Below are 72,089 nucleotides of genomic sequence, written 5' to 3'. Positions count from 1 at the left end.
CTTCTTTCTTTTCCTCTTGTCGGTCTTTTGAGTTTTCTTCGCCTTGGTTTCCGGGGATTTGGGTTCAGATTTTTTCTTCTTCGGTGACTGTTTGACGGGTGACTTTTCTGGGGTAGGCAGTTCTTTTTTGGAGGACCTGAGTTGTTTGGGGGACCTGATGATTTCAGGGGAGCTGGGGGCGGATTTGGAGGATTTCGTGGACTTGTTGTCATCTTTTTCTTTCTTGTCGGGGATGCCGAGTATGTCGGCCCACTGGTCGGGGGGAGGCGTGGGTTGTTTCGGTTCGTCCTCGACTGTGGATTGGTCGGATTTCTGTGGAAGACGGAGCTTGGTTGAGGGCGCTGCTGCGACCTTGTACATCACTACATCCCACTCCAAGTTTTGAGTTAATACATCTCATCATAAGATTCATCGAGAATTGATCTACACCGTGGGACAGTTAAGCCCGACAGATTTGAACCACGCATTCCTGAGGTCAAGGAGCAAAAAATTTTTTGGCGAAAAGATTTTTATTTTGCGTATTCTGCAGAAGACACGTTATTTATTTTTGTACTTTGGTGAAAAGCAATCACTACAACGAATAAGTTTATTTTTTACAGATGAAAATTGAGAGATTACTTTAAAACTATGCCTGTCAGTAGGTATGTCTAAACCAAGTCACATAGTGGCAGCGTCACAGCTAAAAAGGCGTTTTTGACTAAGTTATAAAAGAATCAGATTTTCACAAAAATTGTCATTATCTCTAAAACAAGATCGATTTCAGGAAACTTTGTATGACACTTTAGTCTCTAAATGCGGTCAAGAATACACCTTTTAAATCTGTCGGGTTTAATTGGCACACGGTGTATAAAAAACTTATGATGAACCCTTTACTATCGTCAAATTACACGCAGCTTATTTGACGAAACTAGAAACACGTAATTATAATTCTATGCCAAGACTTTTTACTGTAAGGCGGCAACTATCGTCATGGATCGGCTAGGGATCCTTCTGAGAATTGCTGCGGCGACCTCAGGCATGCTGAGGCATGTTTGGGAATGCCGAGGCATCCCTCAGGCATACTAAGGGTTACAGAAATGATACGAAAGTCGCGGCATTTGTAAGACACCTAGTAGTGAGAATTTGTAATAGAGGTATATTGTCAAAGAAAACTTTGTAGCCACAGTAAATTTACTGCTATCTTTCGACACATGATTAAAACTTTTGGAACGCCATTTGACTTTGATACTTATTCTGTCACTGATATGTGTTAAATTTGTTAAATATCAAAAAGTGGCGCCATCTTACCGGGCATCGGCAAAAGGTTGTGGCGCCATCACTCGAAACGATGCCGCCATACCTTTGGCCTATGATCTATTAGATGGAGCCACTTTTTAATATTGAACAAATTTAAAACATATATTAAATAAATAAATATTACAGGACATTCTTACACAATTTGACTAAATCCCACGGTAAGCCAAGAAAACTTGTCTTGTGGGTACTCAGACAACGATATATATAATAAACAAACACTTAAATACATAGAAAACATCCATGACTCAATTGGAGCAATTTATTGTTGTCTGTGTGTATAGGCCGCCATTAAGTAATTTTGAAATATTTGAAAGTGTAATGGATTCTGTGCTACTTAAAATATCATCTTCTAGTAAGAAATTATTTATATGCGGCGACTTTAATGTAAATATTTTGGAAAATTCAACAATGTCTTGTAGATTGTTGAATCTATTCAAATCTGGTAATCTCAACCACATGTTTATGGAGCCTACTAGAGTGACTGCTACTAGTGCAACCTGTATAGATAATATTTTCACTGATATTGTTCCTATTACTAAAAAAGTTATCAGTAATTTAGAATCAGACCACTTAGGTCAATTAATGGTATTTGAGACATTAAGGAAAAATACTTTGAGAAAACAAATAACTTTTGTACCAGTAACCTCGGACCGCGTAGAAAGAATGAAGCAAAGTTTAGTTCAGGCGCTACCCTTTTTGTCTTCCGATATGGGTCCAAATAGTATGTATAATTCATTCTTTCACACTTTTATGGATCATTATAATGCGATATTTACTTCAAAATCGGTCGTAGTTAGTGGTGCATCAGTTTTTAGTGAGTGGGCTACTGCGGACTTACATCAACGAAGACGTGCACTGTATGCCTTGTATGAGGAACGGCGGTTTAACACGAGTGATGAATTTAAAGAACATGTCAAGCAATATTCGAAAAAGTTTAAAATAGATTGTCATATAGCTAAGCGAAATTATCTAAGTCAAAGAATAAAAAATAGTACCAACATTATTAAAGCAACCTGGAAAGTAATCAATGTGGAGACTGGTCGCTCGAAACACAGAGTGAATGATTTTAAACTAAATATTGATAACAAAATTATAGATTCCAATTTAGAAGTAGCTACAGAATTTGAAATTTTTTTCACTGACGTACCAGTTTTCACAACTAAGGATTTAAATTCATCACCCTCATCTGCTGTTACTCTATTAAAAGATAACGCTCCAGAGTGTTGCGGAGATTTTCATTTTGAACGTGTTTGTACCTCCGATGTAGTAAAGGCGTTTAATTCGGTTAATGTCAAAAAAACGAATGACCTCTGGGGAGTCTCTGTCCATGCTGTCAAATCCTTAGTAGAAATTATAGCGCCTGACTTAGTAATTATATTTAACAACAGTGTTGATTGCGGCGAGTTTCCTGATTTAATGAAACATAGTAAAATAACTCCTTTATTTAAATCGGGTAGCAACTCTGACCCCACTAACTTTAGACCGATATCTGTGCTACCAACGTTCAGTAAGATTTTTGAAAAATTAATTCTTTCTCAATTAGTACGACATTTTAACGTCAATAATTTAATGCATAATAAGCAGTTTGGTTTTACACGGGGTCGCTCGACAACTGATGCTGGTGTTGAGCTAATTAAGCATATCTTCGATGCCTGGGAGGAGTCACGAGATGCTATAGGTATCTTCTGTGATTTGTCTAAGGCCTTCGACTGCGTTTGTCATGAAACATTAATCAGGAAACTACACTATTATGGAGTTAGAGGAGCGGCACTGGATTTACTTAAGTCCTACTTAAATGGTAGAATACAAAGGGTCGATGTGAATGGACAGCGATCACCGGGGTCATTGGTCTCTATGGGTGTACCACAGGGGTCAATATTGGGACCTTTCCTGTTCCTTATCTACATAAATGACTTGCCATTCCTTGTAAAGACCCACCATGATATAGTATTGTTTGCAGACGACACTTCACTTATTTTCAAAGTCAAACGACAGCAACAAGCTTACAATGATGTAAACGATGCTATTTCTAAAGTAGTAAATTGGTTCAATGTTAATAATTTATTGTTAAATGAGAATAAGACTAAATGTATTAAGTTTGTCACTAGTAATGTAAGGCATGTACAAACAAGTGTCATTGTGAAGGATGAGGAATTGGAACTAGTTGATAGTACAGTTTTTCTTGGTATAACTTTAGATTCTAAACTCCAGTGGGGTCCCCATATTGCTACTCTTTCGAATAGACTGAGTTCTGCAGCTTTTGCAGTAAGCAAAATCCGTCAGTTAACTGATGTCAAAACAGCTCGATTAGTATATTTTAGTTACTTCCATAGCATTATGTCATATGGTATTTTACTGTGGGGTGGTGCTTCAGAGATAAATACCATTTTTGTTCTGCAGAAGAGGGCTATTCGAGCAATATATAAAATGAACCATAGAGACTCACTGAGAGATAAATTTAAGGAAATTGACATCATGACAGTGCACTGTCAATACATTTATGAGAATATTCTGTATGTGCATAAAAATATTGCCGATTTTAAGAAAAATTGTGACATTCATAATATTAATACTAGAAATAAACATAAGCTCGCCGTGCCCTTCACTCGGCTCCATAAAATTAAAAAATCATTCATGGGTAATTGTGTGAGATTTTATAATAAACTTCCAAACCATATTACTGAGTTACCAATTAATAAATTTAAGAATCATGTAAAGCGTAAACTTATTTCTAAAGCTTATTATACCACACAAGACTACATGAATGATAAAACAACGTGGGATTAATTGTGATTCGAAATGATTAATTATTTATTATATTTGAATAATGATGATGAAATGGATATTCCAATGCATGTATTTCCTTTGTTGTTTTTATTATATTTGTTTGACATTTAGAATTTATTCTAGAAACAATCTAGACAAGTATTTTTTATACATTTTTTTTTGTATGACTGTATTTTGTGAAAGTTTTAGTATTAAATTTGATCTATGAATTATATTCATTAGTATTATATATGGAATAATATTTACAACATCAATAAATTGCTCTGATAATTAGATTAAGATAATTATATGTAATACTGTCTTACTATTCATAAGTGCTTGTTGCTAGGCCTACATGAATAAAGTATATTTGAATTGAATTGAATTGAATTGAATTGACTCGGGAACAAATATCTGTGTTCATCACACAAACAAATGCCCTTATGGGGATTCGAACCCAGGACCATCGGCTTCATAGGCAGGGTCACTACCCGCAAGTCCAGACTGGTCGTCGACATATCAGTGAAAGAATAAGGATCAAAGTCAAATGGCGTTCCAAAAGTTTTAATCATGTGTCGAAAGATAGCAGTAAATTTACTGTGGCTACAAAATTTTCTTTGACAATCCACCTCTATTTCAAATTCTCTTAGCACTTAGGCATGCCTGAGGATGCCTCGGTAATATGCCGCAGAATCCCTTCCCGTGCCATGCCGATAGTGGGCGCAGGGCTTCACACTAATATAGCTGTGTGAAAATGTTGAGCACCATACATAATTATTAAATTATAGAAACAGCACTTGATCGCGTATTGTGTGTGTGTGGCTGAGCATTTACTGGAGTGCTTGTTGCTAGGCCTACATGAATAAAGTATATTTGAACTGGAGTCAGGATCAAACCACTGGATCGAGCTGCATAACCCTTAAATCATTGATATATATATCTAAGGATGGGCCTTACGGACAATATGAGACTGCTAGTTTAACAGTCCAGACGCGATTTATTTATTTAGTATAAATTTTATTTTGACACTTGGAGAGACTTTACACCTCCAAATTTTATTAGTATTAGTACTCTGACATTGGGGACCTTTTACATCTCCAGATTTAATGCGTTTTTAACCATAGAGACTATACATCTCTATTGTATTGTAGTAATTATTTATTTTAAGATTATTATAATGTAATGTTTACCCAGGTATTGGCTGTTGTATTTATAAAGTTGTTATGTATTTCTCATGTCACTATATGATGTTACTATAAATGTTGTATTGACTTGTAAAAGAGCCCTTGAGGCCTACTTGCAGAATAAATTTTGAATAAGAATGCGCCCAGTACAGCGGTGTCACGCACACGAATTCGAGCCAATCGTGCAGTCTAACGCCGCAACGCGATTGCTTGATGAGTTTGCACCACGTACGCGATTGGTCGCAACTATTTCCGTTAGACTGCACGATTGGCTCGAATTCGAGAGTGAGACCACTAAACTAGCGTTATTCTTAGTGCCCTTAAGGCCCGTCCTTAGATATATCATGTCAGAAAATTGCGAGAAGCCATTGACATCAAAAGACATTGCGATTTCAATCGGGACGAGGGTTTGGGGATCACATCGACATGGGATCCAGTCACTAGTATATTTAAGGGGAAACGAATATCGACGTTCAAGTTAAGGATAGTTTCTTTTCCAAGTAGGCATATTACAATGCGCTTATGAACTTCAAATAAAGCTACGCCGGCTCTAACCCTACACCTCTGACCCGAGAAGATTTAAATCTCTCCTAAATCCCTAGAACTGTACTATTGTGTGCCCTTACAGGGTGTCATGAACTGGCTATATGAAATGTAACACCTTATTATGTACATGACAATGCAATATTAAGTAAATGACTAAATTGTAGGCGAGTATCTCAATATGGGACCGGCAAGAAACTTGATAAACAAGACCAAGTGCGGATAGTTCAAAAACTCGCTCGGTTAGATGTTGATGTGAAAAGCCAGTCTTCTCCGAGACCTCTGGGACAACGCCGTCCTCGAAACGTCGGAGGTAAATTTAAAACTTAATACGCGATTAAGTCCCGTTTCTATAATTTAATAATGTTTAAAAATAGTGAAAGTTCACCATACATAACATATGTAAAAGATAGTATTGTCTCAACTGTGTTTACTTGGAGTGCAATGTAGTGTACAGGATTATTGATATTTATGGAATAATAACCTCGCTTTTTAAGAAATCACTATGTATAGATTTATACTTGTTAATAGGCGGGTCCACACAGAGCGAGCAGCGTCGCGAGGCAATTCTCTCGGGCGGCAAACGGCCAATGTAGACGTGCCTCGGCCGAGGCAGCGCGCGCGTTAACTTCGGCAGAGCGCGCGGCTCGCTGTGTGTGGACCCGCCTATTATATAAAATACTTGTTATTTTTTATGTCTGTCTATTTATTTTTACTACTGTAACGCCTCTAATGACTTTAATCTGTTTTTTTTTCTTTAATAATTTATTTTAAATCCAAAAGCTTGGTTATCATTCGCTAAACTCGCAGCAGCGTTGTTAGGAGCCATTATAACTATTGTATATTATCGCGATTCGCTGTAAATCCGTTAAATACGCATGATGTGTCAGAAGCGACTCCTATTTTACTCGTAAATTCTGAATTTGTAGATGATCAAAATTCTGTTGCTATTTCGTCAGCTTAATTTTCGTTTCTTAATCTTTTCGCAGCCATTGACTTGATTTAAAGTCAGTATATTACGTGCCCCACACGCCACGGTAACATATCAAGTCGTGGTTTGGTCAGGTTTGTATACGTGCCATTTTTGACGTGGCGTTGATGACTATTAATTCATTTACGTGGCGGCGAAAAGGTTAAATGAACGAATTAATTTTGTTGTTGCTTTATAATCGATATTCGTTTATTTCATTGATAAAATTTGGCAAGCATGAAGAGTTCTGAGGCAAAAGCTACACGAGCACGCGGCCAAGCGAGGCCGCGCGTTTGCCGCGCAAGGAAATTTCCTCACGAGGCGTCTCGCTCTGGGCAAAATAAACACGAAACCCCAATTTGGGACGAAAAAAAGAAACTATTTAGGGATATGTGAAATTGTGTTCATATTGTACAGAATACGGAACTCTATTCACCAAATTTTATCAAATTCTGACGAAAAAAAAAAACAACAAAGTAAATACGGCCCAAAAAGCTTTTGACACAACATGGACACGTGTTGGGTACACGCCAACCACAAAGTGAACCTGCATAGCACAAGACGATAACACATGACGGCCTTTGACGATACGCAAATAATCATTATAACGGTATTCATACCCATGCAATTTAAGTTATTATCGTAAGTGTTTTAAACATTGCTTTATGGAATATAGCCTCAGGAGCCACTTTATAACGCCAACGATTCAACACTGAGTAAAATTAGCTGGTTTCAATGAACAATAGCAAAAAAATAACTGTCTTAAGTGCCCGATTAGGCCTTCCTTTGTTTTGTGTTTTGGAATTCTTAGGATTCCTAACCCTAAACCTAAGGCCGTGTGTCATGATCTGCGGGACCAATGCAGGTTCAACTATAGTTGAAATTTTCTGAAATGATTTTTTTTGCTCAATCTGTTAAACAAAAGCATTGTCTCTTATATGCAGCGCTGTTAACTACCGAATCCGTAAGTGAAAAGGAACAAGCTCGTTTAGTTCTATTTATATGGTAATTATGATAGACGACCGACCGCCCACGATTATGTAAAAAAAAAAAAACTTTGAGCTCGGACTGTCTAGAAAACAAAATGACTAGTGTAATATTTTGCCTATATCTCTTTCTAGTCTAGTCTAGAATACAAAATGACTACTTATAGGTAGGTTAGGTTCGTTAGTTATCTTTTAATGGCCGAAGGCCAAACCGCACAGAAATAGGAGCCCCGCGGCAGCGGGTTTCCATCGGCTTCACTAACGTGAAGATAAACCATTTCGTCGGTAGATAAATAAAGGTCTAAATAATTGTAGTCATTTTGTGTTCTAGACCGTTTGCGATATATGGGCAAAATATTAGGTTACCTATGAAATTTTTTGTATGGAGAACTTTATCGAAATTTTACTTTTCATACAATGAATTTTGCGGATTTTGTAATGGCATTTTCAAACCAAACAATTTTTTGCCAGTAATCTGAGACATTTTTAAGGCACTTTTTCTATCTCATTTTTTTTAAATCTGTCCCGTCAGAAATATATCTTAAATTATTTAAATACTCGAGCCGGCAGCACATGAAAAGAACTGTTTTCAGGGCGGTATTCTGAACAATAAAAGCTGCATGTAATGCATAATTGTATGTAAAATCGTTGTTATGTAGCGCACTAATGAAATTAAAAAATACTTCGAAGTTACTATTAAAATAAATAAACTATGACATGACTAATACTTATGAACAAAAACACCAATTTCATACGTAATGACCTAATATTACAATAGTCATTCTGTGTTCTATACAGTCCGAAACCAACCCAAAAAAAAAAGAGATAAAACGTTTTATCTCCCGAGCTGTTACATTAACTTGAATCGTATAAATATGATAGTAAAATTGCCTTTCAAAACCGTCTCGTTCTTTTCACTGGTAACGGATTCGATAGCTAATCACACTGCATAAAAGAACCGATGCTTTCTGTTTATAAAGGTAAACGTTTGAGCCGAAAAAATAACCTCATAAAATTTCAACTACGGGGCCCTAGTTCTAGGCCAGCTAGAATACTAGCTCGCATATATCTAGATGTATTATACTGGCTCCTAACACCTCACCGTAGCTCCGTCCGTCCGTCCGTCCGTGGGACCCCAAAACAGTAAGCACTGCAAAAACACTTCAGGTTTAGTTAGGGTTTCTGAGGCGGGTAGTCCCCCGCAGATTATGACAAGCGGCGTTTTAAAAATTCCATTAAAATAAATAAATTCTGACGTATATTACTGCATTACGTTGAACCCAAGAATATAGAATAATATAAATGTGTTATACTTGCCTGTGTCGATGTATCTTTTTGTTGTTACATAAGTTACGGCCAACTGATGTTATACAAGTTATTCGCTATAGCAAAGAGAATTTGAAATAGAGGTGATTGTCAAAGAAAATTCTGTAGCCACAGTAAATTTACTGCCGTCTCTCGACACATGATTAAAACTTGTGTTCTAAAAGTCTTCATTTGACCTTGATCTTTATTCTTTCACGCGTGTTAAATTTGTTAAATATCAAGAAGTCGCGCCATCTAACCGGGCACCGGCTAAAGGTCAGGCCATCGCTCGAGACGATGCCGCCATACCTTTGGCCTTTGATCTATTAGACGGGGCCACTTTTTGATATTTGGGAGAATCATCTTTTTAGCGTCACTCGTTGCCATGGTTACGATTAGTTGTCCAGGGGACAAAAGTTCATTGAAATACTGATTTTATGGTACTTAAATGTATTAAACTTGCGTTTTCGTGGTCGTTATAACCAATGTCCATAATGGGCCCCCTACTAAGCATGTTAATAGAATGGCATACAACGTCTCTTCAAACAAACTGTGCCACTGTTGTCCCTTGGACAACGGGACAGGATAACAAAACAAAAAAAGTTGATTCACCCATTTAACAAATTTAACACATATCAGTGAAAGAATAAGGATCAAAGTAAAATGGCGCTCTAAAGGTTTTAAACAGGTGTCGAAAGATGGCAGTAATTTACGTCGCTACAAAGTTTTCTTTGACAATACACCTCTATTTCAAATTCTCTTTGGTTATAGGACTAACTAACAAAATACATCATTCAGCATGCCGAGTGCTGGTCATCTATGATTTCGTTCATACCACTTTGTACCTTGAAATTGTATCAACTATTCTAAGAATTGATAGCAGAATACACTTAGGTGCAAAACTGTCCAAATAGTACCATCTTACAAGGAAGGGTACCCAACTGTCCGACTCCGATTTGATTCATTTTGATATATGTTATAGAGTAGTCTAAAAAAACGGACACGTATTTTTTTTAGCTGCCCAAACTCAACCTGTTAGGAGAAAATGGCATTCAAAGTACTAAAAAGTTACTAAATCTTCTAACTCCTATAGAAAGTGATGCTCAAGCAACTTGCTAGTTAATGGCTGGTTTGAGTATGTGTTTGGCTTGTAGTGTATTAATCACAGACACAGTCGACAACCCAGACGCCTTTCAAGACGGTTCTAATGACTTTTTACTACTGTATTTTTCGGTAAACATAACAATTGTTTGTATTCTTAAGACGAAAGCAGTGGAACCGCGCTAAATTGCCTTTTCATACAAACTCAGTCCCCGTTTTCTTCTCTGGATATTAACATTATTGAAGATTTTGATACAATTTGTTGTATATGTGGAGCTATGCTCCTACGTTTCATTTTTGAATTAAACAATATAATCTTTAAAAAATGACGACCGGTCTGGTCTAGTGGGTAGTGACCCTGCCTACGAAGCCGATGGTCCCGGGTTCAAATCCTGGTAAGGGCATTTATTCGTGTGATGAGCATGGATATTTGTTCCTGAGTCATGGTTGTTTTCTATGTATTTAAGTATTTATAAATATTTATATATTATATATATCGTTGTCTAAGTACCCTCAACACAAGCCTTATTGAGCTTACTGTGGGACTTAGTCAATTTGTGTAATAATGTCCTATAATATTTATTTATTATTTATTTTTCTAATTTTTAATAATTATAAAAGAGCATTTAAATATTTGTATGAATGTTTGGATGAATTTGTGTTGTGGGTCGGAAACGCGCATGTAACACCTCTAGAGTTGCAGGCGTCCATAAACTGCGGTGACTGCTTACCATCAGGCGGGCCGTATGCTTGTTTGCCACCGTCGTGGTATAAAAAAGAACTGTTTTTCCACCAATGTTTACAATTATCAAAAAATCTAAAAAAGTCAATCGTAGGGGCTTAGCTCTTTTTTTTATTTTATTATTTAGGATTACCAACAGATAATACATCTTACATGCTCTTAAATCTATATGACAATCAGGACTGATGCTTATCTAATTATAGGTAACCACATCTTATATAAGTGTCTTCTACCAGTGAACATGCAGTAATTTTGTAGCTATGATTAAGCGGTAGATATATTTAGCGGTCGCAGGGGCCCATGACAGCCCGATATTTGGCCACTGGGCGAAATCTCACGCGCCACATGCCAACTACGACAAGTAATTAGTTTAATATAATGTAATTGATAATTTTAATTTAATTTATTTGATAATTTTAATGTAATTTAATTGATAATTTTGATTTAATGTAATGAATAATGTTAATTTAATTTATCCGTATTTTTAATTTAATTTAATTCATATTTTTATTTTATTTTTTGTAATTTATATGTAAATATTTTGATTGTTTGTTGTTTTGTGTTTTTGTATTACCTATGGATATTGTCCGAAATGCTTTTTATTTTATTTTATTTATTTATTAATATACATCAAAAGATGTAATATTTTCCATAATAGCAATATCCAGAGGGGAAAATGGGGACTACGTTTGTATGGCGAAGCGACCGTCCCCTTTCTACATAAGTTTGCTTTTAATTGGATGAGCCATAAAGTAAAACGAAATATACTATATCATGACTGACCATGGTTCTCCGACTTTTCGCCGAAAATTGTATTGCCGAATTTCACTTGCCAACCAACTTTTCGCCGAAAATTTCATTTGGGCGAATTTCATTTCCCAACTTTACATAATCCAACCTCCCCTGCGGCGATTCTCCGCACTGCCGTTTATGGGGGCCGCCATGGGGTCGCAAACGTTCTACCACGACGCCCCCCGGCTAATACATACATACATACATAATCCAACCTAACCTAACTCAACCTAGTACGCAATTTTCATTTCCCAACTATGGGGTTGGGAAATGAAATGGTTGCGAAATAATTATTTGGGAAAAGTTATTCTGCCAAATGAAATGTCCGCGAAAAGTTGAATGGCAAGTGAAATTCGGCAATACAATTTTCGGCGAAACGGCAGGATACCATACCATAGATGTTATCAGTACCCCTAGTGTAAATATTTTCGACAGCGAAACGTTACGTACGCGTTTGCGTTAAGTGTAATTTTGTATGAGGTTTTTTGACTTTCCAAAACGTCCCGCTTGGCGCGCTGTTCAAAAACCCATACAAAATGAGACTTAACGCAAACGCGTACGTCACGTTTCGCTATCGACTAAATTTACACTAGGGGCACAGCTAGCTAGACGGTGAGTTGGAATACATAAGTAAATACTGACACCAAAATATACGCATAAACATAAGCAGGTACTTACGATACAGGCCGAGTACCTGGTACTGTACTTAACAGTACATGTGGAGTACTGATGCACTTTTCCAAACGCAAAATTTTCGAGAAAAAACCGCCGCCGTCAGTAAAACCGTGTCCGTTCAAGCAGGTTCACCTTGTTTTATTAAAACCATTCAAATTGTATGATTAACCGTGACCGTAACCAAACTTAATGTATTAACCGTGGTGACTATACGTCTCTGTCATATTGTATAATATACTTGACTTGGTACATACTAGTTATGTACAGAATGTAGCATTAGTTTATGAGACTGCTAGTTTAACAGTCCAGACGCGGTTTATTTATTTAGTATAAATTTTATTTTGACACTTGGAGAGATTTTACACCTCCAGATTTAATGTGTTTTTAACCATAGAGACTATACATCTCTATTGTATTGTAGTAATTATTTATTTTAAGATTATTATAATGTAATGTTTACCCAGGTATTGGCTGTTGTATTTATAAAATGTTGTTATGTATTTTTCATGTCACTATATGATGTTACTATAAATGTTGTATTGACTTGTAAAAGAGCCCTTGAGGCCAACTTGCAGAATAAATTTTTGAATTTTGAATTTTGAATATGAGTCGTTTGTCGGGAGAGTGAGCGAGTCGGCGAACAGCATTGTTTCCTTTTCCAGGCATAGTACGATTTATCGACCACATACGCGCCATTAGAATTTCAACTCTAGCATTCCGATTTAAGGTTCAAATTAGATTACACTTTCAGGAAATGTTACTTGTCTTCAAATGAATCACCAAAGCTGGATTAATTGGAATATATTTGGATTTTTTGGGAAAACCTTGTAGATTGGTGCGGCCTGGAAACGGGTTAAAGTAGTGCATGCACTGCTACTGTATGAGCAAGGCTTCCGCTGCACCTATTTATATAAAAATAATAATTCAGCCTATATCCCACTGCTGGGCACAGGCCTCCTCTCATACGCGAGAGGGCTCGGGCTATAGTCCCCACGCTAGCCCAATGCGGATTGGGGACTTCACATACACCTTTGAATTTCTTCGCAGATGCATGCAGGTTTCCTCACGATGTTTTCCTTCACCGGAAAGCTAGTGGTAAATATCAAATGATATTTCGTACATAAGTTCCGAAAAACTCATTGGTACGAGCCAGGATTTGAACCCGCGACCTCCGGATTGAAAGTCGGACGTCATATCCACTCGGCCACCACCGCTTCGCACCTATTTAATTAGTATTTATAATTTTAATTTACATAAATTTAATTGTATATTTGCGATGTTATTATTATTGTAATGTAATGGGTTGATACATGAATAAATAACATTTCATTATTATGATTATAAGTACATGTTTAACCCATTGACCGACAAAGATAGACCGCGGGCCAGGAACAGATTTCCATGACCAATCGCCTCCCGGCCGTAAACTCGAGTAGTGGTTAACGGCTAGGCATGATGAGCTCTCGTGGACGTCAGCTGCCGCTCCGTTGGTGGGTTGAGGAGTGGCAGCCACCGAAACACGTAAAAAAAATGTCATCGCCTCCCGTTTGATACTTTGTCAAATGATAGTTCAGATGCTAATGTTGCTTAAAAAAATCGTCAGCCGGTTATACGCTTTCGTAAAAACTAGTGCCTACGCTAAGTCTGGGGATTAGTTGCCAAGCGGACCCCAGGCCCCCGTGAGCCGTGGCAAAATGCCGGGACAACGCGCTTTTGTCCTTGCTAGGAGGGATCGAAGTACCACTTTTCTGCTCTAGGGCACTTTTTTTGCATAATGAAAATGATTTCCTCATAGGTGATGTAAATGGTAGCAAATTATTTCTGTCATACGCGTTAACAATTGAATCCCTCACTACGCTCGGTATTTTAAGAATCCTTCGCTTCGTTCAGGAATCAATGTACGCCCTCGCCGTAAATATGTCATTTTTCTCACTTGTGACACCATCTAATATTTTAGTTACGGTAAATATGATTTAAAGCCATAATTTTTTTTGGTTGACTCTCGCAAAATTTTTGACATACAATTTGAATAGTTTTATTCCAATAGTTATATAATAAAACACATAAAACGTTAGATTTATAGAAAAAAAGGTAATTATTGTTAATGTTTTCGCAGCAAATACGTATACTTTCATAAGCATTATCTTATATACATATATCGAATTTTACAGTACATATTGTGCTACTTTACCGCACTAGTGCGATTAGCACATTACGTAACTATGTCGAAAATATAAAGGGCCATATGTACTTTAAAACGTACGATACATGTGCGAATTTCCTATTTTTCGCACTTGTATCGTAATGCACTATGTTTGCGACGAACCTTGTGAAATAAATATGCATTTCGGTTTTTTATTCAAAATTCACTTAAATAATCGTAAATCCAAAACTAAACAAGGGTTTTAAATTCAGAGTACCATAGACAGTGCTCGAATTTTCAGTGCCGATAAAGTCAAAACACACGAAGATTTCAAATAGTATTTTCGTACATGGGAGTATCAACTTTTTAGCGTCACTCGTTGCCATGGTTACGATTAGTTGTCCAGGGGACAAAAGTTCATGGAAATACTGATTTTATGGTACTTAAATGTATTAAACTTGCGTTTTTGTGGTCGTTATAACCAATGTCCATAATGGGCCCCCTACTAAGCATGTTAATAGAACGGCATACAACGTCTCTTCAAACAAACTGTGCCACTGTTGTCCCTTGGACAACGGGACAGGATAACAAAACAAAAAAAGTTGATTCACCCAATAGCATGATATTACTTTATCAGATACCTCACGCAGTTGTGTACAATAACCTCTTTTTAACCTCATTTCATTCATTAGCCACTTACCTCGCTACCCTTCTCCTTTTTCTTGTCCTTCTTGCCGTCCTTGTCTCGCTTCTCGTCCTTCTCCTTATCTTTGTCCTTGTCTTTGTCTCGTTCTTTGTCTTTCTTCTCCTTCTTGCTGCTGCTGCGGTCTCGCTCTGAGGGAAAATGTGTCAGTCAGTAAATACGCTTCATGATAATATGTTACAAAAATATTGGGGACTAGTTTAAGGGCATATCGTGTCCTAATTAAGAAAAAGTGGAAGGAAAAATTTTTTTACGCGAAAATTTTTTGGTCTCTTTATTATTTTGATTATTATTTTATTATTTATTATTTTTCTTTTGATTTAATGTAATGAATAATGTCAATTTAATTTATCCGTATTTTTAATTTAATTTAATTCATATTTTTATTTAATTTTTTGCAATTTTAATTTAATTTACATATAAAGTAAATATTTTGATTGTTGTTTTGTGTTTTTGTATTACCTATGGATATTGTCCGAAATAAATGCTTTTTATTTATTTTTATTTATTTATCTATGGAGGATTGGCCGACTTGGGCGAAAACAAATCGCGTCAAAAAAAATTCTTCTACTTTTTTCAAGCTTTTCACTTGCCCTGTTGGTTTTCTGCCGGAACCCAGGCACATGGCATGGCATGGCATGGCAGGCAGGTTACATGTTTTAATTAATAAATATGTATATTTATATATAATACTGAGATAATAGATAAGTCGGCAAGGGTGTGAACAGTGTGTAGGCCCCCTAGTCCTCGTGACTGCCATCTCCACCATGTTAGATTTTCGAACTAACCTTTCTCTTTTTGGTCCTTGTCTTTCTTCCTTTCCTCCTTAACAATCTTGCAGTACTCTCTAAAGTAGTCTTCTCTAAGCGTACTGCTTTCCACCGCCTTGTACCTGGCTTCGCTATCGACCTTCTTTTTCGCGTCGGCCCAACGCGCGTGGCGATCGATGGACTTTTCTTTCAGCAAGGCTATGAAGTCGGTTTTAGCCTAGAAGGGAGGTTGTCGGTTAGAGGGGGGAGGTATGTCGTTTATAGGGCGCGGGCGGGCGGGTTAGAGGTGTGTGGGGGGCGTTGTTTTGGTGTAAGCTGGTTTCGTCCTTGGCTCAGTTTATAAAGATCGGAATGCCTTGTACCTCACTCTAAATATTTTTCTATATATTTATTAGGTTTAATTTGCGTGACTAAATTATGTGGGAAACGGGTGCATCAAAGACGACACTGTTTTTAGGGTTCCGTAGTTAATTAGGAACCCTTATAATTTCGCCATGTATATGATAAATCAATCAATTCGAAAAAGTCGTAAAAAAAATATATAAAAATTTTTTTGGGTCCGTCCCATACAAATTCGTATTTTTAATTTTTATTTTTTCGCTCATCTCAATAGTGTGCGATATCGGTGGATAGGTCTTTAATACTGATCTTTAAAAATGAATACGGTCTCCAACAAACATTTTTTGATAATGTAATTATTTTTGGAAATAATCGCTCCGAAAGAAATAAATATGTTTTCGCCCCCTCTAACTTTTGAACTATGAGTCCAAAAAATATAAAAAAAAATCATAGACTTAGGTGTATTCTTGACCACATTTAGAGGCTAAAATGTGAAAATTTGTTTCCGTAATAACTTAGTAAAAATAATATTTTTGGCTGCGACGCTGCCGCTGCTATGTGACTTGGTTTAGCCATATTACCTTCTGACAGATATTAAACTTTTAAAGGAAACTTGCATTTTCTATTTGTAAATTAAAAAATATCATATAATTTTTTTGCTTCTAATGACCTCAGGAAAGCGTGCTTAAAATCTGTCGGGCTTCACCAGCCCACGGTGTAAAGTGCGGAAACCATAAAAGGTGTGTAAATTACACATTTCATTGAAATATTTTTAAGAAAATGCTTTTTTAACTTCTACTAGTTTCTTGCCGGTCCTTATTGGGATACCCTCCTCCAGCTGAGGGGTAGAGCTAATATTATAACTGAATTGTCTGTTAGTAAATTTAAAAATTATGTAAAACGTAAGCTTATCTCTAAAGCCTATTATAGCACACAAGACTACATGAATGATGAAACACCGTGGGATTAAGTGTGATTGTAAAGAATGAATTATTTATTGTTATGTTAATAATGATGAAATTGATAATTCAATGTATATATATACCGTATTTTTTGACATTTAGATTTTATTTTAGAAAGTTTCTAGACTAGTATTTTTATACAATTTTGATGTCTGACGATCCTTTTGTGAAATTCTTATTATTAAGTTTACCATATCTATAATAGTTCAATGTTTTTTTTTAGAACAATAATAACTGCATCAATAAATTGCTCTGATATTTAGATTAAGATGATATTTGTATTTGACGATTTAAAAGTGCTTGTTGCTAGGCCTATTTGAATAAAGAATATTTTGACTTTGACTTTGGGGGATTTAAATCTCGGGTCAGAGGTGTAGGGTTAGAGCCGACGTAGCTTTATTTGACGTTCATAAGCGCAATGTAATATGCCTACTTGAATAATAAAAAAACTTATCTTTATCTTATCATTGGACCTTACGAGCTGCCATTTATTAAATAAAATCCACATTGTACAATCGGGTTCATAAATATGTATAAATTTTTTCACCTTATTGCCATGGAAGGTAAAGAAATGTATACATATTTATGAACTTGACTATATGTGTTGAAAGGACGAAACTGGAAAGTTTACTAATGAGGCAACCCCCCACCACCCACCACTAGCGCGCCGCTACCAGCTCTTACTTCTAGTACGCATCGATTTCGCCCTGAAAAGGAAAGTGATTAGACGCTGAAAAAGATACATTAGATGCTGTGGAGAGAAAGATTATTGCATTAGTTCCTGAAAAAAAAAAATGATTAGATGATTGTGTGGAAGTAAACGTATTTAGTATTGTATGATATTTACATTTCTATCTAATGTTTTTAATCTTGACTTATTAGTAAAGATAATATCCTACCGACTGCGCCATGTAAGGAAATAAAGAAACCATTACTGAGCATAAGCTTTCTATCACCGCACCGCTCGCCGTCGGCAGGGTGTTCATCCCCACACCCTAGAACATAAATGGTCGCGTACTGTGCGGTTTAAGAGGAACTTCCTTCCGCGGAGGCTCCGGCCAAAAGCGGAAGCAAAAAAGGAATGTACAGATATTTAAAAGGTTGGCAACGCGTATGTAATATTTCTGGTGTTGCAGGCGTCTATATACGGCGGGCCGTATGCTTGTTTGGCACGTGGTATAAAAAAAACTATTTTATTCATAAATCGCTTAGCCTAGCCAGATTAACAAGACACCTACATTAGTCTGGCATACGTTAAGGGTGCCAAAACTAATTACAAAGTCTACATTATTTGTTTTTTTGTGGGAACTATTTATACAAAACAATGAATTTTGTTTGTGATCTTAATATATCGGTTTTGATGAAGAAATATCGTAGGCAACATTTAAATCATTATTAATGGTGTTAAAAAACTAGGTCACAGTCGGGTTATTTATTTTAATTCTTTCACTATGAAGACATGTTAGAATTCACATGAAGAAAAAATTAAAGATAGTCAAGATTGTAACTACGTGTAATTTTAAATGATTACCCCTAAAATTTCTAAAATATTAATGACAATTACCTATAGATCTATGCATTTAACCCTTTGAACGCTTTATATCATAAACACATCACTCAAACGCCAAGTTCCCGGGCGCAAGGGAGCTAGTGTAAACCTTACTCAAAAGTGTGAAGGTTACTATGACAGCGTCCGTCATAACACCTATAGTTTTCCTTGGCGCTGTGGGCACGACTAGTAACAACGACTTTAGGTGTTCTTGGCGTTCAAAAGGTTAATGTCAGTAAAGCAAATTAATATACTGGAACTACTAGTTATACTTTTATTTAGTTACAGTCTCTCCCCTCTTTTTGTGGCCTATTTTATTTTTTATGGGGTCGCTCAGAGGCGGCGTGGGCGACGTGGGCCACCGTGTACGGCCTCGTGCCTCAATTCAGTATATCTCGGACACAATGTAAAAATGTTCATTATTTCTTGCGACACCAAAGGTCTTCGCTAAATGTACGTTGCCCACATAAAATTTTGGTCTTGCCCCGCCCCTGGTCGCCACAATGCATAAATTCACTATTTGGGCTTATAACATTTAACTGACAAGTTTTTTTAGGGTTCCGTTCCTCAAAAAAAAAAGGGCTCTTATAGGATCACTTTGTTGTCCGTCCGTCTGTCTGTAAAGACCCTTTATCTCGGGAACGCGTGAAGATAGCGAGTTGAAATGAAAACCATGTACTCAACTCAACAGTCCCTCTGAAGCTGTGAAAAAATTAAACTTCCAAGTTAACGTAAAAAAAAAGGTACGGCCGTTTACGCCGCGAAAATTGTATATTTCGACACTTTCAAGGGAATCGAAATTTATAGGGTATTTCCCGTTGACCTAGAACTATGAAATTTGGCAAGAAATATCGTCTTACCCTACAAGTACAGAGAAAAATCTGAAAACTATAAATATGTAAAAAAAAAGAAAAATAAGTTAAATTTTAACGGAACCCTCGGTGAGCGAGTCCGACTCGTATTTGTACGGTTTTTATTTTTAATGCCTGACCTGTCGGTATGTACATTTACACAAATTTATTATTATTGTATTCGGCCACGAAAATGGGTCAAAATCTTTTTCGTATGTATGTTACTCGATATCTCCCGAGAATCGTGAACCGATTTTCAATTTTTTTTTTTGAATCGAAAGGGTATAACCCCGAGATGGTCCCGTTGGCACCAAGTCGAGGTCTGACGATGGGTATTTGGAAAAATCGAGGGAACTCTTCAAATGTTATCGTATTGATGATGCTTGTTTGCCACCGACGTAGTATAAAAAAAGTCTTTATTTTATACAGATTAGCATTTTATTGTTATTAATAGCCTAGATACTTTTTTAGGGGTAAAAATAATACATGTACTTCCATCACACCCTATATACCTAACAATCTTTGACTAAGTCTGACTTTACTTGACTTAATACTAACCTTACGGATATTTCATATTTTATTTGATATAAAATGTAAAATCATTACGAAATAAGCCAAGCGAACTAAGGCTCTTTATTCACCGTGTCCTGCATCAAAAAAAGTATGATTTTGCGTTGCATAAAATAGACGGTGAAAAAGAGACCCTAAAAAATGTCAGAAAACATAACATAATGCATTCAATTATGATCTATCTTATAACTTTAAACGAGCAATTCTGGTTTATATATATCGGGGATCTCGGAAATGACTCTAACGATTTCGATGAAATTTGCTAGGTGGGGGTTTCCTGGGCAGATTATGAAAATGCAATTGAAAAAAAAAAAACACTGAACTGAACTAATTAAATGTGAAATTATTAACTATTCACATTTCATTGTTTTTATTGCGTATCTCTATATCACACTTTCAACTACTCAAAAGTTTTCTGGAATAAATCGTTCTTTAGCAATAAGACCGCCTGTTGTTTACCTCTAATTTAAATCTTTAGTATGTTATGTACAGTCAGCGTCAAATACTTTGTAGCAACCAAATTAGCCAAATAGTACGGTACACCATATATTTAGTATGGTGTACCGAACTATTTGGCCACTTTGACTGCTACTAAGTACTTGACGCTGACTGTACCATTTTGTATCGATGTATGTGTATCGGTAGTCTATAGATAAATGAGAAGTCGCTATAACAGTTCAAAAATTCCTCGAGAATTCCCGCCTCTGGCTATTAATAAGGTACTTCTAACGAGAAAAAAAATTGACGCATTCACTGCCAACGTTTTCGTAGCCGATCCCAGCGTTTTCCCGCTTTGTAGAGGAAAGCGACTACGAACAGACCGCCGAGCGGGTCCCTGACACTCAATGTGCGCCTTTCAGTTCCCTTAAATGACTAAAAATGGTAACCGGAGTTTAATAAAACACCGTGTGTTTTCAATTGAGTGATAACACTATTTATTAAACTGATAGATCATAATTGAACGCAGAATGTAATGCAGCGTACAGCCATTTCTTGCATTTCCTGAGTCATGGGTGTTTTCTATGTATTTAAGTATTTATAAATATTTATACACCGTGGGCCAATTAAACCCGACAGATTTTAACCACGCATTCCTGACGTCATAAGGAGCAAAAAATGTTGTATGAGTTTTGGCCAAATTCGCCAAAAAAAATTTTTTTTTTGCCGAACAAAAAAAAAATTCCTTTTGCGTTTTCTGCACACGACACGTTATTTATTTTTACACCTTGGTGAAAAAAAAACCATTACAACGAATAAGTAAAGTTTTTTTTTTATTTACAGACGAAAATTGCGAGTTTACTTTAAAACTTTAATATCTGTCAGTAGGTATGTCTAAACCAAGTCACATAGTGGCAGCGTCACAGCTAAAAAGGCGTTTCTGACTAAGTTATAAAAGAAACAAATTTTCACAGAAATTGTCATTATCTCTAAAACAAGACCGATTTCAGAAAACATTGTATGACATTTTAGTCTCTAAATGCGGTCAAGAATACACCTTTGAAATCTGTCGGATTTAATTCGCCCACTGTGTATATTATATATATCGTTGTCTAAGTACCCTCAACACAAGCCTTATTGAGCTTACTGTGGGACTTGGTCAATTTGCGTAATAATGTCCTATAATATTTAATAATATATAAATATTTATAAATACTTAAATACATAGAAAACACCCATGACTCAGGAACAAATATCCATGCTCATCACACGAACAAATGCCCTTACCAGGATTTGAACCCGGGACCATCAGCTTCGTAGGCAGGGTCACTACCCACTAGGCCAAACCGGTCGTCAAACTTACTACTTAAATTTCCGCGAAAAGGATGTTAAGTAATGTGTATTGATTTATTTATTTATTTTTCTAAACCTGATCGGTGATTGGCTCTAGTCACACCTGATGGAAAGTGAAGACAGGGCCTAAGATGGAGCTCACCGGTCCAGTAGTAGCCTATTCACTCTTGCTTTAAAGAGACCGAGGTCATATTTATCAGGGAATACAGATGGCCGGAGCGCATTCCATGCTTTAGCCGTCCGTACCAAAAAAGAGGAGGCAAAAAGTTTAGTGCGAACAAATGGAATGTTTACCACGAACGGGTGCATTCGCTCCCCACGCCTGGATGTCCGATGTATTTTTATATTATTAATATAAATGGAATGTTTACCACGAACGGGTGCATTCGCTCCCCACGCCTGGATGTCCGATGTATTTTTATATTATTAATATAAATGGAATGTTTACCACGAACGGGTGCATTCGCTCCCCACGCCTGGATGTCCGATGTATTTTTATATTATTAATATAAATAGAATGTTTACCACGAACGGGTGCATTCGCTCCCCACGCCTGGATGTCCGATGTATTTTTATATTATTAATATAAATGTCTTTGATTTTGATTTGTATTATTTTTACGACGTACGCATATATGTTATATAACGATTATAACGTGTAAATGCAGAAAAAAAGGAAATTCGCAACGAGTGGGGATACATTAAAATAGATAGATAGATAGATAGATAAAATCTTTATTCAACCACAACTTACATGCTTTGTGACACAACAAATAACAAGAGAGAAAGAAAATTGACAAGAGACAAAGAAAAAGTAACATACAGTTTGACACTAATATCAATAATTACGTCAACAATCAAATGTATTACGTAAATACGACCGAAGGGAGTGGTTTAAATCGACACAAGTTGCGAATAATTTTTAAGTCTACTAAAAAAGACCCCCCCCCCCCCCCCCGAGTTGTCTCCGGCGCAAAGGTAACGTGTAAATTGGTTTTACTAATAAATAACTTATGACTTATGACTCATTAGAGTAGTGTATACATTTGGCACTTTGACCCGGGGATCGGAACCGGTTTTTTGCAAAAACATCGAAATAACCGTATATTTCGGTTTATTTTATACTCAAAATGTAGGACTCAGTTGTGTTTTTAGATAACGACTTCGTATTATTAGATTGCCCGATTAGGAATGAAATAATTAACAAATAACAAAAAAATACCGTTTCCGTTCCCATACAAAAAATACCGGTTTCCGATCCCTGCTTTGACCGTATCGATATTTTTAGACGAGACTGTAAATCCTCTAGCACATACTGATGGCCAACCGTATATTATAGTTAGGGAGGCGAGGTAGCTAAATGGCGTAATTCAACGGCGCCGTCGAGACCTATCAAAATCGAAAGATAAAATAATTTCGAAAAGAAAAGCTCGTATGGTAAAAACCATTTTAGCGGTGGGTTTGGCGTGTACGGTTTTTGAAAAATGTTAAAAAAAACAGTTACTTGGGCATTCTCGAGCGCGTCAGATATTCATACTACGTATGCCCCAAGTGCCTCTGATAACAACGGTATACTAATCTGCCGGTTTTTGTGGTGGGGGTAGGAATATAAAGTAGTCAAAAATGTAAAATAAAAAAATTTACTCGAGCGCGTCAGATTTTCGGAAGGGGTGTTAAGTAGGCCCCAAGGAAGCTCCCTTTAAAAAAACTGACGATTTCGGCGTGACGATAAGTTACGATGAATTTTTGAAAATGCAAAAAAAAAAAGTAGTTTTGAAATACTCGAGCGCGTCAGATTTTCATAGGGGAGGTTTATCTCGGTATCCTGAAAGCATATTTTCTTAATCTGACAAAAATGTTGGTGGGTTCTCTTAATCTGACCGAAAAAGGTGTCTTGGTTTCTTTTTTTTCCTTTAAAAAATTTTGAGATATAATAAAAGTAACATAATTTAATCATCGTTATTTCATATCAATTTTTATTAACACCCTCAGTTTTCGAGATATACTCAAAAAGCGGCCAAGTGCGAGTCGGACTCGCGCATGAAGGGTTCCGTACCATTTATGACGTATTAAAAAAAAATCTACTTACTAGCTCTCGTTCAACAATTACCACTTTGGACACACATTTTACCACTTTGGAAGTGTCTCTCGCGCAAACTATTCAGTTTAGAAAAAAATGATAGGTTTTTTGATGACCTATCCGTAGATACCCCACACGTATGGGTTTGATGAAAAACAAATTATTTTTATTTTATGACTTATTAAAAAAACTATTTACTAGATCTCGTTCAAACCTCGGTGGAAGTTTGCGTGGTAATGTATATCATATATTTTTTTTTGATTTTTCATTCTGTTATTTTAGAAGTTACGGGACGGGGGGGGGGGGGGGGGGGGACACACATTTTTCCACTTTGGAAGTGTCTCTCGCGCAAACTATTCAGTTTAGAAAAAAATGATATTAGAAACCTCAATATCATTTTTAAAGACCTATCCATAGATACCCCACACGTATGGGTTTGATGAAAAAAGTTTTTTTTAGTTTCTGTTCTAAGTATGGGGAACCCCCAAAATTTATTGTTTTTTTTTTTCTATTTTTGTGTAAACATCTTAATGCGGTTCATAGAATACATCTACTTACCAAGTTTGAACAGTATAGCTCTTATAGTTTCGGAAAAAAGTGGCTGTGACATAATCGGACAGACAGACGGACATGACGAATCTATAAGGATTCCGTTTTTTGCCATTTGGCTACGGAACCCTAAAAACCGGGAGTTTGAGTTTTTATGATGCTTCAAGTCAAAAAGTTTTAACTTTGGACAAAATGTAAAGAGACCTTTTTTGTGTAAAATAAAATTACCTTTTCTGTTTATTTAAACTTTTTTTTTTTTGTAAAATGTATCGTTCGCGACTTATATGCCGCAACGCGTTTTTCGGAAGACGAAATGGCTCCTCCACACTTCCGGTCATGCGGAAACCGGCAGATTTTGTTTTTAGTAAGTTTTAGATTATATTCTTCAAAATAAAAAATAAAAAAATCGCGCTCGAGAATGCCGGATTAACGTTTTTTTTTTACAAGTTCGCGACCCTATAACTCGGCGGCGTCAAGGACTTATCGTCAGATTAGTTAAATTTAGTCTTAAAACACTAAAATCAACCCCCAATATCTTAATCTGACGCGCTCGAGTATTTCAGACTGTCAATTTTTTTTTACTAATCTGATCGTCTATCCTAGGCGCGCGTCACTACATATAGAGCTAAATACTTTACAAGGTTATTCTATTAGGTCTAAGGTATCTCTCATATCTTAAACTGCCACGCTCGAGTATTACCGAAAATTCCCCTATTCGCCTCCCTAACTATTACTGTTATCTGCCTCTATCACTCTTGCATATTCGAGCGATAAAGAGGTAGATAACCAAATTTCGATTTTCGCGTGTCGCGGTAGACTCACTGTAAACAAACCGCCTCGATGCATCAATATTATAGTGAAAACTTTTGACAAAAAACTGTTTAAGGCATAGTATGTATAAGCAAAGAGAATGTGAAATAGAGGTGGATTGTCAAAGAAAACTTTTGTAGTCAGAGCAAATTTACTGCCATCTTTCGACACATTATTAAAACTTTTAGAACGCTATTTGACTTTGACCTTATTCATTCAGTGATATGTGTCAAATTTTTTTTTTTTTTTTTTAATCTTATTTATTTTATAAGCCATACATCTTAAGAATCAAATTTGTTAAACATCAAAAAGTGGCGCCATCTAATAGATCAAAGGCCAAAGATATAGCCACATCGTCTCGAGTGATGGCACCACTTTTTGATATAACAAATTTAACACATATCAGTGAAAGAATAAGGATCAAAGTCAAATGGCGTTCTAAAAGTTGTAATCATGTGTCGAAAGATGGCAGTAAATTTACGTGGCTACAAAGTTTTCTTTATTTTCTTTCTCTATTACAAATTCTCTTTGGTATAAGTTACTCTATGGTTTAGAATATGTGATAGTGCTGCTCTCTGGCGGCAGAACATTGCAGTTATGCTTCCTATTCAACTGCTGGTAAAGAAAATGTAAATAAGTCGCAAATCAAATATATATCCGATTAGACCTTCACGTAAAAAAATTAAGGAAGTTTACAGGAACAATAAGAAATGAACGCTGGCAAAGATTTTTAGTCCATGGAATCGGTACATTATACCTTACATCAAATGAGGCAGTACTGTTTTTTTAATATGTTGGTAGTGATGAAATGGTAATAAATCCAAGTTTTCCACCTCGAAAGCCCTTGGGATCATTGTAAAATACATGAAAATCCATTTAATTTTAGAATTTTTTTCACACTTTGTAATTTTTCTCCACCGAGAACCGGAGTTACGGCAAAAGTAACTATGCACACTTTCAAGTTGAAATTTGCAATTAGTCATAGTAGGCCGAATAGTTTCTGAAATACGGCTTCTCACAGGTATGCAAAATTTTGAACTAACTGCAACCGCAGAAACGGTTGTGCCAGCACTTGTGGTTGCAGGAAAGCAGCACTCAAATGCTCAGCTGTTTGCAACTACAGCAATGTTCAATCCTGCGAGAATATACCAGACCGAAGATGTGTGCCGACATTGAAAAACCATTCATTGATGATCAGTGATCAAATATCAAACATTTATTCAGCAAATAGGCCACAGGGGCACTTTTACATGTCCATTTTTACAAACAATAAATTAAAAAAAAAAAACAATTACAAATATCGAATCTATGAAATAATATATACTTTATTAGAGATGTATACTGTCTCTAAATGTCAAATTACACAAGAAAAACTATGATAAAAAAATAAAACCATAAAATACTAAAATTCTTTAGAGATGTATAAGTCTCTAAGTGTCAGAGATAAAATATAAAAAAGATATTAAATTATCCTTAGAGATGTAGAGGGTCGCCAAGGCTTGAATTCTTATATAAATAATTAAAAGATCGGAACTATGGGAGTAAAACTTTAACAAAACTTATCAAGCGGACGTAAAAAGAATGCTTATAGTCTTAAAAATATTCGAATATCTATGAATGTAAATATTTTTATGGCTGTAAGCACTATACTATTCCTATCCGTATGGACATGAATATTTTTAGGGCTGTATGCACTATTTTATGTCCGCTTAACAAGTTTTGTTAAAGTTTTACTCCCATATAGCACAAAAAAAGTGCTTAAGGGCAATGTGTGGGATACTTCAACGGGAATCATGTAGACCACTATTTGCAAAGTATGAAATTTTGACATTACCATGTATGTATATTTTTGAAGCAGCTGTTTTTGTAAAAAAATGCCCGTATCTTTTCAAAAAAGCTAAAGATGTATATTATAGAAACACAAGAAACCCGAACTGACTTGTAATTGATTTTGTTCCCAGTAGTGCCCTTTTCATGAAAAGTAGTTATTATATGTGTATACGAATATTTAATGCTCTTCCAGATAATGTTAAGGATCTCCCTCTTAATTCATTTAAAGCACAACTTTATCGTTGGCTGAAAACAAAGATGTTTTATACTACAGATGACCTGTTTTGCATGTTAGATACGTAATATTAAGTATAAGTTAGATAGTTATTAAGTTAAGTGTACATTTGCATGCTAAACTAGCAAAATATGTTTTTGTACTGATGTATGTTATCCTTGCCATCTCATTGTACCATATTTTAAGCAAATAAAGAATATTACTATTACATAGTTCCGATCACTGTTGATGATCCACCATCCGATGAAGATTTCGATCTGCCTGATGAGGTTGACGAAGAAATGCTACCACACACGCTGGGTGCACAAGAAGTGCTGTGGATTCAGAGGACAACCGTGGTCCATCAAAGATAAGAGATACGAGTTATAACAATTTCCCTCACTGTATATCTTTTTTTATAATTTATCTCTGACACTTAGAGACTTATACATCTCTAAAGAATTTTAGTATTTTATGTTTTATTTTATTATAGTTTTTTTGTGTAATTTGACATTTAGAGACAGTATACATCTCTAATAAAGTATTTATTATTTCATCGATTCCATATTTGTAATTGTTTTTTTTTTTTTATTGTTTGTAAAAATGGACATGTAAAAGTGCCCCTGTGGCCTATTTGCTGAATAAATGTTTGATATTTGATATTTGTACTGTATATTATACACACAATGATCCGAAGGGCTTACGAGGTGGAAAACTTGGATTTGTCATTACTATTTCGTCACTACCAATATATATATAAAACAGAACTACCTCATTTCATGTAAGGCAACACCCCTTTTTTGGTACGATTTCCATGTTATTATTTAAGATAAAACAGTTTCTAAGCATGAAAGTAATGATTTTCAGCACATATCCGTAAAATTAGTATACTCGCTATTTACAATTCCATTCCATTTCAATTAATGATTCTGAATTTTAACTGACATAGTTTATCTTTGAATTTGCAATGACTTTAATATTTAATTCTTTATAATTCCATCTTATATCTCTTTCTGAATACTTTATCTCTATTATTTTTACGAGCTTACCGAGAATGTTTAATATACTTCGTCAAGGCGAAACAACCGATATCTTAATTATATATTTATAAATTAAAATATTTAGTTATATTTCTATGTCTTTACAGACTATTAAAAATTCTCAGCCAACAAAAAAACCAAAACAAAAAACCTGTAAAAGAAAATAATTAGTAAAAAAATAACTGACTTTTCTGCCAATAATTTAAATTTACTTCGGCACTTATTTGTATATTTACATTTATTTCTTTCTAATCCATCACCGCTGAGTTGAATTCTACTAAAATGGTTTTTTTTTTTTGTAATATTAGCAACATCGCCTTACATAGGTTGCATGCATAGGGGATTCGTAAGATTTTTAACTCTATATAATAATATACACTCACCACGCGGTAAGCGAGGCCTTTCTTAAAGTTATTTGAGAGATTTTCTAGTTATAATTTTGATCAGCTTAAAATAATGTCTAACCTTATATATTTTTGAGAAGTATCGGTGTGACCATTTGACGATTATGGTAACATCTTGGCTGTTGACAGAAAGTATATCGTCAACTTGCATCACTGTATATTATTTACGAATTGATCGCCTCAACTAAGACCACTTATTGAATAGATTAATAGATTGGCTGTCTCATGGGACCTATGTTCTAAAGCATCTAGGTAATTCAATGCAGCTACAACCTAGTATTACTTTATTTCTGCATCAAAACATAGTATGTAGTGTTTTCAACAATAACTCGTCAAATATAATTCGGGAAGCCAGATATTGTATACCATGGTTTAGGGAAACGAATCGATGTGACAACATTTCATATTATTGGCAATATAACAGTTTTGCCTTTTAGAGTTCATCTTAGCTAAGTCTGTACTGATTTGAAAGTGTGGAACATGGCTATAAACGGCCAATTTTTATTAGTCTATGGTATAGTCGTTCGATTTGTAGCTGGCCCCGAACGGCTAATACTTTGTATATTGTAAGTAAAACCGCACGTGCCACTACTTGCAAAGGTAGTATAATCCTAATTGGCACCTGAGCGCGGGCTAGTCCAACGCTTAAAAAACGCGCCTTTGTTACGCATCTCGAGGACACATATACGACTGGTTCTGTAGCGTTCGACTCGTCTGCACTCGGTAACCGTAGACGGACCACACAAGAAATCACAAATTAATTTTCCATTTTGAATCTTATTGCAATTTCCATAGGAGTTGTAATTCAATAACCGGTTAACACTCTCAGTGCCATAAAAGAAACGATTTTTTTTAACGGTACTTACTCAAAAGTCATAGTGGCCTGCTGTACCCGAAAACTTGGACCGCCAGCGGCCCACGTGGCGTTGAGTGTAGTAGCACGTGCGGTTTTACTTACAATATACAATAGATTAGCCGTTCGGGGCCAGCTACAAACTGAACGTACACGCTCCATTTTTCCCTTTCCAAGACGGTCGTAGACGTAATATTGTTTCACTGCGCCTCGTTTCGCTCACCCGGGAAGGTTACCTGGTCTTTATTAGTTTGATTCAATAGGACTTCTGATGATATGTTGGCTAAGGATGTCTCTGCTTTGCCGCATTGGCGATTGCTCGAGACTGTATATAAGTGAATCATACCTATAACTACAATCGTCAAGTGATCACAGCCGCCGCCGCCGCCGCCCAGCCGGCCGCCCGCTACAACACGCCGCTACAGTCAGTCAGTGAGCCGCTAGATGTCGCTGGCCAAACACTTCATATAATGGTTCTAGTCGCGTTACACGTTAAAGGTCTTTGATACAGTTTTACAAAAAAAAATAATTATAAATTGTGTTTAATAAAAACTGTATCAGAGATAATGTGCAAATTTTCATTTATTCCAATGACAAATATATGAAGGATAGAAATGATAAAAATCGCAGAGCATTGAAGGTACATTCGCTTGCAATTTTGAGCGGGATTCGAACCCGGATCTCTTTTAAACAAATCTTCATGTTTATTGATACGTAAATTAATGTATTATTATTTAATCTCTTTGTATTGATATTTGTCTATTCAAACCATTGATTTTCCACCGGGGATCGAACCCGGTAAGTAGCTGAAAATATCAAAGATTGTATTAGAATGCATTAAATTAGTAACGAGGCAATGTCAACAAAAAGGCATCACGGGATTCGAACCCATTATAATCTTTACACTTTTCAATATTGTAAGCTTCTTGGCAGTCAAATAATATCGGCAATTTGTAAAAATATATATAAAATATTAGTATTTACAGCTTTTGACTTCAATTGCAGTAGCTTCTCATATAATTATTTGTCTAGAACGTATCATTTAAGTTTGCTGTAGCACTATGTAATCATTTAAAAATTATTGACTTTGATGAGAAATTCTTAGTTAATTTTCCGCTTTCCGCTTCTAAGAGGGATCTGTTATCTATTTTTGCCTTTACGCAATTTTCATTTACAAATTATTAATAACAATTCCCAAATATCAAAACATGACTTCTAAATTATCTTCTTAGACTTTCAGTATGTGATTAGTACATAAGCTTTGCATTTACTTCGCTTCTTGAATCTTCATTTACTGGGTTATGTACAAGTATATGTTATATGTCAAAAACTGCCCTTTTAGAACTAATCTATGATTTGTAAGCATTGCCTCTGTTGATTCAAATTTGTGATTGATTTTTGCAAAAATCTCAAAAAACTGTCAAATCACTTTAGATAATCTTGAAGCAAATTACACGTTCATTAGAAAGCGATTAATCTGCATATGTTTTTTCTATCATATGGACAGTGTGATAAAGTTAAAGGTATATAGACATTCTTTTTTTATATTCATAAGTAGATAATTATAAATATTTAATAGCTAGTATAACATTTCCATACATATCAAATCAAATGTACTTTGTAAGTTCGGGTTGTAGATTTTCCAAAAAATATACATACATACACTATGTTCTACGAAATTAGTTATACGCTTTTCTTTATTATTTGTTTGAAACAGCTCTTCATTTCCGTCTTTTTTCACTAAGTGTCATAAAATATAGTAATAAAAAAAAATCTTGTCTATTCAGCCTGTCAGTACAATATCACACTACCATTGATATTTCAACCACGAATAAAAGTTACATCACTCATTCATTAATTAACATGAAAACACATCAGCAAATCCAAACATACCTAATACCAAACAGAATTTGGACCCGGGTACGTCCTTAAACTACGTCCAAAAGAGAGGTATGGGCATTGTGAATGTCATCTCGCTTTGTGTGGTAGGGCACAGCCAGTGGATGTCATTCCAGATCTAGAGCAGAGCCCAACTGGGGAAGTACCTCCACCTTACAGAAGACCGCAGCCAAATAACACTAGACCCTACTCATAGTGTTGTGTTCTTGCCGGTGAGTAAGGTCGCCAGAGCTCAACGAGGGGGGGCGGGTTTAGGGTCGGCAACGCGCATGTAACTCCTCTGGAGTTGCAGGCGTACATAGGCTACGGAGGCTGCTTACCATCAGGCGGGCCGTATGCTTGTTTGCCACCGACGTAGTATAAAAATTTTTTGAAATGGAGGTGGATTGTCAAAGAAAACTATAGCTACAGTAAATTTACTGCCATCTGTCGACACATTATTAAAACTTTTAAAACGCCATTCGACTTTGATCCTTATTCTTTCACTCATATGTGTTAAATTTTCAAATCAAATTATGTCCAGATGTTCTCCTCTGCAGGCCGCAATTCTCAACCGATTCTCGTGAATTTTTGTGACCAGATTCTCTTCTTCTTCCTCGCGTTGTCCCGGCATTTTGCCACGGCTCATGGGAGCCCGGGGTCCGCTTGACAACTAATCCCAGATTTGGCGTAGGCACTAGATTTTACGAAAGCGACTGCCATCTGACTTTCCAACCCAGAGGGTAAACTAGGCCTTGTTGGGATTAGTCCGGTTTCCTCACAATGTTTTCCGTCACCGAAAAGCAACTGATATTTCGTACATAAGTTCCGAAAAACTCATTGGTACGAGCCGGGGTTTGAGCCCGCGACCTCCGTATTGCAAGTCGCACGGTCTTACCGCTAGGCCACCAGCGCTTCACCAGATTCTATGATTAAATAATTAAAGCTTAACGCGAGGTCTACTCAGAGCCACTAATAGTAATAGTATTTTATACAATAGAGAGCTTTTCAGTCGAGCACCGTGTTTAGGCAACGATGAGTTGCCTAAGTAAGGTACGAGATTGAAACGCTGGAAAATATCACTATTGCATACAATACTTTATCTACGAGCCATCTAAAATAATACTTTTTTTTTACTACTAAATAATGAATGAAAATTGGTATCTCAACAAAAATGTAGACATAAACGCGCGACTCCCGCCCCACACCCTGCGCCCGTTTATTATTTTCTATAGGAGCGCGGTGGCACGTTACTGGTAAAAAAAAAAAAAAAATTGACTACATCATATCGAAAGGAATCTTATAGTCGAGTGGAAGCCCATCGAAAAATACGCAATCATAAATAGCATCCTGCGAATGATAGCGGAGAGGTGGAATTCGGATATTCTCCGCCGATATACCCAGCTTCATGTAATACGACCTCAGAAATAGGTACTTTTTGAAACCTGTTAATATAAGATAGTTTACTAATATACTTTTATAAGTGTCTTGTAACTCACAATCTATGGAGCAGATTTTTTTTTTATAGTTTGGTATAAGAAAACTCAATTCAACCATTACAGTTGACGTGTCGAAAAACGATTTTTAATTCTGATTTGATTTGCGTGAGATTGTCTCATAATATTGAGTGAAGTAATGAAATGAGTGACGTAAGTGATATCCTGGTCACGGCACCGCGGCGAGCATGCCGTCCCGCTCACCTGTTCGCGCTTGCGCTCCTTGTCGTCCTTCTCGCGCTTGCGCAGCTCGGCGACGTGCTCGTTGAAGTACGTGACGCGGTCGCGCGGCTTGTCGATGCCCTTGAAGCGCTCGTCGCGCCCGTGCTTGCTCGAGAACTCGTTGAACGACGATCTGTGGGAACATTTCTTTTTTTATGGAGGATATTTATTTATTTATTTAATCTTTATTGCACAAACCCCTTACGCCCTCGAACGCTGTTTCACATTAGTTTTTCGGTCAAAAACTATTCCAGGCATACCTTTTTCAGACGAGTTCCTAGTTACTATAATAAAAATCTATTCGAAGTAGATTGTTTTCAAAATTCGTTGGCTAGTCTAAAAAATATAGTTAAACGTAAGTTGTTTTAATATATAAGTACAGATATCAGTTATTTTTTCTATCGGATTCAAAAATTTGCATTAGCTATATAACTATATTTATTTCAGTTAACATAATTTATAATTTATGAACCTCCAGGTGTTTTTGTTGTGGTACATCGTTTGTATTGCATTGTTGATATGTTTATACGACTGTTTGGTTTCTAAAAAAAAAAAAAAAAAGAAAAACAATCTTATAGTGCAAAAGGCGGACTTAAACCTGGTTACTGTATTACTACTTATTGTATTTTTTTTCTCCTCTGAAGACTAGTAAATAGAATTTAAGTATGGCTCATGATTTCATGATTTCATTTTCTTTATGCTGTTAGTATGTATGTTAACATTATGTACTTAATAATGTACCTCCAGGTCTATGATTCTTAAGTATGTTAAGTACTCTACATTGTACTTCAAATCCATTTGTATATGTGACTGTTTGTGTTCTAAATAAATTAATTAATGCCACGAGGCATTCTCTACCAGTCAACCTTAAGGCTAAGCAGAGAGATTGAACAAAAATAGATAAAATAACATATACATACACACATAATACATACATGTAGATATCAGTGATAACAGTGTCCTGTATTATACAGTTCAAAGTTTGTAAAGTCGTATCACATCACTAAGTAACATCAGCCTAACTTATTGTTTAAAAGCTTAAGAGGAATTCCTAGTTGCGATTTTTCCATACAAACGCTCTCGACTGATTCCTCCCTGGATTTTTAACCTAGAGCAGTGATTTTTTCAAATAAGATCAATATCATCAATATCTGTGCCGCTATGTTTTGCTTTTTTGGATTATTTTATTTTGAAGAAAGATACAGCGCCTCGAAAATCGCAAAAACGGCTAAATTGAATTGGCTGTAAAAAAAGGCACAGTATACAAATATGACAAAAAATATCCAAAAAATCAAAACATAGCGGCATAGATTATTTCTTCCTCTTGCAATTTCCAAAATTTCATAATGATTAGTTGCGTTTTGGAGGAGGAAACAGTCGAGAGCGAAACCTCGATTTTTGAGTTTTTTGCGAGTGAATTTCGGTCCGAGCTGCAGTTGTCCTTATCGCACGAATTGGAGGCGGAGACAGTTTCTAAATATACGTACACAGAAGGAATAGTGATGGGCATAACATCCTTATTAGGGATTGCAGAACCGGTACTGTTTTAAAGAACCGGGATTTCTCGGTACTTTCGGAACTGGTCTAATTATTTCATTATTTTAAATAAAACGACAGCATTTTGCGATTTGACCACCTTTCGTATTATAATTTAATAATCACATTTTCTTTTATTACGTAGTAGGCATTTTTTTAGAAATATAGTATTTTACATTGCTTACACTTGTGCGTCACAAGTAAAAGATAACTACTTTGATGTTTGCCACTAGATAGCAAATTTAATAAAATTACATTGACGAGGGGATTTATGTATAAGTATCGCAGTCGTATTGTATAATCCGCCGTATTACATTACGGCTAGCCGATATCAAAATAAGGGCCATTTTGAAATGCGGCGGTTCAACGATTAAGGTATGTTGGGTAAATACCGGATGCGGGTGAAGAACGTAGGACATTCATTTCCCCCTAATTTGGCTTTATTTTTTAATGTTGGCAACATTGTGTAAGACGCCATTTCATTGCGCCTCGGCTGTCAGTGTCCCCGCGTCGCTCAGGGAGTCGGGCTTGTGCTATGTGCAATCACAGAGAGCAAGGTAAATTTCGCGAATTCTTCCTTCTATCCGATCTTCGCTCTGTAATTTATTTTGCGTATTGTGATGAAACTGTGTTTGTTTTTGTAATTGTGTTAACAGACCTAGCACTGCTGTAGACCGATCCGATATCCGATCTTGACCCTTCCAGGTAAAGATCGGACCAGAAACAATCAGATCTTTACCTATTTAAAAAACAGCTGTGATTATCAAACTTTAAATTTTCTTCAATTTACCTACTGACCTTAATTATCACATTTATTGTTTTCTTGATCACACTTTCGGACCATTATTTTTATCCAGTACCACTACCAGCGCGACGGTTACTGACAATGTAATTTTTTTAATTTCCGCAACCCAAAGGTTGCCTTTTAGCGATAAGACCGCATGTTGTTTACCTGTGCTTATGTGTATGTTTTATTTGTACTGTTTTCTTTTATTGAGGTGTGCAATAAAGAGTATTTATATTGTATAGGGATGATGATACATGTTGAAAATAACAAAAACGAGTAAATTAGATAGCAAATGAGCAATTTTTCGCAATAAAGTACCTACACATACGGATGCATATGTAGATGTGCACGCATACATACATTGCTAGTTTCGGATACAAAATAAAGATAGGGCTTCGAAATTAGTTTCCTTAAAATGCTTCAAGAGGGCTCTCTTTTCCTATATATTTACTTTACTCTTTACATACGATCCTTACATTTTATAAAAAAAAAGATTGTATATAAACTATATATATATATATATATATATATATATATTATACATAATTGCAAAATTAAACCAACAAAATCGCAATTTTAATTATTTTCCATACTTCAAGATGGGCTCTCAGTGACCTTGACCTTTTTAAAGAACTACTTAGTCTTTTTGATTTCTAAGTTTGATTCTTATTTTTTTGGCGACCTTCATTAAAAATGACTGGGCACGATTATTTTTTATTTTGATTTTTGTCCCTCCTACTTAAGTACTTAATATCTTCCAGTACATTCCATTCAATAAACAATACATTTACACTTTCCCTAAACCTGTACAGTTCATGAAATCTTAAATTGTCAAAACTACGCAACGTATCTATTATTTTAGTGGTTTTTTTTATTTATTACTTCGGGTAAACCTTACAATAAGAGGTTTCTTAGGACATTGTTTACTTATCAAATTGCCTTATGACATAGGTATAAAAGTTTGAGAGCCACAGTTTTACCAATTTTTGTATCCGGGTTAAGATCGGATACAAAAGGGTAGACACCGGACCTATTTCTTTGTGATACCTTATTCTCTTTCCATTAGAAGCAACTTTTTTTCACCATCCAATGTTCTCCCTTGATGGCAAAACACTCGTTACCCTAAAAAAAAGTATGTCTCATCTTTACACAGGTACAAAACTAAAACCGTTCTATATTGAAGATTACCAAAATTCAGGCCGAATCTACGGTTATTATTTAACGATTCGCTACGCAAGAATCTGTCACGTGTTGAGATCTCGAAAAAACATTTTTTCACGAGTTCTCTCAATTGGTCCCAAAATTGTCCGGCATTATCCCAACATACTTTACCCAGATTGTCATTGCGATACGTTCTTCAATAAGGCGGCCCAAGTTTAGCCCCATCGTACTACAAGTTAAATAGATTGTAGTTTAACCATAGGTATATTTATACCTACTTACAAAATTTCACAACACACCATGATCACTCCCAACTTACTGATACGGATAGGTACAGTCAAGTGTAAAAATATGGGTGTACACATCTTACTCAAAAATATGTCCCATAGCATCTTATTCCAGTGTAATAAGAGCGTAGTACCATATTTATGAGACGATTCTTTCGATACATATTTTTGCACTTGACTGTACGACGACAACCGAAGCTGAGACATCATTCTTTTTTGCAGTTTTTACCTATATGGTAATTAATATCAATGAATCATTTATTATTTCATCATCATAGGTGTAAAATACATTTAGTACAGGTGATAGGGTGTTTGGTATTAGGGTGTAATAGATACAGTATAATATAAAAATGAAAAACAATATTATGTGGTAACAACAAAAACAACTTGCGTCGGGCAGCGCAGAATAAATTCCGTCCGGCTCGCGGGCGATGTCGACGGAACAGCGAGCGCACGAGTCTCGCGTCTGTGTGCGCGCACTCACACTTAGATAGCTCCGGCTCCCGCCCACCGCAGCGCGACAGAAACATAGCTTCAAAAATTCGAGATTTGAAAAGTTGCTCAGCTAGGAATTGCTCTTAAATATTCGAGCGATAAAGGTATAGATAACTAAATTTCGATTTTCGCGTTTCCCGAGGGGGCGTCCACAAATTACGTAACGCAAAATTCCTAATTTTTCGACCCCCCCCCCCCCTTCAATTCCGTTACCGTAAAACTACCCAACTATAGTCCAATACTGCAACTATGTAGTTGGGTGGTTTTACGGTACGTAACAAGTGCTTTGTAAAAATCTTTAGGTTAATATTCAGAAAAGAAAGACAGGTGGTAGTATAGATAGTTTTTAATCAAAAATCTGTCTGTTTTAATAAATCATTAAACTGTGGTTTCAAGGAATCAAGAAATTTTATCATCTATGAACGGGTTTTGGTTCCATTTCTTAATACATTCTATACTGTCTAATAGTATCTGTGTCTGTCTGTCATTGTCGCTACGCGCGCTCGGTGCTGCCAATATTTTCTCAGAGAAATACCGCAAATTAGGGATGTGAAAAACAATTTTTTTTTTTATGTATTATTATAAAATCGTGCGTGACGTAACGCAAACCTTGCATAATCAGTACCTAATTAAAGTAAGTCTTTTTACTACGAAGGGGAAACTTTTTGCGATAACTCAAATTCAGCTAAACTGATCATGTCCGCTATAGTTTTCATTTAATTTTTTTCTTAAGCTCTACTTCCACGATTTTTTTCATATTTTTTAGACCTATGGTTCAAAAGTTAGAGGGGGGGGGGACACAATTTTTTTCTTTCGGAGTGATTATCTCCGAAAATATTCACTTTATCAAAAAATGTTTCTTGAAAACCCCTATTAGTTTTGAAAGACCTTTCCAACGATACGCCACACTCTAGGGTTGAAGCGAAAAAAAAATTCACCCCCACTTTACGTGTAGGGGAGGTACCCTAAAATAGTACATTACGATACAAGTGCGAAAAATAGGAAATTCGAAACGAGTGGCGATAAATTAAAACACGACCGAAGGGAGTGTTTTAAATCGACACGAGTTGCGAATTACCTATTCGCACATGTATCGTACAACGTTTTACAGTACATATGGCCCTTTAAATGTTCGACACAGTAACGTAATATGCTACTTCTCGCACTAGTGCTATAAAGTAGCCCCATATGTACTGTAATAAATATTTTTTTAGATTTTATTGTACGACTTTGTCGGCTTTATTGATTTATATATCCATGCCAAATTTCAGCTTTCTAGCACTAACGACCACGGAGCGAAGCCTCGGACAGACAGACAGACGGACATGGCGAAATTATAAAGGTTCCTAGTTGACTACGGAACCCTAAAAAGCACGTAAAGAAAGAGTATATTAAAAGCTAAACTATAAGCGCAATTCGGCGCGCAGCGCAAACCGAATATAAAGCAAGCGAGTCGTTGAGTAAGCATTAACCGTTACTCGGGCGGCGCGGGCGCATGCGTCCCCTCGAGAGTGAATATCTGCCGACCGGCTAGGATTTCCGAGCGCGCACGAATGCACACTCGGGCCGCCGATCTACGGCGAAGCGAACCGAGCGATAAGGCAAGCTCTTTTTCACCGCGCTCGCGTCGCGCGGAGCCGTAACGCCGTTTGAATATTATTATATTCAAACACCGTTACATTATAGTACATTACGATACAAGTGCGAAAAATAAGAAATTCGAAACGAGTGGCGATAAATTAAAACACGACCGAAGGGAGTGTTTTAAATCGACACGAGTTGCGAATTACCTATTCGCACATGTATCGTACAACGTTTTACAGTACATATGGCCCTTTTAATATTCGACAAAGTAACATAATATGCTAATTTTCGCACTAGTGCGGTAAAGTAGCACCATATGTACTGTAAATATTATTTATTAATATATTACCAATTAAAATATCTGTCGCCACAGGCCCTTTGTAAACAAACCGCCTTGATGCATAAATGTCATATTTTATTATCTGTGAAAACTTGTCAAAAACAGTTGAAGGCTCGGTATGTGTAAGTTACCCTATCGTTTACGAATGGTTCTAGCGCTGCACTCTGGCGGCAGAATATTGCCGTAATACTTCCTATTATAAGAACCTATCTATACTTTTGAAATCTTTGGTTACAGTGTAGACAATGGTACTAACTTGGAGTGCAGCTTGGCTTCTTCCATCAGCTGTTTGAAGGCATTCTTTTTCTGCTGTAGTTTGTTTTTCTTCTCCTTCCGCTCCTCTTCGGCTCGCTCGCGCACGTACTTGTTGTAAACCTGCCAACAAGTCAAATGATGTATATTTTTTAAATTATTATTTATTTTAATGGGCCCACACAGAGCAAGAAGCCTATTTCCTCGCGAGGCAAACGCCCGGCCTCGCGCGGCCACGTGCTCGTGTAACTTTTGCCTCGACCGAACCAATTTGCTCGGCAAGATGGCGTCACTCAGTCAGCTGTTCAAAATATCGCAGCACGTAATGACTGCAGTGGCCTGAGTTTCTTATATTTTGCTATTTAAAGCAATTCAAAAGAAAATGAGGAAGAAATGAAGAACACGACAATTTGCGACATGCGTTATTATTTTTTTCCTACATATCATGCTTTGACAACTTTTAACGTAAGTACGAACAAAATAATCACGCGCACCATAAACAAACACGTCTACACTGGCGCGCGGCAAACGTCTGAGGCGTCTTTCAGTATGCCGAAAAACCGACACCCACACTGGCCGTTTTATGCGCGGAAATTGCCTGGCTTTGTGTGGACTCGCCTATTAGAGCGCGATGCAGTAGTGCTATCTCTTTCAGTATTCCCGTCTCCTTACAGTCTGGTCTAGCGGCACGAGGGCTATGTGCACAGTGTGTGTACCTGCTTGCGCTCCTCGGAGGTGAGCAGCAGGTACCGGCAGTCGCACACGATCTTCTTGAGCTCCTTCTCCCAGGTGCTGAAGGCGGACACGTCCCGCTCCTGCAGCATCTGCCGGAACACGCGGATGCGCTGGTCGAGCGGCACGAGGGCTATGTGCACAGTGTGTGTACCTGCTTGCGCTCCTCGGAGGTGAGCAGCAGGTACCGGCAGTCGCACACGATCTTCTTGAGCTCCTTCTCCCAGGTGCTGAAGGCGGACACGTCCCGCTCCTGCAGCATCTGCCGGAACACGCGGATGCGCTGGTCGAGCGGCACGAGGGCTATGTGCACAGTGTGTGTACCTGCTTGCGCTCCTCGGAGGTGAGCAGCAGGTACCGGCAGTCGCACACGATCTTCTTGAGCTCCTTCTCCCAGGTGCTGAAGGCGGACACGTCCCGCTCCTGCAGCATCTGCCGGAACACGCGGATGCGCTGGTCGAGCGGCACGAGGGCTATGTGCACAGTGTGTGTACCTGCTTGCGCTCCTCGGAGGTGAGCAGCAGGTACCGGCAGTCGCACACGATCTTCTTGAGCTCCTTCTCCCAGGTGCTGAAGGCGGACACGTCCCGCTCCTGCAGCATCTGCCGGAACACGCGGATGCGCTGGTCGAGCGGCACGAGGGCTATGTGCACAGTGTGTGTACCTGCTTGCGCTCCTCGGAGGTGAGCAGCAGGTACCGGCAGTCGCACACGATCTTCTTGAGCTCCTTCTCCCAGGTGCTGAAGGCGGACACGTCCCGCTCCTGCAGCATCTGCCGGAACACGCGGATGCGCTGGTCGAGCGGCACGAGGGCTATGTGCACAGTGTGTGTACCTGCTTGCGCTCCTCGGAGGTGAGCAGCAGGTACCGGCAGTCGCACACGATCTTCTTGAGCTCCTTCTCCCAGGTGCTGAAGGCGGACACGTCCCGCTCCTGCAGCATCTGCCGGAACACGCGGATGCGCTGGTCGAGCGGCACGAGGGCTATGTGCACAGTGTGTGTACCTGCTTGCGCTCCTCGGAGGTGAGCAGCAGGTACCGGCAGTCGCACACGATCTTCTTGAGCTCCTTCTCCCAGGTGCTGAAGGCGGACACGTCCCGCTCCTGCAGCATCTGCCGGAACACGCGGATGCGCTGGTCGAGCGGCACGAGGGCTATGTGCACAGTGTGTGTACCTGCTTGCGCTCCTCGGAGGTGAGCAGCAGGTACCGGCAGTCGCACACGATCTTCTTGAGCTCCTTCTCCCAGGTGCTGAAGGCGGACACGTCCCGCTCCTGCAGCATCTGCCGGAACACGCGGATGCGCTGGTCGAGCGGCACGAGGGCTATGTGCACAGTGTGTGTACCTGCTTGCGCTCCTCGGAGGTGAGCAGCAGGTACCGGCAGTCGCACACGATCTTCTTGAGCTCCTTCTCCCAGGTGCTGAAGGCGGACACGTCCCGCTCCTGCAGCATCTGCCGGAACACGCGGATGCGCTGGTCGAGCGGCACGAGGGCTATGTGCACAGTGTGTGTACCTGCTTGCGCTCCTCGGAGGTGAGCAGCAGGTACCGGCAGTCGCACACGATCTTCTTGAGCTCCTTCTCCCAGGTGCTGAAGGCGGACACGTCCCGCTCCTGCAGCATCTGCCGGAACACGCGGATGCGCTGGTCGAGCGGCACGAGGGCTATGTGCACAGTGTGTGTACCTGCTTGCGCTCCTCGGAGGTGAGCAGCAGGTACCGGCAGTCGCACACGATCTTCTTGAGCTCCTTCTCCCAGGTGCTGAAGGCGGACACGTCCCGCTCCTGCAGCATCTGCCGGAACACGCGGATGCGCTGGTCGAGCGGCACGAGGGCTATGTGCACAGTGTGTGTACCTGCTTGCGCTCCTCGGAGGTGAGCAGCAGGTACCGGCAGTCGCACACGATCTTCTTGAGCTCCTTCTCCCAGGTGCTGAAGGCGGACACGTCCCGCTCCTGCAGCATCTGCCGGAACACGCGGATGCGCTGGTCGAGCGGCACGAGGGCTATGTGCACAGTGTGTGTACCTGCTTGCGCTCCTCGGAGGTGAGCAGCAGGTACCGGCAGTCGCACACGATCTTCTTGAGCTCCTTCTCCCAGGTGCTGAAGGCGGACACGTCCCGCTCCTGCAGCATCTGCCGGAACACGCGGATGCGCTGGTCGAGCGGCACGAGGGCTATGTGCACAGTGTGTGTACCTGCTTGCGCTCCTCGGAGGTGAGCAGCAGGTACCGGCAGTCGCACACGATCTTCTTGAGCTCCTTCTCCCAGGTGCTGAAGGCGGACACGTCCCGCTCCTGCAGCATCTGCCGGAACACGCGGATGCGCTGGTCGAGCGGCACGAGCGCCCGCTGCCGCGCCGCGCGCGCCTCGGCCTCGATGCGCGCCTCCTTGCCGGCGTCGATCAGGGACGAGGACGTCGCCGACGCCGTCTTCTTCGCTGCTGCTGTAATGTTATACTCTCTTTAACCTTTTTCTACTCGTGGACTGCAATGGTTGAATTAAGATTTCGTATACCAAACTGTAATTGGGTACTTTTCATGTATGGGCTCCCGACTCGACTATAATATTCATTTCGAAACGGTTTAGTCAACTATAATGAAATGGACCAATCACAGCTCGCCGTGGTCAAGAGGAAGAAACAAAACGATAGCTCAAATTAATTATTTATTTTTAGGTTGTAAAGTACAAACGATTGCTTCATAAGTCATAAACGCACATGTGACACCTCTAATATAGCAACATTCATAGACTACGAAAACCGATTACCGTTGTTGCTTGTTAGTCTCCATAGGCTACGGTGGCCAAAATTGAGAAAAAAACTGTCTAAAAATAGAATTTAGCACAGAGCAAGTACCAGGGCCTCATGAGTTACGAGAAGATGTCGTTGACCACCCAGCCGGCCGGCTCCCGGCGGCCGGGGCGCGTACGAGTATGAAGGCATCGCGACTGCTCACGTATCTTAAATTTCCGTATACCTTTGATTTGTTTACTTATTAGATTTTATTAGTTTAAAGTATTATTTTTGTTGACTCGTTGAAAAAGTATTATATACAATAGTGATATAATCAAGCTTTTCAATCTCGTACCTCACTTACGCAACTCAGCAAGCTTCGTTGCTTAAACACGGTATTCGACTGAAAACCTGTCTATTATACCACGATTGTATGAAATACTATTTGAACGCTTTATGTCATAAACACAAACATCAGCTCCCGGGCGCAAGCGAGCTAAGCTAATGTATACCTCACTTGAACTGAAATAATTAATGAGAATTGGTAAGTATCTCTGTAGATAAATGTAGTACGAAAGACATAAACGCGCGACTATTGTCGTCCTTTTAGTCTTTTCTATGGGAGCGTAGCGGCACGTGGTAGGTCAAAAAAATTATAGTTGACTACAGCGTATCGAAATGAATATTATTGTTGAGTTGGGGCATACATGAAAAGTACGCAATTATAGTTTGGTACACGAAATCTTAATTCAACCACGACGTCCACAACCAAGTCGACGAGTAAAAAAAATATTTATTCACATTAGTTTTTTTTTTGTAATTCGACATTTAAGAGACTTTATACTTCTCTTTTGTTTTAATATACTACGTCGGTGGCAAACAAGCATACGGCCCGCCTGATGGTAAGCAGTCTCCGTAGCCTATGTACGCCTGCAACTCTAGAGGAGTTACATGCGCGTTGCCGACCCTTAAACCCCCCCCCCCCCCTCGTTGAGCTCTGGCAACCTTACTTACGGCTTACTTTCTCTAAGTAATAATAATATTTCACTTGTTCTCTAAACAATAATACTTACTTTAGTTTGCATTAATATTTTCAATGAATTGTATTTTATAATTGTTGACGTGCTTGTTTTTGTTTGTATGTAAATTCCATGTTAACGTGTAAAAGTGCCCATGTGGCCTATTTACTGAATAAATGTTTTTTTTTTCTTTATTTAGAAACAAACAGTCTCTTATATTGATTAATTGTTACAATATAGGGTAATAGACTTATAGACCTACAGTTTCCTTAACCTTTTGAACGCCAAGAGCCACTAAAGTGGTAGTGTGCTGTCGTGCCTACCACGCCAACGACCACTAAAGGGGTCATGGCAGACGCTGTCAAAGCAATTTTACTGCTGACAGATAAGGCTTAAATTCGTTTCTCAATAGTTGACATATTGGCGTGTATGCCACATTTTGATGCGAGGGAGAAAGCGTTGAAAAGGTTAAATATAGTATTACTGTAGCAGGGATCGGAACCGGTTTTTTGGAAAAACTTTGAAATACACATATATTTCGGTTTATTTTATACTCCAAATATAGGACTCGGTTGTGTTTTTAGATAACGACTTCGTATTATTAGATTGCCCGATTAGAAAGGGAATAATTAACATAGAACGAAAAAATACCGTTTTCGTTCATTGGAACTCGCACTTGGCCGCTTTTTTGTATTGACAAAAAAGCGGCCAAGTGCGAGTCGGACTCGCCCATGAAGGGTTCCGTACCATTTATGACGTATTAAAAAAACTACTTACTAGATCTCGTTCAAACCAATTTTCGGTGGAAGTTTGCATGGTAATGTATATCATTTTTTTTTTTGATTTTTCATTCTGTTATTTTAGAAGTTACAGGGGGGGGGACACACTTTTTTTCACTTTGGAAGTGTCTCTCGCGCAAACTACTCAGTTTAGAAAAAAATGATATTAGAAACCTAAATATCATTTTTGAAGACCTATACCCCACACGTATGGGTCTTACGAAAAAAAAATGAAAAAAGATTTTTTGAGTTTCAGTTCTAAGTATGGGGAACCCCCAAAATTTATTGTTTTTTTTTTTCTATTTTTGTGTAAACATCTTAATGCGGTTCATAGAATACACCTACTTACCAAGTTTGAACAGTATAGCTCTTATAGTTTCGGAAAAAAGTGGCTGTGACATAATCGGACAGACAGACGGACATGACGAATCTATAAGGGTTCCGTTTATTGCCATTTGGCTACGGAACCCTAAAAATACCGGTTTCCGATCCCTGGTATAGTATGTAGTATGTTGAAGTTTGAATGTACTATTATCCAGAGTATCTGGATTAAGCAAGCATTACCTTCCTCGGGCTTGGCCTTCTTGGCGGGTTCCGTGTCCGAGTCGTCACTGGAGGATTCGGCGGAGCGCTTGAGCTCGCCGTTGGCGGGCTTCGTCGGCGTCGGCGTTGTTGAGGCTTCTTTGCGTTGGAAATACTGTACAACATATTTGGTTAAATTTCGGTGTAATAGTTATTTGTGCAACAAGAGGGGAAAGTTGGTTTTTCTTGCGAGTATTGATTTTTAATCTCGAGCGTAGCGAGGGACTCAAAAACGCGATATGTAAAATAACTTTGCTCTCGTGTGACACATAGTTTTCACCTCAGTAGTGAGACCACAAGTAAAATTAACCACATTTATTTACATTCATGAAAAGGCATCATTATTATGACGAAAGCTTGTCTCACTCCCTGGAGTAACGAAAGTAGGCTTGTTCGAGTTGCCGAGTTGAAAAAAGCATTTTCACGTCAGCAGATGGAACAAGGATAATTTGCTGCTTAAAAACAGTGAGCAAAATCGCATTTTGCTCACTGAGTGTGACAAAATAACATTCAAGTGACCTTTATATTGAAATGTCATTTCAACGTGCTATACATAATACAAGTTCGAAGTATTTGGATTCTATTATCTTTGTCCCTTTCACGTCATTAGCAAAAAGAAAGAGACAAAAAAGTGCATACTTAATTCAACGGTATATTGACGGTTTATAATAGACCCCCGAAATAAGGTAGACCGCATCGTTCCAAAAACTCTACGAGTTTTCATTCGTAATAATTAATTGGGAGAATCAACTTTTTAGCGTCACTCGTTGCCATGGTTACGATTAGTTGTCCAGGGGACAAAAGTTCATTGAAATACTGTTTTTATGGTACTTAAATGTATCAAACTTACAGGTGACAGAATAACAAAACAAAAAAAGTTGATTCACCCAATTAATTAAATAAAAGTTTAAAATTTAATAAAAACACCATATTTTCTGATGATCACCACAGGGGACGGGGGGGTATGGACACGTATCACGTGTATTTTTTTTTCATCTGTGCTATACTGTATTATAGTCAATAAAATAAAAATAATAGTTTTCCGCCCTTCAATTAACCAAACTGTCAAAACACGTGTACTTAGGTTCATTTGTTAGAAAACTGTTCTTTAGTTATCGAAAAAAATACACGTCATATTGGATGGGGGGGGGGGGGGGTCCTGAAAATATCACCAAAGATCACCATGGGGGAGGGGGGGGTCTAAAACAAGCCAAAAACGTATGACGCGATTAATGGACGCCCCCATAGTTGACAAATAGTAGTATCCGCAATTCGGACCGTATCTTACAAAGGTTTTTTTTTTACAAAAAAAAGTTTTCGATTGAACTGTCAATTGATGTTCGTTAGTATTATTTTATTGAAATTTCTTTCGATTTGTTTTATTCCGGTAATTAAAGTTTATTGTTAGAATACCTTCAGAAAACATGAGTGAAATAGTGATGAAGACGGATTACATTTTTTCAGGTTGTATTTTTTGATGGCTGACTGACGTGAAAAATTTTGTGTACTACACGAGATCAAAGTTATTTACATCTCGTGCGCTTTCGAGTCCCTTACTACACTCAAGATTCGAAGATTATAAGAATCTTTCGTTTGCACGGGACTCAAAACAAGCACTCGAAGAAATATCAAACTTTGCTCTCTTGTTGTACAAATAACTATAATTGCTTTAATTGCTAGCAGAATGAAAGATTCTTAAAGGAATTATTTATTAGCTTCATTGTCTTTTATATAGGACATTTTATTACACAAATTGTCCCACAGTAAGCTTAATAAGGCTTGTGTTGTGGGTACTTAGACAACGATATATATAATATATACATATTTATACATACTTAAATACATAGAAAACACCCATGACTCAGGAACAAATATCCATGCTCATCACACGAATAAATGCCCTTACCAGGATTTGAACCAGACCCACGCCGGGTGTAGTGTATAGTACCTGCGTGACGGTGGCGGGCGGGCAGGCCATGGCGCGGTCCACGTCGGCGCGGCCGACGAGCTGCTCGGGTCCCAGGACGTGTGTCGGGTTGGACACGACCCACGCCGGGTGTAGTGTATAGTACCTGCGTGACGGCGGCGGGCGGGCAGGCCATGGCGCGGTCCACCTCGGCGCGGCCGACGAGCTGCTCGGGTCCCAGGACGTGTGTCGGGTTGGACACGACCCACGCCGGGTGTAGTGTATAGTACCTGCGTGACGGCGGCGGGCGGGCAGGCCATGGCGCGGTCCACCTCGGCGCGGCCGACGAGCTGCTCGGGTCCCAGGACGTGTGTCGGGTTGGACACGACCCACGCCGGGTGTAGTGTATAGTACCTGCGTGACGGCGGCGGGCGGGCAGGCCATGGCGCGGTCCACGTCGGCGCGGCCGACGAGCTGCTCGGGTCCCAGGACGTGTGTCGGGTTGGACACGACCCACGCCGGGTGTAGTGTATAGTACCTGCGTGACGGCGGCGGGCGGGCAGGCCATGGCGCGGTCCACGTCGGCGCGGCCGACGAGCTGCTCGGGTCCCAGGACGTGTGTCGGGTTGGACACGACCCACGCCGGGTGTAGTGTATAGTACCTGCGTGACGGCGGCGGGCGGGCAGGCCATGGCGCGGTCCACGTCGGCGCGGCCGACGAGCTGCTCGGGTCCCAGGACGTGTGTCGGGTTGGACACGACCCACGCCGGGTGTAGTGTATAGTACCTGCGTGACGGCGGCGGGCGGGCAGGCCATGGCGCGGTCCACGTCGGCGCGGCCGACGAGCTGCTCGGGTCCCAGGACGTGTGTCGGGTTGGACACGACCCACGCCGGGTGTAGTGTATAGTACCTGCGTGACGGCGGCGGGCGGGCAGGCCATGGCGCGGTCCACGTCGGCGCGGCCGACGAGCTGCTCGGGTCCCAGGACGTGTGTCGGGTTGGACACGACCCACGCCGGGTGTAGTGTATAGTACCTGCGTGACGGCGGCGGGCGGGCAGGCCATGGCGCGGTCCACGTCGGCGCGGCCGACGAGCTGCTCGGGTCCCAGGACGTGTGTCGGGTTGGACACGACCCACGCCGGGTGTAGTGTATAGTACCTGCGTGACGGCGGCGGGCGGGCAGGCCATGGCGCGGTCCACGTCGGCGCGGCCGACGAGCTGCTCGGGTCCCAGGACGTGTGTCGGGTTGGACACGACCCACGCCGGGTGTAGTGTATAGTACCTGCGTGACGGCGGCGGGCGGGCAGGCCATGGCGCGGTCCACCTCGGCGCGGCCGACGAGCTGCTCGGGTCCCAGGACGTGTGTCGGGTTGGACACGACCCACGCCGGGTGTAGTGTATAGTACCTGCGTGACGGCGGCGGGCGGGCAGGCCATGGCGCGGTCCACGTCGGCGCGGCCGACGAGCTGCTCGGGTCCCAGGACGTGTGTCGGGTTGGACACGACCCACGCCGGGTGTAGTGTATAGTACCTGCGTGACGGCGGCGGGCGGGCAGGCCATGGCGCGGTCCACGTCGGCGCGGCCGACGAGCTGCTCGGATCCCAGGACGTGTGTCGGGTTGGACACGACCCACGCCGGGTGTAGTGTATAGTACCTGCGTGACGGCGGCGGGCGGGCAGGCCATGGCGCGGTCCACGTCGGCGCGGCCGACGAGCTGCTCGGGTCCCAGGACGTGTGTCGGGTTGGACACGACCCACGCCGGGTGTAGTGTATAGTACCTGCGTGACGGCGGCGGGCGGGCAGGCCATGGCGCGGTCCACGTCGGCGCGGCCGACGAGCTGCTCGGATCCCAGGACGTGTGTCGGGTTGGACACGACCCACGCCGGGTGTAGTGTATAGTACCTGCGTGACGGCGGCGGGCGGGCAGGCCATGGCGCGGTCCACGTCGGCGCGGCCGACGAGCTGCTCGGGTCCCAGGACGTGTGTCGGGTTGGACACGACCCACGCCGGGTGTAGTGTATAGTACCTGCGTGACGGCGGCGGGCGGGCAGGCCATGGCGCGGTCCCGCCGACGAGCTGCTCGGATCCCAGGACGTGTGTCGGGTTGGACACGACCCACGCCGGGTGTAGTGTATAGTACCTGCGTGACGGCGGCGGGCGGGCAGGCCATGGCGCGGTCCACGTCGGCGCGGCCGACGAGCTGCTCGGGTCCCAGGACGTGTGTCGGGTTGGACACGACCCACGCCGGGTGTAGTGTATAGTACCTGCGTGACGGCGGCGGGCGGGCAGGCCATGGCGCGGTCCACGTCGGCGCGGCCGACGAGCTGCTCGGATCCCAGGACGTGTGTCGGGTTGGACACGACCCACGCCGGGTGTAGTGTATAGTACCTGCGTGACGGCGGCGGGCGGGCAGGCCATGGCGCGGTCCACGTCGGCGCGGCCGACGAGCTGCTCGGGTCCCAGGACGTGTGTCGGGTTGGACACGACCCACGCCGGGTGTAGTGTATAGTACCTGCGTGACGGCGGCGGGCGGGCAGGCCATGGCGCGGTCCACCTCGGCGCGGCCGACGAGCTGCTCGGGTCCCAGGACGTGTGTCGGGTTGGACACGACCCACGCCGGGTGTAGTGTATAGTACCTGCGTGACGGCGGCGGGCGGGCAGGCCATGGCGCGGTCCACGTCGGCGCGGCCGACGAGCTGCTCGGGTCCCAGGACGTGTGTCGGGTTGGACACGACCCACGCCGGGTGTAGTGTATAGTACCTGCGTGACGGCGGCGGGCGGGCAGGCCATGGCGCGGTCCACGTCGGCGCGGCCGACGAGCTGCTCGGGTCCCAGGACGTGTGTCGGGTTGGACACGACCCACGCCGGGTGTAGTGTATAGTACCTGCGTGACGGCGGCGGGCGGGCAGGCCATGGCGCGGTCCACGTCGGCGCGGCCGACGAGCTGCTCGGGTCCCAGGACGTGTGTCGGGTTGGACACGACCCACGCCGGGTGTAGTGTATAGTACCTGCGTGACGGCGGCGGGCGGGCAGGCCATGGCGCGGTCCACGTCGGCGCGGCCGACGAGCTGCTCGGGTCCCAGGACGTGTGTCGGGTTGGACACGACCCACGCCGGGTGTAGTGTATAGTACCTGCGTGACGGCGGCGGGCGGGCAGGCCATGGCGCGGTCCACGTCGGCGCGGCCGACGAGCTGCTCGGGTCCCAGGACGTGTGTCGGGTTGGACACGACCCACGCCGGGTGTAGTGTATAGTACCTGCGTAACGGCGGCGGGCGGGCAGGCCATGGCGCGGTCCACGTCGGCGCGGCCGACGAGCTGCTCGGGCCGCTCCCAGAACGACGTGTGCGCCGTCGGGTTGTAGAAGAACACGCGCCCGTCACCCGACCACACCAAACACCTACACAGAAACAAATATTTAATTAATAGTTGATTTTTTTCTCGATATACAGTGAAACGGTTAAGTGGGACCTGGATAAGTGGGAAACCTGCCTGGGACTCATGGTGCGGTTCCGGCATTTTAGACAGACAGATAAAGCGTTATTTGCTGCAAATACACACGATTTAGAAATACGGCAAACAGAAGACTATACAATTAACAAAATACAAAATCTTATAAATATTAGAGACATTACACCAATAGGAATAGTGGAATAACTTGCAGTAGTTACACTGTGTGCATTGCAGCAACAACAAAATGAAGTGTGGATGAAGTGCTAATATAATACTAAATACGCAGATATCAAAAGTGATAATTACTTCAAAATAAAATAAATAAGTGAAATAGTACCCAGAAATAAAATCTGAAGTTGTTTGAATAAGTTGCTACGTTACCAATCATTTATTTTGAAATGTGACAGTTTCTTATATAGATTCTATGATAAACTAGCATTACCTAGTTTGCGTCTGGAACAGCGCCATCTACCAGGAAATTGGGACAACAAACTAAACATACTCCCGCCTTAAATGACGTGACGTCATTAGAAAATAATAAAATGAATCAATGTTCCAATTGAACATAATTAAACAAAATAACAACTTATTACGGACGCAAACTAATTTTCTACATCACATAATAAAGGACATAATTTGGTTATTGAACGTTGCAATACTCCTGACGAGGTTCGTAGATCATAAGTTCTGGTAAGTTGGTCTTTTCCAGGGTATTTTTTTATAATTCTTCCCATAGGCCAACGTCCAGGAGGAAGCCTCTGGTCTTTTATTAGCACTAAATCTCCTTCTTGGAATTCTCGAGTAGGCTGTCTCCATTTAGGCCTCTGTTGCATCCTACTTAAATACTCGGATTGCCATCTTCGCCAAAAATCTTGTACCATTCTGGTTGTTAATTGCCATTGATCGAGTCTATTTATCTTCACATCTATTAGATCTTCAGATGGTATGACATTAGTTGGTTCTCCGATAAGAAAATGACCAGGTGTTAAGGGGTTCAAATCGTCCGGATGATCGCTGATGGGCGAAATGGGTCTAGAATTTAGACATGCTTCAATTTCTGCCAGGACCGTGCTTAGTTGTTCAAATGTTAGCGTAGTATCTCCAACTATTCGTTTCAGGTGGTATTTGGTCGACTTGACACCTGCCTCCCATAATCCGCCAAAATTGGGAGCGCCTGGAGGAATATATTTCCATTTCGTCCCTTCTCTATCTAGCATGGAAATAAACTCATCTGGAACACTGGATTTTCCTTGACTCCACATTTCCAATAACTCTTTCTCAGCGCCAATGAATGAAGTTCCGTGATCACTCCACATTTCTACTACATGGCCTCGTCTTGACACAAATCTTTTAAATGCCGCTAGAAAGGCTTGTGTTGTCATGTCACTTACAACTTCAATATGTAGTGCCTTTGTGCACATACAAACGAACAAACATATGTAGGCCTTGTAAGACTTGGCACCTCTGCCTTTGCTCATTTTGACATTTATTGGACCCGCAAAATCCGTTCCGGTGATTAGGAATGGTCTGCATCGTCTGACTCTGGAATCGGGTAAATCTCCCATTTTTTGCTCTTTGTTCTTCGCATTCTGTCTTATACATGTAACACACTCCCGTACAAAACGTTTAACGCTATTTGCTGCGTTTATCAGCCAATATTTGCCTCGTAAGTATGTAATCATCATTTGCGGAGGACCGTGTAGTGTTTTGGCATGAGCTTCTCTCAATATTAACGGAAGTAATACATTGTTTTTTGAAATAATTATCGGGTGTTTTCGTATGAATTCCATATCGGCGTGCTTCAATCTACCGCCGACTCTTAGGATGCTCTTATCGTCAAGAAAAGGTGATAAAGCTAGGAGGTTGCTTTTAGATTTTAAGTTTCTGTCTCTTTTCAGGTCTTCTATCTCTTCCGAAAATTCTACTTCTTGTGACATCCTAATACATATAGTAAGTGCATCGTTTCTTTCTTCGTATGTCAGGTAAGAAGGTAAGTTACTTTTCTCTTTGTCTATAATTCTTAGCCAGCGTCTACAGTATGCAATAACACGTGTAAGTTTCTCCAGTGACGAAAACTTCTTCAATAAGGTAAGTTGTTCTTCATTCTCATTGGTTACTACCATAGTTACTATATTCTTTCTCTTTTCTATTGCTGTATCTAGTGGAGTTCCTTTTTCTAATCTTATTTCTTTCTCTTTCAGCATTGCAGATCCGTTCCACCATATCTCTGTGGACATTAGTTTGGAAGGCATCACTCCTCTTGAAGCAGGATCAGCAGGATTTTGCTTAGTGTTTACATAGAACCAGTGATTAGCATCGAGTATCTGCGTGATTTCTATGACTCTATTCTTTACAAAAGGCTTCCATTTCATTGGATCTCCGTGTATCCAAGCCAAAGTCACTTGACTATCTGAATAAGCGTATACGTTGTCAAGTTGCACATCTAGTGACTCAGCTACTTGTTTCAAAAGATTACTCAATAATGTAGCAGCCAGTAATTCCAAACGGGGTAAGGAAACTTTTCTAATCGGCGAGATTTTTGTTTTTGCTGTCACGAGGGATACTTTAATTTCTCCTTCTTCGTCTATAACTCTCGAGTATATAACTGCCGCATAAGCTAATGCTGAAGCGTCTGCATATCCATGCAGTTCAAGAGTTGATTTACTCGTAGTGTGCATCCATCGATCTAAGCTGACACCTTTCAAAGCTGGCAGTTCTCTCTTATACTGTGACCACTCTTTTTGTAGTTCTGCCGGAAGTTCTTCATCCCACGAAATGCCTTTTTTCCACAAAACTTGCATAAATATCTTTGCTAGTATGACACTTGGAGCGATCCATCCCATTGGGTCGAATATTGATGCTATCTCAGATAAAACGCTTCTTTTAGTCATAGGTGTGTCATGGGAATCTTTGATATGATTAGGTATGAACAACTTATCTTCCTTAACTTCCCATATTATACCTAATGTTTTCACGCTCTCTTTGCGTTTTATTTCGACTGTCTGCGTTTCTTCTCTCTTTTCTTGCTTGTCTAATGCTGTCATAAACTCTTCGCTATTCGAACACCACTTCTTTAGTGCGAATCCTCCAGAAATTAAAATTTGTGTAACTTGTTTTTGAATTTCTATAGCCTATTTTTCTTCGTCTGTACCTGAGAGCAAATCATCCATATAGAAATCTCGTAATATCATCTTTTGAGCTTCTGGATAGTCCGATCCTTCATCCTTTGCTGTTTGCCTTAAAGTTTTTATTGCCAGGTAAGGCGCACAGGATGTTCCGAATGTAACAGTTAAGAGTTTGAAGTCTTCAATGGGTCCCTTTGGATCTGGTCTCCATACAATTCTCTGGTAATTTGTGTGTTCATCTTTTACTCGTATCTGTCTATACATCTTCTCCACGTCGGCAACAAATGCTATCTTGTATGTTCTCCATCTAATGAGAATGACTCGTAGATCTTCTAACAATGGGGGTCCGATTAATAACTCGTCATTCAAGGATACCCCGTTGCTTCCCTTGCATGAAGCATCATAGACTACCCTTAATTTGCTCGTTTCTCGCTCCAATTTAATCACAGCGTGATGGGGGAGCCACACGCCATTTTCTTTTTCATCTTTGGTTTCTATTTTCTTCATGTGGTTTAGCGTCATGTACTCTTCTAGAACTTTGTTGTATTCCTCTAATAGATGAGGTTTACTCTTAAGTCTGTTCTCTGTAGACTTCCAGCGTTTCAGTGCAATCTCTCGGCTGTTAGATGGTAGAACTGGTGGCTCGTGTTTCATTGGCAGATCTACTATGTAACGTCCGTCTTCGTCTCTAGTGGTAGTTTTCTCATATATTTCTTCTACTTTGATCTCTTCTGCAGTTAGCTTGTGTTTCTCTTCATCCATTGTCTCTAGCTCCCAGAATCTCTTTAGCATATAATTTAACTCGACATTTAAATGCATACTAATGAATGGTTTCTCTTCTCGCTCTCGTTCTATTCCGACTGTGACTTTTCCTGATATTATCCACCCCAAATGGGTTTGTAAAGCTATGGGAGAGCCTGGAACGCCTTTGATCAGACCAGGCTGGATCATCTCGTTGTAAACTTCTACTCCCAATAGAATATCTATAGAACTTGGTTGGTGGTAAGTCGGATCGGCTAGTTGTAAATCTCTTAGATGAACCCAGTTATCGATAGTAAGTTTCTCTGAAGGCATGATGTTTGTAACTCGCTTTACTATGTAAGTTGTTATACTCATTTTCTTTTCAGGATTAAGACGTGATGAAATCTCGATATCAGCAGCAAATCGGATGGGTGTGCTCATCTCATCAAGACCCGATACGTTTCCGTTCACGCGCTTTCTCTTAAGGCCCATAGTTTGAGCTGCAGACTCGTTCAGGAAAGACTCTTGAGAACATGGGTCTAACAAAGCTCTTAATACGAATTCTCTTCCTTGGTGGTTCGTCACGTTAATTTGGGCTGTAGATAACAATCCTGTCATGCTTCCTGTTGTTAGATGGGCAACTATCTCTCTCTTATTTTTCGTGTCTTGCTTGGGTTCTTGTTTAGAGTCTTTCTCTCGATTGCATTCTTTGTTTTCTCTCTCTTGTTTTGTTTCTTCTTTGTGCTCTTTCTCTTTGGATTGGTACGTATTGTTGTGCAACAGTGTGTGATGTCTTCTTCCGCACTTTTGACATGAGAACTTGCTTTTACAGAATCGGACAGCATGACCATGGATGAGGCAGTTAAAGCAGAGTTGCTGGTTTTGAATGAACTCTGTTTTCTTTTCAAGTGTAAGCTCTTGGAACTCTTTGCATTGATTCAAGTAATGGTTCTGCTTACAAAATCCACACTTGATGGCTGGTGACACGTGAAATGACTTAGACTCGACAGTGAAGTTATTTTCTCTCTGGGTGCTTCGGTAGGTACTCTTCATGTTCATGTTCGTTGTTTGGCTAGGTTGCATCATCTCTAAAACTCGGAATCTCTTTTCTAAGAACTTTTGGAACATGACCATGTTAGGTAACTCTGTGAGGTTCAGATTACTTGCTTCTTCTTCCCACTCTTTATGTGTTTCAGCGTCTAACTTCTCAACAATGATGTATATAATAAGTGTATCCCATGAACTTGTATTAATGTTTTGTACTTTCAACTTGTTAAGACACTCCATAGTTGTATCTAATATCTCTCGAATCGCTTTAGCAGTGCCCGCGTGAATTTTCTTTTGATTCATCAACTTGCTTAAGATTGAATTAATAATGACTCTCTTGTTGTTATACCTGTTCTGTAGCGTGAGCCATGCCAATTCGTAGTTTGTTTCAGTGACAGCTAGATGATCCAACAGTTGGGCAGGTTCTCCAGACAAGTAGCTTTTTAAATAATGCAACTTTTGAACACTGCTCAAGTTTTGTTTGTTGTGAATGAGTGACGTAAACATATCGTAAAACGAAGTCCAATCTTGGTAGTTACCGGTAAACTTCGCTATATCTATTTTCGGTAGCTTCACGTCATCACTGTTGGTGCTTGGTGTTGGATTAGTGCTGCTCGTGCACGGCGTAGTACCCTCTAGCATGTCCGTCATCTCTGCTTTCAAATCAATGAACATTTCCTCGCACGCTGAATACACATCTTCTTTGAAATATTCGTATTTCGCTTTGTCTGAAGGTGTTGATATTTTTATCAAGGCTCGATTATTTGCTACGAACTGACTAAAATAATTTTCTATGGATTCTTTTCGTGTCTTGATGTACCCTCTTGTTAATCTCGCTTTTGGTGTTTTCTTGAAGTTCGCTTGCGCTTTGAGAATTAATTCACAAATATTTTCTTGCTCAGCTATTAATCCCGGTAATTCTTGAGACATTTTGAGATATTATTCTTGAAAATTAGTAAAATTCACAGCGAAATCTTGATTGTTTTGTTTGACGTGAAAATTTTTTGACGTGATTCTATTTCCGAAATCTTATTTTTCCAAATCCATAAAATCCAATCTAGTAAATATAGCTGATTTAAAGCGGCGATTTTTCTGCGTTGACTCGTAGGCTTGTAAATATAACTTATTTATTTTATCTTCTCGAAATCTTGAATTTTAATTTTGTAATTTTGTTGACAATTTTGACGTTTGGTTTCTGAAATTACTTCTAGATGCTGTATATCACTGACCCTTTAGTTTGATTTTAGACTCTACAATACTGTACTTTAAGATCACTTTCGAATGCACTGTCTTTGTCACTTAAGTCACTTCGCTTCTACAGTTCGAAGGACCACTTTGTTTGAATAAGTTGCTACGTTACCAATCATTTATTTTGAAATGTGACAGTTTCTTATATAGATTCTATGATAAACTAGCATTACCTAGTTTGCGTCTGGAACAGCGCCATCTACCAGGAAATTGGGACAACAAACTAAACAGAAGTTGAAATAAAAAAATTGAACTTAAAAACTAAAGAAAAAAATCTAAGTGCGTAGGCTCTGTGTAATATCTCCTAGAAATCCTCCGAAGTACCTATTATATTCTGATATCCGCAATCAAAAGGTGGATGGTTTTGCAAATAATCTTATAACTTTAAACGAGCAATTCTTGTATATGTATATATATATATATATATATATATATATATATATATATATATATATATATTTCCGGGATCTCGGAAACGGCTCTAACGATTTTGCTGAAATTTGGTATATGGGAGTTTTTGGGGGTAAACAATCGATCTAGATTAGTCTTATGTTTGGGAAAAAGCGTGTTTTCGAGTTTTCATGCGTTTTTCTTTCGACGCAGAATATGGTCGCTAATTTCGTGTTGCCGGCCACTGTCCGTCTGGTCCAGCGGGTTAAGGGCCAGTTGCACCATGCCCATTTGATGTACTGATCATGTGTAAATATGGAGCTAGCGAATGCTAACTGCATATTTGGGTTGCACCACGCTATGTGTCCGTTAAAAAGTTACGCTGCCCTTAACCGGTGGCAGAGCACTGGTTAACAGCAAAGTCGTTCGATAAATATGGCGGCGCTTTTTGGAAATCGTCCGTATTTCACGAATTTATGTTTGATTATTAAATAATTTGAGTAAAAAGTAATGTAAATTATTAAAAATATATTTATAACAATAAAAAGGTGGAAATATCTAAACGCAAAAACTTGTGATAGTTGACATAATGGTTTTAAATGTCATTTTAGTTGCGAGACTACTTGTGTTTCATAAAATACATTAATTTGTTCCGGATATTCAAAGAAAAGGTGTGTTTTAAATTGAAATCGAGTGCAGAATGAGTTTAAGTTGAGGATAAGACCAGATTGATGCTATCACAGGTTAACAAATACGTCCCATAAAGTGAAACTCGACGGCATGTAATGAAAACAATTTTCGACAGACTGGTCATTAAAATCAATTTAAAACGCTCTCTGTTTATTGGAATCAAGATAAGAATGTTATATAGTGGACTAACTATGATATTCGAAATCAGCGAGATGACAACTATAAACATATACAAAGTCGGCCTCTGAAAATCGTAACCCAGAAGAGAAGTGAACTATATTTATAACTATAAAATCACATAAAACAAGATGCTACATATGAAATCAAGTATTTTAGTGCGAAGAAAATGTATTGGACAATTCCAGACCAGTCGGCATAATAGGTTATATATAAGTGGGCAAAATGTGTACCTAATGTAAAACTGATTATAATACTTCAATTCATACATACTTGCTTGTGTTTTATTTGCTTTTACAACATATCTTATTCATTAACCCTAGAAACAACAACTTTGCAAGTAATTAACTAAAACAGTTTTATTTATGGTGATATTTATATTTAAATTAATATTTATTAGAATACAAAGTTACAATTAGATTTAACAATTAACAGCTCCAAAAATCTACATTTATTTTGAGTGTGGGCTACCTGGGTTTCTCTTATCTTCAATTATTACATTATACCTATTATAGGGTCCCGCACCCGTTAGCGACATGGCATGGCAGGGCGTCCTTCAGCATATTGCCGAGGCATCCCTACACATTGAGCTCTGCTTGTGAATGTCAAGGTATCTGTCGGCGAAGTTCCACTATTCGTATGGTCCGCATGGTCATCGGGTGGTAACACATTCTCATCTTCATCCATTAGGATAGAAAAGAAGATAAGAAACAGACGTTTCACTTAATAACTCACTTGTTTATTTATTCACGATTAGAGCTCTTACACAGTCTAGGCTTAGCATAAGAATGAATCAACCAAAGGCATGCAACCACTTAAATAAACTTTCCCGCCCTACCCTTCCAGGTAGGACTACCTGAGATCACGCCACACCACCTGAGCTATAGTTGTTTATCAATACAATTCCCAATTATTAATATTTCCTAGATCGTCTAATGATAAGTTATAATTTAACAATAATGTTTATTTAGTACAATAATATTGTGATTATTTTAATTAAACATGATCAGCTTCTCATATAAAAGTTATAATTAAACAGTCAATTGACTACGCCTCCTTTAAATCAAATATTTTTTATATTAATTCGTAACTATCGATTTTAGATTATTAAAATCTAATTAAAATTAAGTATTTAAAAATATGCATATAAACAAACATCAAGGATTGCCGCCCACACGGCCATTCTGCTCCAGCGCGCTCCCTGCGCTGCTCCTGGCATCACCCATCCTGGGATCTAGCCCGCACCGGCATCACTCAACTCAGAGATCTAGCCGCCAAGACCGGGAAAAAGGAAACGCGTGGTGGCCAGCCAGCGTTATAAGGAAGGTGTTGTGGATAAGGTGGAACAATGCATACACATAAAATATGTTACTACAAAAGAAAGTACTTTCAGTAATATCTATTGGATAAATATCATACTTGAATAAAACCACGATTATTCAGTCTCGCTCTGAGAGCAGTCTTCATTTTGAACACTGCTACTCGTCACATCCACCGCCCACACGGGAGATTCGTCGTCATCATTATGAAATGGATCTGTCTGTCCCGTAGGAGCAGGTCTTAAGAAATCATGGCTAGCGATCTTTTCAGTACTTCCACGTAAATTAACATGTTTTAATTTATAACGGTCGTTTGGTAATATTTCCAATATTTCCATGGGGCCTTCAAATTTTGCACCCAATTTAGTAGTATGTCTTTCATGACGACGCATTAAAACAAAGTCTCCCACTTTGTAAGGTTTGACCCGCGCTTTACCTATATCAAACCTCACTTTGTCTTGAAAAGATCGCTCGTCCATCCTTTGCTTACAAACATTTCTAACAGAAGTAAGGTCCTCTATAGGCTCATCATCGTCAACTTGGAGAAGCTTGATAGCGGGTGGCGAACATTTTTTACCCAACAACAGTTCTAATGGACTTTTACCGGTACTTTTAGAAATCGTACAATTAATTGCTAACTGTAGGTCTTGCATAGCAGAATACCACGGCTTATCAAGCTCTACCACTGACATATTATCTTTAATTATTTTCATTATACGCTCTGCCTGACCATTTGCCCTACTAGCGCCTTTAGCCACAACGTGATGTTCGATACGAAATTTATTGCAAAACTCTTTAAATTCTAGGGAGGTCATACTTTTATCTTGGTCTGTTATAAGACGTGCTGGGGTACCAAATATAGTTATTAATTCTTGAAAGCTTTTTATAGCAGAATCTGTGGTACGGTCGTCAGCATAAACTAGATGAACGTATTTGGTAAACGCATCTATAAAAACAAATGCATATTCGGCTTCACTTCGGGTGCCATTCATACGTCCAGTTATGTCCGCATGGACGGTATGAAATGGCACAGCCACTTTATCAATGGGATGTAGAGAGATTTGCCTAGCTCCAGATATGCCTTTTCGAACTCGGCAACTGACGCAGTTTTCTATAAATTTGCGAACTAATTTAGACATATTAGGGAACCAGTATTGTTCTCTTATTTTAGCCAATACCTTTTCCCAGCTGAAGTGTTGAAGTGCGGAGTGATAGTGAGCAATAAGATTCCATCGATAACTGCATGGGACTATAATAAGTTTCCGTGTTTTGTTATCAATTTGAACTTTTCTTCTGAGTAATTTGTCCTGTAATATAACGTATGTATTGGCTATATCTTGCGGTATAGATTCTGAATTCAGCTGTTCTACGATATTTTTAAGTATGGGGTCGCGTTTTTGTTCTATAAGTAGCCAGTTATGATCAAGAGTGGTAACATTGGCTGAAAATCGCAAAGGTTTTGATTGTTTTGGTGGTTTGTTAGAATCAGGGGTACCTACAGGATTCCTGCTGAAGTAATCGGCGTGAGCCAATCGCTCACCCTTACGGTATTCTATTTCAAATTCATAGTTTTGTAAAAAGGTCCACCAGCGGTGAACTCTAGGCGTTAACTCCTTTTTGTGCCGAGACGCTTTAAGCGAATTGCAATCAGTTATCACTTTAAATGATCGTCCATATAAAAAATGTCGAAAATGTTTTATTGCTTTTACAACGGCCAGCGTTTCAAGTTCATACGAATGATATTTACTTTCAGCGCTGGTCGTTCTCATACTAAAGTACCCAATAACGTGAGCTTCTTGATCTCTTTTTTGAATCAAAACGGAGCCATAGCCGAGAGAACTGGCATCCGTATGGAGTTCGGTTGGTAAATCCGGATCAAATATCGTGAGCAAAGGAGAAGATGTCAAGCGACTGATTATTTCTTTTCTAGCCTGTTCTTGACGCTCTGTCCAGTTCCATGGTACGTTACTCTTAGTAAGTTCATAAAGGGGAATCATGATCCTTGAGAAATTCGGTACATATTTCCGAAAATACCCAGCAAGTCCATTAAATTGACGCAATTCTTTAACATTTCTGGGTACCGGGGAACTTGACAAAGCTTCAATTTTTCTAGGACTAGGCTTGACGGTCCCGTTTTCTACAATGTTCCCCAGATATTCGATAGAAGTTTTCAAAAAAGTACATTTCGAAACGTTTAATGAAAAACCGGAGTCAGTTAAACGTTTTAGGACAAGATCAAGATTACGCAAACCTTCCTCGGGCGTTTCAGACATAATGAGAATATCGTCAAGATAGACTAATGCAATGTTGTCTTTAAAGTCGCCTAGTGCTTTGTTTATGGCGCGCTGATATACAGAAGGCGCATTGCAAAGCCCGAACGGCATACGTAAATACTCAAATTGCCCGTCAGGGGTCACAAAAGAAGTCTTTTCGATCGAGTCTTCAGCAATAGGAATCTGATGAAAGCCTGCGGTCATGTCAAGACGGGTAAAGTAACGCGCTTTCCCTAACCTATCTATCTGATCAGCAATCAAAGGCAATGGAAAGTGGTCCCTTAAAGTATTAGCATTCAGCTCACGGAAATCTACACAAAGGCGATCTGAACCATCCTTTTTCTTAACTAGCAAAATTGGACTGCTAAAAGGTGAAGAACTTTCACGGATTATTCCATTGCTTTTGAGATCTGCAATCATTTCCTTAACCTTTTCGCGCTCACTAGGTGATAATCTGTAAGGGCGACGCTGTACAATTTTATCTGGATTTTTAAGTCTTATTTTCAATTCACCGGTATTTACTTTAGAAACTCGATTTCCAGTCGTAAAGCTGTCTTTATATTTATCAACAATTGTTTGTAATTTTTTAAGCAAATCAGTATCTTTTATGTCAGTCTCAAAAACAGGCTGAATATGTGATTCTTTTTGTGTGCATTCACTTATTAAGAAATTTCGTTTCACAGAAATATCATCTCTTGTTTGAATGACAGTTAGACCAGGTATTAGCAAAAGGTCATATCCAATAATGATATCATGTTGTATCTCAGTATCTTCCACAACATAAAACTCTAGCTCAACACAAGTACCACCTATTTCTACCGTATTAGTAATGGTCTGTCTTGAATCAAATGGGTGATCGCCTGCCCCAAAAAAAGTGGCGTTAACAACCTTTCTCTTCCCGGGAATCGAACCAGAGAAGCGTTTTCGCATCAGAGAACAATCAGCACCAGTATCAAACAAGCAAGGATAAGTAACATCACCTATTTTAACTGTAGTAGTACTACGGGCCCTGCGGGAAAGATTGCTGCAAAGGTTTACTGACTTGTCTGAATTCGACCGTTCAGTTAACATTTTACGAAAACAATTCTTTTCAACATGACCCCTTTTCTTACAATATTTGCATTCAACTGATTTAGTGTCATTGCGTGCTTTAGACTCGCTACTGACGGTAGTGGAATTATCAGATTCGGAAGAATTAAGCGCCTTGCAATCACGGAAACGATGACCAGATTTATTACACCTATAGCAAATAGTAGACGAATAGTCTGGTTTAACACTTACTTCAGTGGGGCGAGCTTTCTTAGAATTGTTATTATTGTTTGTTTTTTCTAATCTATCGAATTTGCGTTTGCGGTATGTCTTTAAAACAGATACTAGTTTAGGCAAAGAGTCAGGCGTATTTCGTAACAACTCAGATCTAATATGTTCAGGATAAATACCTGTAATAACAGCATCCACAGCATCGGCATCATTCGCTTCCGGCCGCACGCGCTTGTATAATGTCCAGGCTGTAGTGGCGTATTCGGCGTAGCTCGCTGCTTGGTCCGATGTATAGTTACGCCACTTCTGTACATCATCAGCATACCGGAACTCCTTCGAGAAAGTCTTGATTAGATCTTCCTTCACCTGGTCCCAAGTAGTTGAATGTAGAGACCACGTGTCGGCCCACACTTTTGCTCTACCTTTTAACTGAAGTATGGCTTTCATCCGTGCTTCTTGAGGTGATATAGCGAAGACGGAAATGGTTTCATCGACATTAGCGCACCAATCTCGAATATCATGAGATCGTACATCCGGGTCGAACGGAGGTAGGTAGAAATTTCCTCGTTCACGGGGTAGCGCCGCCTGTTGTGGATTAGCGGCGGTGGCAGACAGCGCCGCATTAACAGCACTTGCTGCGGCTTGCTTGGTGACTGTGGTTACCAGGCTCATCATTTGGTCCATGGTAAAAATAGGCTCGGGTTGAGCAACCGGTCGACGGTGCCTGCCTAGTATAGGGGATTGCGATCCCACCGCTGCTGTCGGCGAAGTTCCACTATTCGTATGGTCCGCATGGTCATCGGGTGGTAACACATTCTCATCTTCATCCATTAGGATAGAAAAGAAGATAAGAAACAGACGTTTCACTTAATAACTCACTTGTTTATTTATTCACGATTAGAGCTCTTACACAGTCTAGGCTTAGCATAAGAATGAATCAACCAAAGGCATGCAACCACTTAAATAAACTTTCCCGCCCTACCCTTCCAGGTAGGACTACCTGAGATCACGCCACACCACCTGAGCTATAGTTGTTTATCAATACAATTCCCAATTATTAATATTTCCTAGATCGTCTAATGATAAGTTATAATTTAACAATAATGTTTATTTAGTACAATAATATTGTGATTATTTTAATTAAACATGATCAGCTTCTCATATAAAAGTTATAATTAAACAGTCAATTGACTACGCCTCCTTTAAATCAAATATTTTTTATATTAATTCGTAACTATCGATTTTAGATTATTAAAATCTAATTAAAATTAAGTATTTAAAAATATGCATATAAACAAACATCAAGGATTGCCGCCCACATATCCCTCTGGAATTTTCAGGTTTACCACAGTGTCTTAGAAATGCCAGATGTTCTTAGCATTTGTTTGTGTGAGGGATGCCTCGGCATGCCCTGACATACTTACCTTGATACTACGCCAAAGGATCTCTTACTGTGTCTAGACAATAGTGGCCTCCGAGCCTAATAAAGTAATTCTTCTGGAAATATCGAATATACATGAGAACAACTGAGTAGTTTAATAGGTATAACCTGCGGTGGCAGCATGGTTCCATTTTTATCCACTTGTCACTATGCCTGTCACTTTTGCACATACATACTTGTTAGAACATGACAGGCATGGTGACAAATGATAAAGAGCTGACCATCTTAATTGTTTCCTTTCATACTGGATAACATTTATAAATATAACAGCCAATACCTGGGTTAGATAAAATATAATATGGCCTCCCTTCTGTCACCTGAATTTTACTTGTATTCAACCAGTCATACAGTGAAGTCGCATATAAATAAATTACAATGTAACAATTGTATGTAACCCTAGCCATGTATTGGAAATAACATAACAGTTAATTAGTAAAAATATAATCCATAGGTCTTAATTTGCAAAAGAGCATTACAACATACTTTAGAGAATGTGTAAACCCATTATTTTTAAACCTGACTACACATTTATTATACACACGACTGACTACTGACAATACCCTACCTACATATTAACCCACCAATCCCTATTCATCATCATTTAAAACCTAATATACCTAAATAGCTCTAAAATCAGTCATAATAAAAGGCCCTCAGATTGATTTTATTTGTTTTCCCCATACCAGTTTTTCAACAGCCCATGCATGTTTCATAAATGATTTATATCATGATCACCCCAATAAAGAAAAAAAAAAAAATAGTTGGAATAAACAAGTGAAGTCACCAGTATGACAGAAAATATAATAAGTAGGCACTTAAATATAATTGTGAAATAATATATGTCAATGAGTTGTTGATTTCTCTCCGGATAACCTTTTACCTCCATTAGTCACTACCTAAAAAGGATTTAGTGTAAGATAGAAAATAAAGTAAGATAAGGTAACTAAAAATGTATTTTATTATCAAAAATTTAATTCAGATATCATTTATAATACTTTATTTTTCGCAACAAGTTTTTCCAGTTAATCTAATGTATGATTCTTTGATTTCTTGAATCGATTCACTTGTGTGTAACTTTCATCTTGTATTCCATATCAAATGGTGTATATCAAACCTGAAAAGAAAGTAACATGAAATTATTGTGCATAAAAATATATTGTGATCCGTTTCAACCATTGGCAAAAAGAAAATTAAGCATTTTCATTCAATTCAGATCAAGCAGGTTTAAATTAAAGTACAAAAGTAACTTGAATATCTGCTACTAACAGAACTAACAGTTATGTATTATTGTGTCAACAATATATGTAATTGGAAATGTTGCCCCAACTGTCGGTATTTGTAGGTAGCGTAGGTAATTCCTTGTGCTTAGGGCTCTGAAAGTAGTTAGGGATACGTATTAAACGAATAAGATAACTTACCGGGCAATGCAGCTCCTTGTTTAATTCGGTATTGCAGCTTGGAAAGCACTTGGACACTGCACAATCGTAGTCAGCAGTTTCACTTTAATTTAATATGCCATTAATATAATCATAAATATATTCAAGATTGGCATAAATTGTGTAATATTTAGATTTAAAACCTGAAAAGAAACTAGTTCGCGTCTACAAGTTTTCTCGTTGTTGAAAAATTTGACAACTTTGACATTTATGACTGGGTTGCTATATGAAAAAATAATTCTACCATAAATTTTTTGGTAGGAACGCGTTCATAGTATGGCCACACGATTAGCGCCGACATTCTGTTATTTTATAGTTGGTGCAACGCATTTTATTTAGCAATCGTTAAGACCCCCACGTAAGCGTTAAAATTTAGCGAACTGTGCTTACGTTAGCAGGTGGTTTGGTGCAACTGGCCCTAAGACGCGGACTGCTAAACGAGTGTTACGGGTTCAAATCTCGCCCGGTGACTAACTTTTTTTTAAAATATGTTTAAGTTTATATATACATTTTTAATTTTTATTGTTTTAGACAAGTTTAATTTAGTAAAAAATGTAGTTAAGTATATCACCTATACACCACCATATTACAATAAATAGTTATAACCGAGCTAAGCTCGGTCGCCCAGGTACTAACTCTTTAAAGTTGTTTGAAAGTTTGCTTACTTTTCCGCCTCTGACAGGTGGAGGGTTATCATTCCTGCATTTGGTTGCGAGATATCGGAAACAATCGATAAAAGCAACCGTTCTATGAGGGTGTATTTCTAGGAGACAACGCATAGTATTTCAGTTCCGTGCCGGGTGTGAGCATGGTCTAGCACTGAATTTCCTCCGTTGGTGAGGCAAAACAAACCTAGGATTTATTACTTACGATTTAATTCTCACATTTACCTCTATAATGGAGACAGAGTGAATTTTACCTCTTTTAGTGAGACTATATTTGAAAGAATACTTTTAGTCAATCTAACTCTATTGCAGATAAATTTTAGTTTGTTTACTTATTCTTAGTCTTGATCTAGTCTAAAAAAGCGCTGGTGGCCTAGCGATAAGAGCGTGCGACTTGCAATCCGGAGGTCGCGGGTTCAAACCCCGGCTCGTACCAATGAGTTTTTCGGAATTTATGTACGAAATATCATTTGATATTTACCAGTCGCTTTTCGGTGAAGGAAAACATCGTGAGGAAACCGGACTAATCCCAACAAGGCCTAGTTTATCCTCTGGGTTGGAAGGTCAGATGGCAGTCGCTTTCGTAAAAACTAGTGCCTACGCCACATCTTGGGATTAGTTGTCAAGCGGACCCCAGGCTCCCATGAGCCGTGGCAAAATGCCGGGACAATGCGAGGAAGAAGATTCTTAGTCTTGATCAAAACGAAAGCTAAAATCTTGATAAGTTACACGAAAACCCAAAAATGTATTACCATTTTATAAAATACTTACCAAGGCGTCCCAGAGATGGGCATAATAGAGATCGGCTTGTTCTTCCTCTTAGCCTTTTCCTTCTCTTTCTCCTCTTTTTCTTTCTTCTCCTGTTCCGCTGCCTCGCGCTCGGCCGCCTCCCGATCGGCAATTTCGCGCTCTTTCTGTAGACGGACTCGCTCCGCCTCGGCCGCGGCCGCCGCCTCCGCGTGTGCTTCTACGTCGATCACTGGGAGAACTGGTCACGTTAGGCGATATGGGAGATTAGTTAATATAAGAAAAAAATACTTTGAGTAAATAACATAAATACTGAGTTGGGTCATAAGTTCTGTCACAAAGGTTTTGACTGATAAAATGTAATACAAAGCTTTTAATAAATGTTTGCCATGAATTGAAAGGTTGTTTCATGCTTATCAAAACGAAATATAATTAGTTTTAAAGGGTGTAGCAGGATAGCCTAGGAAAAATTGTTTATTAATAATGCAAGGCTCTTAGTGGGAGTTCAATGAATAGTACGCACCAAAGAGCCAATAAATATTAATTTCGCAATGTTCCTTCTGGAGTAGGTCCATGAAACTTTTGTATAATGTAGAATATAAACTGGTTCATTTTTGAAAAAAAAAATGGTGTGTGTACCATGAGTGTAACTTGATATACAGGGTGATTCTTTTTTTATTCTTGTTTTTTTTACAAGAATTTAAATGGTTAGGGGGTTAATATTTTTTTAGCACATAGCTTTTAGTCTTATTAATATTTGTACAAAATTTGAAGTTCGTCACTTTCATAGTTTAGGAAAAAATAATTAAAACAGTTTTGGGGTTAATCGAGTGATTTTCACCCCCAGGGGGTAACAGAGGGATGAAACGTTGTGCAGAGTATAACCTCCCCAAAAGGCATCGTTTGATTACAGTTTTGGCCCAAAATCGCTGGGGGCAATTTTTCCTAGGCTATCCTGCTACACCCTTTAGATCGCGTCTTAATTTACTACTTGTTTACTTTGGGATTGACGTTAGACGCAAATACGCGGGAGGATTGTGAAAAATAATCTATTAATTCGTCGAGTGACACTAAGATGAAAGTCAATTAGACGTTTCCGTACTGATTGTCAAGTATATGTATCAGCTAACCAAGGAGGTTACAAATGATTAATTATTACGTAAATAGTAATTGGAATCATACTCTATGTAGCGTGACGTCATTTTTATGTCAACGGCATGAAATGTACGGGCTCTGTTAATAACTAATTCCGTACTCCTATTAATAACTAATTCAGAGTATTTACCTTCAACTTTCCCGTCGATATCCATCTTGTCTTTTTCGGGTTTTTCACCCTTCTCTTCTGCTATTTTGGCTTGTAGCTCTGCACCAGGAAAATAATAATAATTCAATAAACTTTGCTCTTAAAGTTCATACAATATGGATTTAAAGCTATTTAAAGCAAGATTTTTGTTTGTCGTGAATATTGAATATGTCGATGCAAATGTCCTTAAACTACGTCCAAAAGAGGTATAGGCATTGTGAATGTCATCTCGCTTTGTGTGGTGTGATGCCGCCATACCTTTGGCCTTTGATCCATTAGATGGCGCCAATTTATTTTTAACAAATTTTACGCATATCAGTGAAAGGATAAGGATGGAAGTCAAATGGTGTTTTAAATGTTTTTTCCTACTCCTCTACTGTTATCTGTCATTTATGCATTCATTAACACGAATATAAGAACATACATAAAAGGTTTCAAGAAAAGTCTATATTGTCTATTCCTCATAAAAGCTCTAGTGCTTTTAATCGCTATAACGTTACTGCGATTAATGGCTACCAACCTAACAAAACCAAAACGAAAACAGTTTAAAACTAAGTGAATTGCTGCCAACTTACAAAATATTCATTTGGTTGCATAGTAAAAATAATTACTTCATAAGTCAGAAACACGCATGTGACACCCGTAATATAGCAACACCCATAGAGAACACGCTTGTTAGTCTCCGTAGGCTACGGTGGCCAAAATTGAGAAAAAACTGTCCAAAAATTTAATTTAGCAAGTAGCAAGTACCAGGGCCTCATGAGTTACGAGGAGGTGTCGCCGACCGGCCGGCCGCGGCCCGGGGCGCGCCGGGCACGTAACAAGGTATGCTCGCGCGTCTTGGCTATATACTTTTGCTGTAATTTGTTTTCCTATATTAAGATTTATTTTTGTTGACTCGTTGGAAAAATATTGTATGCAACGTTGTATAAGAAGGTCAAAAAATGCTCGTGGCGTATTCCTTTACAATGTTCGCCTACGCCTTCGGCTCCGGCTCACATTGTAACTCACGTCACTCGCCTTTTTTGACCCTTCTTATACAACTGTTGCATAAAATACTATAATCATGTGTCGAAATATGGCAGTAAAGTTATTGTGGCTACAAAGTTTTCTTTGATAATCTACCTCTATATCAAATTCACTTTGTACAAAGAAAAAAAGGCCTACCTGAAGATGATCCAGCAAAGGGTGCCAAAGTGTGTGTTACAAGGCAGAAAACGCATGAAAAAAAAAAACACAATTATTAAATACCACTGTCTCCTACAGTATGGAGTCAGGTCTCGCACACATACCTTCCAACTCTTTCATGGGCTTGGGCTTCTCCCAGACACTCTCGCCCTTGCCGGCGTTGTAGTAGTAGGGGCGGCCGTCGGGGGCCACTCGGCCGGGACCACCTGACGAACATGTCCTACAGTATGGAGTCAGGTCTCGCACACATACCTTCCAACTCCTTCATGGGCTTGGGCTTCTCCCAGACACTCTCGCCCTTGCCGGCGTTGTAGTAGTAGGGGCGGCCGTCGGGGGCCACTCGGCCGGGACCACCTGACGAACATGTCCTACAGTATGGAGTCAGGTCTCGCACACATACCTTCCAACTCCTTCATGGGCTTGGGCTTCTCCCAGACACTCTCGCCCTTGCCGGCGTTGTAGTAGTAGCGGCGGCCGTCGGGGGCCACTCGGCCGGGACCACCTGACGAACATGTCCTACAGTATGGAGTCAGGTCTCGCACACATACCTTCCAACTCCTTCATGGGCTTGGGCTTCTCCCAGACACTCTCGCCCTTGCCGGCGTTGTAGTAGTAGGGGCGGCCGTCGGGGGCCACTCGGCCGGGACCACCTGACGAACATGTCCTACAGTATGGAGTCAGGTCTCGCACACATACCTTCCAACTCCTTCATGGGCTTGGGCTTCTCCCAGACACTCTCGCCCTTGCCGGCGTTGTAGTAGTAGGGGCGACCGTCGGGGGCCACTCGGCCGGGACCACCTGACGAACATGTCCTACAGTATGGAGTCAGGTCTCGCACACATACCTTCCAACTCCTTCATGGGCTTGGGCTTCTCCCAGACACTCTCGCCCTTGCCGGCGTTGTAGTAGTAGGGGCGGCCGTCGGGGGCCACTCGGCCGGGACCACCTGACGAACATGTCCTACAGTATGGAGTCAGGTCTCGCACACATACCTTCCAACTCCTTCATGGGCTTGGGCTTCTCCCAGACACTCTCGCCCTTGCCGGCGTTGTAGTAATAGGGGCGGCCGTCGGGGGCCACTCGGCCGGGACCACCTGACGAACATGTCCTACAGTATGGAGTCAGGTCTCGCACACATACCTTCCAACTCCTTCATGGGCTTGGGCTTCTCCCAGACACTCTCGCCCTTGCCGGCGTTGTAGTAGTAGGGGCGGCCGTCGGGGGCCACTCGGCCGGGACCACCTGACGAACATGTCCTACAGTATGGAGTCAGGTCTCGCACACATACCTTCCAACTCCTTCATGGGCTTGGGCTTCTCCCAGACACTCTCGCCCTTGCCGGCGTTGTAGTAGTAGGGGCGACCGTCGGGGGCCACTCGGCCGGGACCACCTGACGAACATGTCCTACAGTATGGAGTCAGGTCTCGCACACATACCTTCCAACTCCTTCATGGGCTTGGGCTTCTCCCAGACACTCTCGCCCTTGCCGGCGTTGTAGTAGTAGGGGCGGCCGTCGGGGGCCACTCGGCCGGGACCACCTGACGAACATGTCCTACAGTATGGAGTCAGGTCTCGCACACATACCTTCCAACTCCTTCATGGGCTTGGGCTTCTCCCAGACACTCTCGCCCTTGCCGGCGTTGTAGTAGTAGGGGCGGCCGTCGGGGGCCACTCGGCCGGGACCACCTGACGAACATGTCCTACAGTATGGAGTCAGGTCTCGCACACATACCTTCCAACTCCTTCATGGGCTTGGGCTTCTCCCAGACACTCTCGCCCTTGCCGGCGTTGTAGTAGTAGGGGCGGCCGTCGGGGGCCACTCGGCCGGGACCACCTGACGAACATGTCCTACAGTATGGAGTCAGGTCTCGCACACATACCTTCCAACTCCTTCATGGGCTTGGGCTTCTCCCAGACACTCTCGCCCTTGCCGGCGTTGTAGTAGTAGGGGCGGCCGTCGGGGGCCACTCGGCCGGGACCACCTG

Source organism: Cydia pomonella, chromosome 25 (genome assembly GCF_033807575.1).
Source record: "Cydia pomonella isolate Wapato2018A chromosome 25, ilCydPomo1, whole genome shotgun sequence".
In the NCBI taxonomy this organism is placed as follows: domain Eukaryota; kingdom Metazoa; phylum Arthropoda; class Insecta; order Lepidoptera; family Tortricidae; genus Cydia; species Cydia pomonella.
This window is presented reverse-complemented; position numbering follows the sequence as displayed.